We start from the raw sequence: 72,089 nt of genomic DNA, 5'->3' as shown, positions 1-72,089 counted from the left end.
CTGATCATCATCACCAGCCATGAACTGATCAGGTTCATGCTCAGACTCCTCACCAGCATGCAGTGACCTGATGATGGAGCACAGGCCATGCAGGAGGGGGATGACCTCAGAGATGGAGGCGCTGTGTTTTGAGAGCGCCCGTGTGACCTCCTCAAAAGGACTAAGAACAGTGAGCATGTCTGATGCTAACCCCCACTCATTTGGATAGATGATTGTTGGAGCTTTACCCATGTTAGACTCCTGTGTCCTAATCTGCACAGCCCTGCGCTGCTCCACCAGCCGCTGGAGCATGTAGAACGTATAGTTCCACCTTGTTTTTACATCTGTTATGAGCGTGTGCTGGGGGAGGTTCAACTGTGTTTGCAGCTCATGTAGTCTGTTGCTGGCTTTGCTTGAGCGATGAACATGGCCAGATATGCTCCTGGCTTTGGAGAGAAGAGATGTCACAACCCTGTCCTTCTCCAGTGCTTTGATCACCACCAAGTGAAGCGTATGGGACACGCAACGGATGTGCCCATATTCAGTCAAAGCTTTCACCATATTCGCTGCATTATCTGAAACAATAAACCGTATTGTGACAGACTGACCAACAGACTCTTCCCACTCTCTCATCTTTTCCTTAAGGCAGCACAGAATGTTGTTTGATGTGTGCTCCATGTCCAGCACACCAACATTTAGCAGCCCTGCTTTCCTCTGTACTGAAGCTTCCCCTACACGTTCACACCAGTGCCCAGTAAGACAGAGATATGCATGTGCGTTGTGATTGCTGGTCCAGAGATCTGTAGTGAGGTTGATGACACCTCCTTCAGCTGCCTTAAGTGACTGGACCAACTCCCCTCTCATTGCCTCATACAGCTCAGGCACTACGGTTTGACTGAAATAGTGCCTCGATGGGATCTTATACTTGGGCTCTAAAAAGCCAACAAGTGTCTTGAAGCCTCTCCTCTCCACCACAGAGAAAGGTTCAAGATCAGTGCAGATCATTTTACCAATCATCTCTGTAATTTGTTTTGACCGGGGATGGTTTGCTGAGAATGGCTGCTTTGCTTCAAATGCAGTGAGTATTGATGAAGAGGAAGATGAATGTGAGCCCTTAGCAGCACCCAGCTGAACACCAGTGACCCGAGAAGGAAGAGGAGAGGAGGAGGAGGTGGCTGACACAGTGGGCTTTCTCATGTGATGAACATATAGCAGATGGTTATGTAGAGATGTTGTGTTGTAATGTTTTGCATCTCTACCTCTGCTTAGCTTGGTATTGCAAAGATTGCAAATGGCTTTGGAGGGATCATTTTCAGAAACAGTGAAAGAGTTCCATACTGCAGAAGTCCTCTTGGTCTTTGGTGGAGGAGGACCTCCCCCAGATGCAATATTGGTCTCAGTGGGGGAAAGGTGGGTGCTACTACCATTGTTTTCATTGTCACTGATTTGACCCTCACTGTCCTGCAAAACTCTGACGGGTGGTGCAGTGTCAGCTGAAGTACTCTTTGTATCACTCATTATTCTGTATCACTGATCATGAGGGTGTGTGTTTGTGAGGTATTTATATTTATAATATTATTTACACCACAACTACCTTTATTTTTTTTTTATAAAATACAGAAAGAAAGTGTCAGACACTCAGTGTGTGTGTGTGTGTGTGTGTGTGTGTGTGTGTGTGTGTGTGTGTGTGTGTGTGTGTGTGTGGCTAATTAATGTTGTAATATAGTTTGTTTTATACATTGACATATATGGTTTTATACCACTACTTCCTTTATTTTTTAATGAAATTCAGCAAGAAAGTGTCAGACACTTAGTTAGACACTAACCAAAAAAACTGGTTAGAGCCAGCTGACGGTTTAAAAAAGAAAAAAAAATCTCCGACAGGCAGAGACGCAACGCGAGTCACCTTCTACCAAGCAGCACCACGTAAACAAAGCCCACGTTTACCTGAACTCTACTGGTAAGTAACTACAAACCAAAGTAAAAAACAAACCTGAAGCTGAAGAAACCCTAACGTTTACGGAAAAGACCCGCGAACCTGAGTGACTGAGGGAGAGACAGAGAGAGAGACAGAGAGAGAGACAGAGAGAGAGACAGAGAGAGCTGTTCTCTTCTCAGTGTTCTGTGTGTGAGTGAGCGGAGCGGGACACAGACAGCAACACAATAAATCTGTATGTGTGTAGGGGAGGGGCGCTGTGACTAGCCTATCACAGAACGCAGACACAGTCAGCTACCCAATGAGGATTTTTTTTCAATCCGAGCACAGATATTGACTCGTATTACTCGTATAATACTCGTACTCGGCAAAAGTGCTTTATCCGTACCGGATACTCGTTTCAGCCGAGTATCCGGCTCAACTCTAGTTGTCAGCTGTGATAAAGAGTCTTGCCAACGTTGCCAGCTTGGTGCCTGGCGTTGGAGTTCTGGTTGCGTCTTTTGTCAACATGGTCTTGATCTTCATCCCTCAGGAAGACCCGGTGCTGAAGTGAACAAGAAGCTGGACTTGCTCTCCATTCAGATCTCCAACCTGGCAACAGACATTGAATGGTATAACTACGCCAGCGTCTACTCTCAAGACGAGCTCCGCATCCCCAACTCCTGGAAGAAGTTCAATGATCTTCTTCAGAACACTTACTCGGTACAAAGTGAAGAGAACAAACTCCGACCGGCAGAGATATTTGTCAACTACTATGAGAACACAGGAACTGAAGCCAGTGTGGCCAACCTCTACCATTACCTGACAGTCAAAGACACGTCTCTCAGTGGAAACCTCAACAAACTGCTGAGGAAGAAGTTTAAATGTGATGTTCAACAGATTGTCAAATATAACGTCTATTTCAGCAGTTTGCTGTGGAAGGGATTGGTGCTGAACCAGTTCTACTGGAAACTGATCGGGTTGGATTCATCAGGCAAAGAAGCCGAACACACCCAGATGTTTAACAATGTCTACGCAGCTCAGATATCAGCTCTGGAATACTGCCTGACCAACCACATGCAGTATGTGATGGAAGATGTGGTGGAGATCAGCAAAGGACACAGTGCTGACAACAAAAGAGCCATCGCCGATAAGGTGAAAGAGTGTCTGGATAAGAAGTACAACTGGTACAACTGGGTGGTGCTGGTGTACAACACAAACCATGAAGAACATTACGAACTAAATGAATTAACTAAGGTCACCGTGGACACGATCACCATCGCTGTGGGCTACACTCTGATAGCAGATGTATTGTATAAAAACTACGTTATCCAAGCAGCTAATAAATGCTTTGAACCATATCAACCATGCGATATGAAGGACAAAACAAATAACTGTATATATTTTCCTCCAAAGCCTAATCCACATGCGGCCCAGATGAAATTGATCTTTAAAGATTATGCTAAAGCGACACATGCTGCCTATAGGGATGAGTTTGCTGAGGCCCCAGCACCCTTATGCCATCGTTACTGTCAGCCGCAAACATGGTACCCAAGAAAGATTTCTTTCTATTACTCCCGGAGGTTGCCTGTCTGCCAAGGTGAAACATGTAGCAACCATGGAACGTGCAAGCAGCTGGTGGACTCCAATGAATGGATGTGTGATTGTTGGGAGGGTTACTATGGTGAGAGATGTAAAGAGAGAACCCAAATTAACTCCACTATAGCGATCGATTTACAAGTTGTACCTGACATCAGCACCATTAACACCAAAATCAAATTGATGGAGATCAAACTGGAAAACAAACTGGAAGAGATTCTCAAGTCTATCAATGACAGATGTCGTGGCTAGTAGGAGATATCTGCAGACCACTGACAGACGACAGGAACGACGACTTACTGCCAACAGACAAACTGACACACATCAACTGACTGAGAACGGCACCATGAAGGAAGAACAAGTACAATCCACGGATGAGGCTGGACGCTACTGATCATTAGGGCTTGGTATCGTTATGCAATACCTTTTAAATTATCAACTGAAACACTCAATACCAAGTAGAACAGTCAAATGATACATGCATTAGATTCTTTTTGTACCCAGATCTATAGAAACATTATTATTTGTTTGGTTTTGCTTGCAACCAATCACTGAAAGTTCTTTGACTTAATGTGATATGTGATTGACCCTCTACCACAGCATTGACACCCTATAGAGTCTGGGCGCCGTGTATTTCAATTTCAATTTATAGTATCAAATCTTAACAAGAGTTACATTATCTCAAGACACTTTACTAGCTAAGTTTCCATCCACTTGTCATTCGAATTATCTGAAGTTTGGTAAAAAAACTCATGCGAATAAAGCTGGTGAAAGTGTGTTTCCATCCAACAGCTTTAAAGAGAATAAACACCTGTTGCGTAATGATGTCACATGCTGTTTTGCGATTAAATTGGTATATTGAATTGATTTGAGACATTTTAAGGTGTTTCCATTCATTTTCGCACTGAATTGCACAACATTCAAGCAAACATTTGCGAACAAAGTTTTGCTAGACAAAAGTAGTTGTTGTTAATATTAGAGGCCGAGGAAGCTACGATGGGCTACGATAAATTATGGCCTTTCTTAGATTTTTGCTATCTAAAATAGCCGTTATATTTTGCTTGTAAATTAAATTCAAAAAGTCTCTTGTCTCCTCGTTCGTCCACTTACATCTGTCTTTGTTGACACCTGTCGTATGAGCAAACAGCGGAAATACTGGGGTATTTCCTTTGAGTCGATATTCCATGACGGCATTTTTCATTCGATATCACTCAATTCGGATAAAAACATGTGGATGGAAACATAGCTACAAATAGAGTAGGTCTAGACCACACTATAATTTACAAAGGCCAAACACAAACACACACACACACCACCAAACTACTTGGTAATATTTAGGAAACAAATCTCCCTGGTTATGTAAATATAACTGTCATGTGACCGGTTGGCAGTTGCCTCATTTTGTACAATATCATACAGACCCGTTAAAGAGAATTGTTCAAAACAATCAAAACCAGGGACGTGACCCGAGCATTTAAATGGTCAAAGGGTTAAGGGGACTGAGAAGGGGAACCGGCCCTCAGACTGAACTGGTTCAACCAAGATATGATCTGTTTGCACAAGTGTTTCCTAAGCTACGTGGAGTGGTTTTTCCATTAAAATGACCAGATAATGCTTATACTTCATGCATTGCAATCTATTTTGGTCCAACTGTAAGAAATGTACAGTATGTTGCCAGGTAGATTAGAGAACTGAAACTTTGAAATTAGTGTGATTGGTTGAGTATGTCATAAGCTGATTCATACCAGTTATTTTCTTATTCTCTCATCCTAAATATGTGGGTTATAGATAAGATGCATAACTATTATTTAATTTATTTCAATTTGCATTTTTCTTAAAACAAGGTTGATTTCATAAAGACTTCTTCAGAAAAACCTTTGTTTCACAACAGGTTTTATAAAGAATATGTTAGATAATTTCCTCTCTAACTGGGAGGTTATATAAAGAATATGTTAGATCATCTCCTCTCTAACTGGAGGTTTTATAAAGAATATGTTAGATCATTTCCTCTCTAACTGGGAGGTTTTATAAAGAATATGTTAGATAATTTCCTCTCTAACTGGGAGGTTTTATAAAGAATATGTTTAGATCATTTCCTCTCTAACTGGGAGGTTTTATAAAGAATATGTTAGATAATTTCCTCTCTAACTGGGAGGTTTTATAAAGAATATGTTTAGATCATTTCCTCTCTAACTGGGAGGTTTTATAAAGAATATGTTAGATCATCTCCTCTCTAACTGGGTGGTTATATAAAGAATATGTTTTGATCATTTCCTCTAACTGGGAGGTTTTGAGACTGATTGGTGGGATTACTGTGGATGATGTACACATGGAGATACACTGGTAAGAGCCAATCAGGTTTAACCATGTATCAGCTCATTTAAATAGATCACATTACTCTATTGTATCAACCGTAAGTAAGGAAGTAAGGAAGTAAAGTTTATTTCTACAGCACATTTAAAACCAAAGTGACCAAAGTGCTGTACATAGCGCATTAGCCACAGGGTAATAAAAAAAAAAATTAAATACACTTCAGTGATTAACTATCATTAACAATCAGTGACTAACAGTTAACTTAATTTAATATATCATGTGGCGTTTCTTTTGCGGGGTGCAAATGTTCTGCCAGAACCAGTTCCTTCCTGAGACTATTTAGCAGAGCCACCGTCGCTGCGTCTGGAGCTTAGCGCCGTTCAAGACCATTGGGATTGGTTTAATAAAAGATGCAAACAACTCAGAGTTTAGTCTCCTACCCCAGGAGTGCATGGGCTGCCAAACTTTGGAAGTCCAACACAAGCAGCGATGTTATCAAGGGTTTTGGTTATGCAGAGTGGTCCCAATTGAAGTTGGGAAAGTCCTGAACTATGAAAACGAGAAAAGAGACTTATTTAGAAATGTTATACATTGAATGGCTTCAAATTGACCACAAGTATAACCGAGACTGTCCTCCCCCGAAAATGGCCACATAGGTCGTTTGTTCAAGCAGCAATTCCAACTCATACACAGAGGTTTGAACTCTCAGAAAGACCGCTGATTACAGTTTATCTCAATCGGCAATCCTACAATTGTCAAAAGTACAATCCTCACACCATGTAGTACATTCAGCACATCACTCTATGTGACCTGCAAAAGGTGATTACTCAATCAAAATAATGAACTCCTATTTTAAATGTAAATTAATCATCAATGAATAAATCATTGCCATCAAAACAAAAGGTTCCTTTATCCTTGAACAGACTGTGGTGGCAAATTTTATTTTAACCATTTGTTTAATGATATTAACCATTTGTTTAAAGATTGTTTTAAACCTCCACAAAATCCTGTTCCTTCCTGTAGACTTTTAAAGCACCAGAGAGGGAAACAGCTACAGCCCTCAACTAAAGCCTAGAGAGTTATTTAGTTTTACTAGTTTGAAGCTCCTCACATTGTTGTCTTTTTGCTTAGATAGAAGTGGAGAAGGCCGATGACTGTTTACGACAGTGAGAACTACGTAGCTTTCTGTCTCCTGAGATAAACTGTTGTTCAGGCTAATGTTAGGAACAGAGAGCAGAGGGGAAGGTGAGACAATGGTTTGACTGTTAATGATGTCCTCTCTTCAACTATGAGCATGCTAAAGACATTTAGAGGGGTGGCTTAACAGAGGTCTTCACTATATGATGTTTTGATGTTTAGATTTTAGGTTAGAAAGTCATTTTGAGTTGTGCTGTACCTTTGAAACTGTTTTCTCCATTTGCAAATGTAAATAAATACTCAAAGACCAAACTTTGGTTTAATTCTCAAATAGTCGTTATTCGTTTTGATTTTATCATGAATATCACTAACGCTGTTGCTTCAAGAAAAACTTCCACCACAAGACCTAGCCAGTCAAAATGCAAAGACATTTTGTCCAATGAAAGTGGACTCTGAGAGTGTCATAGTTACCCTCTGTGATATTGTCCAGTTGCTAACATTGTGTATTTAGGTAGCTGTAGTATTGATGTCAGCCATGGCACACACTTTGCTGGCTCAATGTATGTACACACCAGCCAACTACAAATGCATAAAGAAAGCTTTTACAGAGAAAAAGATACACAACAGCAAAATTATCAGGAACTGTTGTACAAGATGCGCAACAAAAAAGAAAAATGATGCAAAAGTATCAACCTCATGGGTCATCCAATCCCTCCTCTCTGTCTGGCGACAACATCACACCTGATATCCTCTCTTGCAATGCAACAAGGGAAAAAACTGTTGGTGAGTACAGAATTTTCAGCAGTTTACGCAAATTCAGATGTCAGAAGGGTGGGCCAATCAGCTTCCTTTAAAAAGGACTGCTTCTGTCCTGTCGGGCTCAGAGATCAGGGGCTTCCTCTGAGACTCAACAACCTGCAGACTGTCCTCAGAGACCACCATCACATCCAGCAACCATCCAGACAGCCGACCAATCACAGCAGGCAGATGCCTCTGTAGAAACTAAACCCACGTTAATAATTTTAACTAAAAAAAGGAGAAAGGACCATGGTATCTTATGTAAGTAAAGCACTTGTTTTTGTTAATTTTTCTTTTATTACTTTCACAGTATTCTTTTCTTTATTAGTGAAAACGGCAAAGAGTGGTGGTCCTCAGCTGAAGACCCTACAGCAAAACCGTGCGTTATGCGGTGCAGGTTTAGGCCTGCCTCAGGGAAGAGGACGCCCCTGCCATGCACAGTCCACCACAGGCACCGCTGAAGGTGTGACAGGCCCAGCAGGAAGACCACCTCGCTGCAATGAATTAAAAAAAAACATTTACAACTTAATTTGATTATGTAAATAAATGTCATCAAAGTTTGATCACACATATGTAAAGTTAAGACATCTTCATTACAGAATTATATCATGACAGTTGTTTTAACGGTAGCCACGATTTTTAACATGTTTCAAAACAGTTTTTTAAGTTTTTCATAATTGTTGATCCATCCAGCCGCAGGCTCTATCAATGAGACTCGTGAACAAGAGGCGTTTATTTCCCCGATCGTTTGTTTAAATAACTCAACACATTATAATTACACACATTATAAGATTAACTGGAACCTGTGGTAAGAGATTGCTGGTGTAACAAGCTCGCTGACCGCGCTCTCACTCACATACACCAGGCATTTAGCAGAAAGAGGGGAGCTGCAGGCCCTGGAGCTCTGTCAGAGCAGCGGCGTTTCGTAGTCCATTCGCCCAAAAAACTGTGTCTTTGCACGGGTATGGAGTGCTGTGGGCTGCCAGCCATGACGGAGCTCCATCTACCTCACAGCAGGCCGGGGTCTGTGGAGGAAGGCAGGCCGGGCGGCGAGGCAGCTACACAGGCAGCACCAGCCTCTGAACTCCAACAAAATTTGCAATTAGACATCAGTTGTGTAGCCTATGCAAATGTTGGGGCGTGACAAAGAGAGAGACTAGAGCCAAATGAGGAGGAGCTGCCGAGTTGATGTCAACTAGGCAGCTTGTTGAGATTCGCCCGTTTTCAGAGTCAGTTTCAAATAGTGAGATTTGCAGAGAAAAGAGATGTCGATGGGATTTAGAGGTTCTATGTATGTCCTAGTTACCCACTAAACTAAAAATCGGTTTTGCATTCTATCACCACTTTAAATAATTCCAAAAAAAGTTACCAATGATCTGAGTTTTACATGTACAGATTATATACAGTACACACACACACACACACACACACACACACAGACACACACACACACTACCACACACACAGACGCGCACACACACACACACACACACACACACACACACACACACACACACACACACACACACACACACACACACACACACACACACACACACACAGACACAGACGCGACACACACACACACACAGATACAGACACATACACACACTAACACACACACACAGACACACACATTCTTCGACCACATTGATAGTTTGTTCCTACCTTTCAACACAATTCATTTGGTTCAGGCTACAAAACAACTAGAGCAAACTAACATGTTGGTGAGAATGGGTTGGTGAACACAATGGCTGAACATGATACAAATGTAACCATAGAGTACAGGGGAAAGAGAAAGTACAGAGAAGGAAAACCACCCTCATGAATGTTAGGTTTCAACCCAGATATGATCCATCTTGCACAAATGTTTCCTAAAGCCCAGTTCAGACCAAAGATTAACAACCAGACGAGTGGGAAAGTACAGAGAAGGGAAAACTGCCCTCATGACTGAATGTTTCAACCCAGATATGATCTGACTTCCTAAGAAAACTCTAAGCAACTTTATGGACTCTTATCCAGTATGTTAACTTTCGGGCAAATAGTAAATTGTATTATGAAGTTGCAACAGTTTCCTGTTTTATGGTGAAACATGAAAATTGGCAGCCTCGCCACGGCAACACCATTCCACGTTTTCATCGTAAAAGTCTTGATTTGCTGCTGACGCCATTTGAAAAAGGATCTGTTGAGTCAACTGGATGGAGTTTTAAAAAGTTGAATACCTGTAAAGGCCCTAAAATAGCATGTTGGTAAATGACCCATGGGTCATTGCTATCAACTACTCCTTCACAGTTCAGGGTCACATTAGTCAGAGGATTTTACTAACCAAATATCAAACAGATCCAATCAACTCCTTAGGACGAGTGCCTAAAATACAATAACAAATTAAAAAAAATTTCAAGTACCAAGCACTAAAATAATGAGGAAAACAGGAGTTTTTGTTGAAAAGTGGGTTTTTATTTAGCTTTGGGGGTTTTAAAATAGCAACAACAAAACAAGATATGAACTCCTCCTTGAAGGGGACTTGGCCAAACCAAATTACATACACGGGGAAAACCAAGATGGACATAATTTATACAAATACAAACTAATACAAATAAACCCAACCTGAAAAGGCCGACCGGTTGGGTGGGCCATGGCACTGAGAGTAGCAAGTTATTTGAAATTTTTTTTTTTCTTCCAACAGGCAGTTATTGTGCAATGAGCCACAGCCTCTCTATATAAAGGGAGATGACTTGTAGTAAGTACAACAGAACTCAGCACATAAGTTGACTTCTTGCTGCCCATCATCATCATCATCATCATCATCATCATCATCATCATCATCATCGTTCACTGTCAGCAGACATGTAAGTAGATAAGAATTTATCTTGCTGTGGAACTTACATTTATATTTTTATTTGATGATATTCCGTTTAAATAGTATTAATGGGTGCAGCATGTATTAAAAATATAATTTATTTTAGATGTTATTGTGTCATCTATATTTGAAAAGTGATATTTAAAGGGGCGACACCCTAGGCAAACCATCATTTTTCAATACTGACTTTTTGGGCTACTTTCCTTCTGGAGCATGTCTTCTTTCAGACTATTGGGAAAAAAACTCCCAAATACACATTTAGGTGTTTATTTTACTACACTTTGTCTATTTGCTCCCTGTAAATGTCTCCTAAATTCACCAAAAGTTGCCATTAGATAAGGCCTTGTTTGCATATCTAAACATAACATTTCAGAAAACATATAATACAAAAATATGTCTTACAGTTTTTTACAATTGCTTACACACTAAAATTTGTTTTTTTTCAATTGCTTAATCGCAATTTTTAAAACAGTCTTTTTCAAAACACACAATTAGCACAACCACACACACAATTAGCAGAACACATCAGACCCTTTGCAAAATGAAAAAGATATTTTGTTACCATATGATATTTTTCAAAAAGATATTTTGTTACCATATGAAAAGACTTAATTAAGTTTTAACCAGATACACACTGCTGTTGTTAACCTAAAACACTTTTAGCAATTCTACCTCTCAGTAATTAGAGTACTGTAAATGAAGTACAGAGAAAGTGAAAATATACAATAAGTTCACCAAACACTACACAAGACCAATGCTGCAGACTGAGGAAAATATAATTTATTTCTCTCCCTATACCTAAATCAGTCAACATGTCGACATGGAGAATCACAAGATTTCATGCTACTACAATAGTGTGCATAACACTGTTAGCTCAGCAAACAACAGACAACCCTGAAATATTGTATCCAGTACAGGTTACAATCACAGAAAAAACAGACAAACAAAAAAAAATGATATGAAAAAGTAAAGAAAATACTAGACATTATCTCTTTGCCTAGCTGGATCTAGTCAAAGAATTCCATCAACATCACAGGTGATATATATATCCTCATTGGCAAGACAACCGTCTTGAATGTCAAATCCATCCTTGCACAGCTGCGGCGTGGACTTGGTCACAGGGGTCATAGGCGTCGATTTCGGTGGGGACGGTGGGTACGCGTACCTACCAGATTTCGTCATGAGTCATTTTGTACCCACCACTTTTTTTGAAAACCTCGAGCTCAATTTAGTAAAAAAAAAAAAAAAAAAAGTCCATAACACATATAATTCTTGAGCGACAGATGCCAAAAAATCCACAACAATCTCTATCCCCACAGGGCAGGCACACACAGCCGCTCTGCTGCTGCGCTGGCTGCACGCATCTCTGTTCACAACAGACATTCTGCTTAACGTGAAAACGCTTAACGTGGTTTAAATGTACCTCAACAACGACCAATGATTTATTTACCAAATTTATCATGGCCATATCTTGTAATGATCACTTAAGCCTGTCAAAAGAACTAAACCGAAATCCAACGATTATAAGTTCTCTCACATTAACATTTCCTTCTTCATTGGCGCCTACGGCGAGGAAAAAGCTTGTAGGTCTACCTAAACAATGATCACGATTACCAAATTTCTCTCTCATATTGCTCCTCATAACCACTGAAAACTGTCAAAAAATCGAACCAGAAATGTGGTGATGATTTAGGTACATTAAACCACGTTAAGCTTTTTCACGTTATGACTTATAAAGCCTATGAGAACCGTTGGGAGTCAACCCACAGCCGCTCCGTCGCCCTGCTGAAAATGTGAAGCAGAAACGCTACGCATCAGATGTCAGATAACGTCCAAAATAATAGGACTTTGGGTTCGATTTTTTGACAGTTTTCAGTGGTTATGAGGAGCAATATTAGAGAGAAATTTGGTAATCATTGATCATTGTTTACGTACATTAAACCACGTTTTTATTCATTAGTAAGCTACAGGACAGAGTCTTTCAAACATGACCTGCGCGAAAGAGAGAAATGTAATTCCAAATGCGTCTCTGTCCCCAGCACATTTCAAACCAAACTGACGCCCATGACAGGGGTCCTCCATGGCCTCAATGAGGGGTACCTGAGCCTGGGGCCTCAATGAGGGGTACCTGAGCCTGGGGCCGGAGATTGTAAACCCTCACGTGAATATGGGCCCCCTTCCTCCTTGTCTTTCTCGACCCTCAATCCTCAAATGTCCCAGGGAGGGGTATCAACAGTGCTGATATGGTGCATACAATAAGCAGCTGTAGTAACTGTAGACAGATTTTCTTTTACCTGTTTCTTTGTTGAAATGTCCTTATGACAGACACACTGTATATCTACTAAGATTTCCTCAGTGTCAGTCCGTGGTTCACAACATGGTCCACTAGTGATGCACGACTTTCATTTGATACATTTGGTCCTCTTCTTCTTTGAGCATATTCTCCAGCTTCAGGTCTTCCTCTCCCTCTCCCTCTCCCTCTCCCTCTTCCTCTACCTCTGGCTGGGCCTCTGCCTCATCCTCCTCCTCCTCCTCCTCTTCCTCCTTCTCTGTGGATTCCCCCTCTCACTCTCAGTCTTCTTATTCTGACTCCTTCCATTTTGGTTGAAGGCAGGTGAACTTACCTGCTGCATTTTATATAGTGCTTAAACCTGATTGGTGTGTCTACAATTAACCAATCATGTGTTTGCATATCTGGTGGCTGTGTTTAACCAGTTGGTTGATGGGTGTGTTCATTTGAAAGACTTTGCTTTGAAATTGTAAGGAAATGACATCATGACTTGTATGTCAAATGCATACAAGTGTGTTTAGTGTTTTGTAAATCACTGTGTGTGATGTTTTGCAAAAAGTGTGAAGTTGACAATGTGCTTACAGTTGTGCAAATCTAGTTTTGCTCCTTGAGTGTAAGGTTTTTCTAATTGTGGGAAAGTTTTACAGTTTTTTACAATTGCTTACACACTAAAATTAAAACTCATGAGAATGCTCAAAGAAGAAGAGGACCAAATTTATCAAATGAAAGTCGTGCATCACTAGTGGACCATGTTGTGAACCACGGACTGACGCTGAGGAAGGCTGGACTAAGAGTTCAGCCAAATCTTAGTAGATATACAGCGGCATCTGTCATGAGGACATTTCAACAAGGAAACAGGTAAAAGAAAATCTGTCTACAGTTACAGTAATCAGCTGCTCATTGGATGCACCATATCAGCACTGTTGATACCCCTCCCCTGTGATATTTGAGGATTGAGGGTCGAGAACGACAAGGAGGAAGGGGGGCCCATATTCACAGGAGGGTTTACGATCTCCGGCCCCAGGCTCAGGTACCCCTCATTGAGGCCCCAGACTCAGGTACCCCTCATTGAGGCCCCAGGCTCAGGTACCCCTCATTGAGGCCCCAGGCTCAGGTACCCCTCATTGAGGCCATGGAGGACGCCTGTGACCAAGTCGACGCCGCAGCTGTGCAAGGATGGATTCGACATTCAAGGCGGTTGTCTTGCCAATGAGAATGTTTGCCTGTGATGTTGATGAAATTCTCTGGTCAGATCCAGCTAGGCAAAGAGATAATGGCTAGCATTTTTCTGTGATTGTAACCTGTACTGGATACCGTATTTTATGTTTGTCTGTTGTTTGCTGAGCTAACAGTGTTATGCACACTACTGTAGTAGCATGAAAACTGGGACATGTTGTTGTTGTGATTCTCCATGTTGACATGTTGACTGATTTGGGTATATGGAGAGAAATAAATTATATTTTCCTCAGTCTGCAGCATTGGTCTAGTGTAGTCTTTGGTGAACTTATTGTAAATTTGCACTTTCTCTGTGTACTTCATTTACAGTACTCTAATTACTGAGAAGTAGAATTGCTAAAAGTGTTTTAGGTTAACAACAGCAGTGTGTATCTGGTTCAAACAGAATTAAGTCATATGGAACGTGTGCGTTTTCATATGGTAACAAAATATGTTTTTTATAAATTACTGTATAGTTTTTGCAAGAGTGTTTCATTTTGCAAAGGTGTTCTGCTTATTGGTTGTGTGGTTGTGCTAATTGTGTGTAGTGTTTTGAAAAACACTACACACACTACACCCTGTTTTCAAAATTGTGCTTAAGCAATTGAAAAAAACTGTATTATGGCACGAAAGAGAGCGAGTCAACTGTGTTTAAGGGCAGCATTTCCTCTACAACATAGGCCTACTGCCCGACCAACTTCTTCAACTCTCCTCCACTTACTGGTTTTGCACCGAAGTCCAGCTTTTGTTGTTTGGGTGGTGGGGGGCCTCCTTCTCTCTGCTTCGCTCCACCTGCTGGGACTTGCTCTGTGAGTTTGACTGCAGCGCTGCGACTCCAAATCTTTCTTCAAATGTGACGTAGTGTTTTTGTAGCTAGATAGCACTTTGTCTCCACCAGCACAGAGTGTACAACCAACCTAAATATTGCCATCTTTAGCTGACACAAACTCTAAATAGTGACTGGATTTCCATCTCTCTCCTCCCTCCATTGTTGTTTACGTTTGTGTCGCTGCGTGGTACACGTGACCTGTCCACATGCTGAAAACGTGACTTGTCGCATATGTTACTTCACTCCCCGAGACGCAAGAAGAAAGCAAAAATATATATTTTCACTAAGGAAAATGAAAAAAATAGTAACGCACAGTGACTTGGATAAGTAACTTTAATCTGATTACTGGTTTGGAAATAGTAACGCGTTAGATTACTCGTTACTGAAAAATGTGGTCAGACTGGTATACACCATATCAGCACTTTTGATACCCCTCCCTTTGACATTTGAGGATTGAGGGTCGAGAACGACAAAGAGGCCCATATTCACATGAGGGTTTACGATCCATGTTGACATGTTGACTGATTTGGGTATATGGAGAGAAATAAATGATATTTTCCTCAGTCTGCAGCATTGGTCTTGTGTAGTGTTTGGTGAACTTATTCTATATTTTCACTTTCTCTGTGTACTTCATTTACAGTACTCTAATTACTGAGAAGTAGAATTGCTAAAAGTGTTTTAGGTTAGCAACAGCAGTGTGTATCTGGTTCAAACATAATTACAGTTTTTTCCAACAGCTTACACACGTTTTCAAAACTATGTCTCCTTTTTTCAAAACTCTACACACAATTCCTAAAACTGCACACACAAAATGCTAAATGCCTCACATCTCCTTCAAAATGAAACACTGCATTCAAAATACCATAAACACATCTCAAAATGAAGCATATGCATCAAATGGCAAACACTTTTTTTTATAATAGTACATTTTTGGATATACCATGTACACACTGTTGTTCTAAATCTAAAGCTCTTTTGTCTTTCATAGACTTATGAAAAGACAAAAGAGCAGAATTGTAGAAGGGGAGGACAGAATTGTATGCACTTTGTGCAAAACAAAGTCTGATTGATTAGTAATGCTGAAATAGTCATTAGATAGTTGCAACAGTATGGACGCCACTGTAAAGCTACTCAAGATGGGCTTCTCTCCCTGATCTCATCAGAAATGGCTCTCCTTCTTCCTCTTCTTCCCTCCTCCTCCTCCTCCTCGTTGTTATCCCCTGTCTCTTCCTCCTACTCCCCTTGCTCTCTGTCTATTGTTGGCATCCATTGTTCAAAACAGGTAATCTGACCTTTGACCTCTGTATAGGCCTATACTAAAGCAATGATTGGTTAGTGTTCAGTTATGACATAATGTGTTTGCAAATGTGAGAAGTGTGTGTGTGCCCTGGTAAATAAGTGTTTTTGTGTCTTAGGTAGAGAATTGTGTGTAATGTTTTGAAAAAAGTGTTTTATGCAATTGAAAACTGAGTGAAAGGCTGAGAAATAGTTTATGGTTTTGGAGATTTGCTGTGTAGTTTTGCACTTTGAGTGAGAGGTTTCAAAAATCGTGTGACATGAAAAGATTTTGTGTGTAAGCAGTTGGAAAAAACTGTAAATATGGGAGTTACAATTGCAGTCTTCCAGGGAGTTGGGAATATCCCCTCGAGTACTGACTGGTTGCAGCTGTCGCCGTGGTCCTGCAGCACTCCCTGCTGAGCTCAGCGGTGCCCTGCTATGTCATGCTGCTTCCTGCTGAACCCTGCTGCTTCCTGCTGAACCCTGCTGCTTCCTGCTACGTCCATCCATGCTCTGCTGGGCCACGCTACATCCTGTAACGCCCTGCAGCGCCCTGATATGACATGAACTACTACGACTACCATTTGTAGTCACTGTTCCATTATTAATGTGACTATTATCACCACTGTTCATCACACCCCCAACCTGGCTCGTCAGACACCGCCTACCAAGAGCCTGGGTCTGTCCCAGGTTTCTTCCCAAGAGGGAGTTTTTCCTCCCCACTGTCGCACTGCTTGCTCTTGAGGGACTTATTGTAATTGTTGGGGCTTTGTAAATTATAGAGTGTGGTCTAGACCTACTCTATCTGTAAAGAGTCTCGAGATAACCTGTGTTATGATTTGATACTATAAATAAAATTGAATTGAATTGAATTGGTTGATGGTTTGTGTAATCGGGTAGACTAGGGGTTCTTTCAGGGATTCAAGCATTTTAGAATCCATACCATAAATATCCTTCGCCGTTGAAATTTTAAGGGAATTAATAATTGCCTGAGTGTTACTACTTTAACAATATTTCCAGTTGTTAAAGGAAAATTCTGTGTGATTTCAGCCACAGAATTGATAAAATATTCATTAAAGGCTACAGATATTTGTGCTGGATCTTGTATTAATTTAGCATTCAGGTTCAACTCTAGCCGGTTCCTAGTAATCCCATTACGTTCTTAATTTGTTCCCAGATCAGCTTTGTGTTACCATTTGCCTCATTAATTATTGTTATAAAAAAATTAGCTTAAGCTTTTCTGATCTCTTTGACTACTCTATTACGTAATGAAGTGAACAGATGCCTATCACTATTCAACTTGGTTTTTAATTATCTTTTTAATGCAGAATCTCTTTCCTTCATCAGATTAAATATGTCAGTATTGAGCCAGAGGAGTGCGTTATTTTCTTTCTTTCCTTTGACCTTTCTGGTAAACTCCTTAACTAAAAAACATTTTGCTGTTTCTGTGTTGCTCCCAGTAATTATATTTTTCCAATCAGTCTGCTGTACTGCTCTTTGAAAATTAGTCATTTCATTTTTTGGAATCCTGAGTTGCTCCAGAGGTTTATTAGAATTATGAAAGCGCTTCTTTGTAAGTTTTCTTGACATTAATATAAAATTATGGTCAGACAGCCCAGTAATAAAATGTAATGTTTTTACAATTCTTTCAGGTTTGTTGATAAATATTAAGTCTATCTGTGTCTGGGAGGATGTGGTTATTCTAGGAGGACCTTCCAACAATTGTGTAAAAGTGTCTGTGATCTGTTTAAGGGCTTTCCTTTTAGTTTTATCTAACCAGTTACAATTTAGATCACCAAATAGTATTACCTCAGTTTTAAAGTCACATGTTTGAAGTAGTTTTTTAAGTGTGATAGAAAAAACACTATTAGAGGAGTCCTGTCTCTCTTAGTTACGCTGTTATAGTTCTAGACTGCCGGGGGACTTCCTTCCTTCCTTTGACACACTGAGCTGCTCTCTCCTCTCCCTTTCTATTACCATTTGTGTTTATCCCGTCCCAGAAATGCTTGTTACTAATCCTAGCTTCTGGGGAGTTTACTCCCCGGAGTCCTTAAGTTTTTTCACCCATCGTATTTCCTTGGAGAACGTTGGCACCAAGATCCTGGTTGCAGCTGTCGCCGTGGTCCTGCTGCACTCCCTGCTAAGCTCTGCGGTGCCCTGAAATGTCATGCTGCATCCTTCTGAACCCTGCTGCTTCCTGCTACGTACATCCATGCTCTGCTGGGCCACGCTACATCCTGTAACGCCCTGCAGCGCCCTGATATGACATGAACTACTACGACTACCATTTGAAGTCACTTTTCCATTATTAATTTGACTATTATTGCCACTGTTCATCACACCCCCAACCGGCACCGTCAGACACCTCCTACCAAGAGCCTGGGTCTGTCCCAGGTTTCTTCCCAAGAGGGAGTTTTTCCTCGCCACTGTCGCACTGCTTGCTCTTGAGTGAATTACTGTAATTGTTGAGGCTTTGTAAATTATAGAGTGTGGTCTAGACCTACTCTATCTGTAAAGTGTCTTGAGATAACTCGTGTTATGATTTGATACTATAAATAAAATTGAATTGAATTGGACGATATACAACAATGATCACTAAGGACATTTCAGCACCATATTCAATCCAGTACACTAAACCATGGTCAAGAGGCCAGCATATCTGATGACAGTTGATGTAGTCTTTGATATAAATCATCCCCCCCACCCTTTTTTCCATTTGATCTGTCCCGTCTATACATTTTATAGCCTGGTACATGCAATGCAGCAGATGGGGAGTTGTTATGTAACCATGATTCTGTAAACCCTAAAAACTAAATTTGAATTTATAAGAAGATGATGCACTTGTTCAGACTTAGGGGTGAGGCTACGGATGTTAATGTGTCCTCCAAAGAGACCCCTAGGTTTGAGTTGTTGATCCCAGATCAGTTGAGATTGATTGACAGTTTTAAAAAAGTTCAGTTTACGATGCTTTTTCAGAGCAGGGTTAATGTTGCTTTTGTATGCACTATGGGAGGTGCCGTGCAGTTTGTTACGCTTACGTTGAGCACAGTGACTAGTTACCGTGTTAATTGGACGATATGAGCCAGTAGAGTCAGAAACGTAGGGTAAGGAAATAGATGTTGGCTCCGTAGCCATGGAAGCCCCGTCGTTGTTGATCCACGCACTCACTGATGGCCAGCCCAGGCTTCCAACGCTCTCCGTGCCCCCCCGTCGCAGCCATTCCTGTCCATGATCTCTGCTCCCCGGCACCAATAGATCCATCTCCCAATCTAAGTCGACCGACCCCCAACCCTTGATAGACAGGGATAATACTCCTCGTGTCCTCGCTGCTGGTAACTGGTGCACATCTCCAGACAGCAACAGGTAAAGATGATGGTGGTGATGCTATCACTTTGGTGTTTGCCCCGGACTGCATTAGGCCTGCTTTGTTTGGCCGCAGTGTTTACAAACACTTGCATTAAAATATGCTTTCCATATCCAAAACACAGTTTTTTCCAACAGCTTACACACGTTTTCAAAACTATGTCTCCTTTTTTCAAAACTCTACACACAATAACTTCACTCACAAAATGCAAAATGCCTCACATCTCCTTCAAAATGAAACACTGCATTCAAAATACCATAAACACATCTCAAAATGAAGCATTTGCATCAAATGGCAAACACTTTTTTCATAATAGTACATTTTTGGATATACCATGTACACACTGTTCTTCTCCGTGAACCATCACCTTATCGTGGTGGAGAGGTTTGTGTGTCTCTGTGAACCTGAGGGCTGTGTTGTCTGGAGCTTTGTGCTCCTGGTAGGGTCTCCCAAGGCAAAGTGGTCTCAGGTGAGGGGCCAGACAAAGAATGGTTCAAAAACCCCAATGGAAAAACAAGGTAGAAATGGAGTGACCCTGCCCGGAGGAAGCCCGGGGCCCCCGCCTGGAGCCAGGCCCAGACGGCGGGCTCGTCGGGCGAGCCTGGTGGCGGGTTTGCCACGGAGCCGGCCGGGCACAGCCCGAACAAGCTACGTGGCTCCCATCTCTCCAGCCCATGGGCCCACCACCTGTGGGAGGAACCGCTGGGCCGGGTGCGCGCCACATGGGTGGCAGTGAAGGTCAGGGGCCCCCGACGGACCAGACCCGGGCAGCAGACGCTGGCTCTGGGGACGTGGAACGTCACCTCTCTGTGGGGAAGGAGCCGGAACTGGTGCGGGAGGTGGAGCGCTACCGGTTAGATCTGGTGGGGCTTACCTTTACGCACAGTCTCGGTTCTGGAACCGTACTCCTGGATAGGGGTTGGACTCTTTTCTTCTCCGGAGTTGCTCAGGGTGTGCGGCGCCGGGCGGGTGTGGGGATACTAACAAGCCCCCAGCTGAGCGCCGCTACGTTGGAGTTTACCCCGGTGGACGAGAGGGTCGCCTCCCTACGCGCGCGGGGTTGTGGGGGAAAACTCTGACTGTTGTTTGTGCATATGCACCAAACAGGAGTTCGGAGTATTCGGCCTTCTTGGAGACCTTGAGTGGAGTCCTGCATGGGGCGCCAGTGGGGGACTCCATTGTTATGCTGGGGGACTTCAACGCACACGTGGACAATGATGGAGACACCTGGAGAGGCGTGATTGGGAGGAACGGCCTCCCTGATCTAAACCAGAGTGGTTGTTTGTTGTTGGACTTCTGTGCTAGTCATGGATTGTCTATAACGAACACCATGTTCGAACATAGGGATGCTCATAAGTGTACCTGGTACCAGAGCACCCTAGGCCGAAGGTCAATGATCGATTTTATAATCATTTCATCTGATCTGAGGCCGTATGTTTTGGACACTCGGGTGAAGAGAGGGGCAGAGCTGTCAACCGATCACCATCTGGTGGTGAGTTGGGTCAGGGGTGGGGAAGACTCTGGACAGACCTGGTAAGCCCAAACGCGGTAAGCGGGTAAATTGGGAACGTCTGGAGGAGGCCCTGTCCAACGGACTTTCAACTCACACCGCGCGGAGCTTTTCGTGCATCCCTGTGGAGGCTGGGGGCATTGAACCCGAGTGGACAATGTTCAAAGTTTCCATTGCTGAAGCTGCGGCGAGGAGCTGTGGTCTTAGGGTCTTACCGGCCTCAAGGGGCGGTAACCCACGAACACCGTGGTGGACACTGGTGGTCAGGGAAGCCGTCCGACTGAAGAAGGAGTCTTTCGGGATATGTTATCCCAGAGGACTCGGAGGCAGTTGCAGGGTACCGGAGGGCCCGAAGGGCTGCAGCCTCTGCCGTGAAAGAGGCAAAGCAGCGGGTGTGGGAGAAGTTTGGAGAAGACATGGAGAAGGACCTTTCGGTCGGCACCAAAGTGCTTCTGGAAAACTGTTCGCCACCTCAGGGGGGGGAAGCGGGAACCATCCAAGCTGTGTACAGTAAGGATGGGACACTGTTGACCTCAACTGAGGAGGTAATAGGGCGGTGGAAGGAGCATTTTGAGGAACTCCTGAATCCGACTAATACACCCTCTGTGTTAGAGGCAGAGCTGGAGGATGACGGGGGATTGTCGTCGATTTCCCGGGCGGAAGTCACTGATGTAGTCAAACAACTCCACAGTGGCAAAGCCCCGGGGATTGATGAGATCCGTCCAGAAATGCTCAAGGCTCTGGGTGTGGAGGGGCTGTCCTGGTTGACACGTCTCTTCAACATTGCGTGGAAGTCTGGAACAGTGCCAAAGGAGTGGCAGACTGGGGTGGTGGTTCCCCTTTTTAAAAGGGGACCAGAGGGTGTGTCCAATTACAGGGGTATCACACTTTTCAGCCTCCCTGGTAAAGTCTACTCCAAGGTGCTGGAAAGGAGGGTTCGGCCGATAGTCGAACCTCAGGTTGAGGAGGAACAATGCGGATTCCGTCCTGGTCGGTGGAACAACGGACCAGCTCTTCACTCTCGCAAGGATCCTGGAGGGGGCCTGGGAGTATACCCAACCGGTCTACATGTGTTTTGTGGATTTGGAGAAGGCGTTGACCAGGTCACCCGGGGAGATACTGTGGGAGGTGCTGCGGAGTATGGGGTGAGGGGGTCTCTACTCAGGGCCATCCAATCTCTATACGACCAAAGTGAGAGCTGTGTCCGGGTTCCGGCGAAAGTCGGACTCGTTTCAGGTGAGGGTTGGCCTCCGCCAGGGCTGCGCTTTGTCACCAATCCTGTTTGTAATATTTATGGACAGGATATCGAGTGGTGGGGTGGGGAGGGGTTGCAGTTCGGTGGGCTGGGGATCTCATCGCTGCTTTTTGCAGATGATGTGGTCCTGATGGCATCATCGGCCTGCGACCTTCAGCACTCACTGGATCGGTTCGCAGCCGAGTGTGAAGCGGTTGGGATGAAGATCAGCACCTCTAAATCGGAGGCCATGGTTCTCAGCAGGAAACCGATGGAATGCCTTCTCCGGGTAGGGAATGAGTCTTTACCCCAAGTGAAGGAGTTCAAGTACCTTGGGGTTTTGTTCGCGAGTGAGGGGACAATGGAGCGGGAGATTGGTCGGAGAATCGCAGACGGCGGTGCGGTATTACATTCCATCTATCGCACCGTTGTGCGAAAGAGAGCTGAGCCAGAAGGCAAAGCTCTCGATCTACCGGTCAGTTTCCTTCCTACCCTCACCTATGGTCATGAAGGCTGGGTCATGACCGAAAGAACGAAGATCCAGGGTACAAGCGCGAAATGGGTTTCCTCAGGAGGGTGGCTGGCGTCTCCCTTAGAGATAGGGTGAGAAGCTCAGTCATCCGTGAGGAGCTCGGAGTAGAGCCGCTGCTCCTTTGCGTCGAAAGGAGCCAGTTGAGGTGGTTCGGGCATCTGGTAAGGATGCCCCCTGGGCGCCTCCCTAGGGAGGTGTTCCAGGCACGTCCAGCTGGGAGGAGGCCTCGGGGAAGACCCAGGACTAGGTGGAGGGATTATATCTCCAACCTGGCCTGGGAACGCCTCGGGATCCCCCAGTCGGAGCTGGTTAATGTTGCTCGGGAAAGGGAAGTTTGGGGTCCCCTGCTGGAGCTGCTCCCCCCGCGACCCGACACCGGATAAGCGGACGAAGATGGATGGATGGATGGATGGATGGATGGACACTGTTGTTCTAAATCTAAAGCTCTTTTGTCTTTCATAGGCTTATATCTACATTTACAATGTTCTAGAGAGAAAGTCATCTGCTGAGAGGGGTTGAAAAGTGCACTGTAAAAAACAATGTAATGTTACAGTAAAACAGAAAATATTTATTGGGCAAAACATCAGGTTAGTAAGAATAGCACAGTGTTGTATACAGTAGCATGAAACAAGAAATCAAAAGTACAAACATATGTAAACCAAAGATATCATTTTTAGAATAAAGAGTGTGTGTGTGTGTGTGTGTGTGTGTGTGTGTGTGTGTGTGTGTGTGTGTGTGTGTGTGTGTGTGTGTGTGCACGTGTGTGTGCACGTGTGTGTGTGTGTTGTGTGTGTTTGTGCGTGCTTGTATGTCGGGGCACTTTGTGCAAAACAAAGTCTGATTGATTTGTAATGCTGAAATAGTCATTAGATAGCTGCATGCAGTATGGACGCCACTGTAAAGCTACTCAAGATGGGCTTCTCTCATTGGTCAATCCGTGGTTGATCACATGATGAATAAGTGTGGCCCTGATCTCATCAGAGATGACTCTCCATCCTCTTCTTCCCTCCTCCTCCTCTTCCTCCTCCTCCTCCTCCTCGTTGTTGTCCCCTGTCTCTTCCTCCTACTCCCCTTGCTCTCTGTCTATTGTTGGCATCCATTGTTCAAAACAGGTGTGTGTGTGTGTGTGTGTGTGTGTGTGTGTGTGTGTGTGTGTGTGTGTGTGTGTGTGTGTGTGTGTGTGTGTGTGTGTGTGTGTGTGTGTGTGTGTGTGTGTGCCCTGGTAAATAAGTGTAGCATTTTGATTGGTTGTGTTTAGAAAAGGAAAGCAAGTCACTTCCTGTTAGATGTGTGTGTTTTAGGAAGAGAATTTGTGTAATGTTTTATGCTATAGAAAACTGAGTGAAAGGCTGAGAAATAGCTTCTGGTTTTGGAGATTTGCTGTGTAGTTTTGCACTTTGAGTGAGAGGTTTAAAAAATCGTGTGACGTGAAAAGATTTTGTGTGTAAGCAGTTGGAAAAAACTGTAATTCTCATTCTTTCTCAGTGCACTGTTATATTGCGGGAGGCTCGCTGTGTATTTAGCGGCGGCCCTGAATCTGTTAGGTTTAAAATAACTCCAAAAATTAAAATTGCAAGGAGAGCTCCTGACACACCTGCTCTTCTGGCCACTGCCATGTTTCCCCTCCTTCCCCTCCTCCTTGGGAAAACACTCTGTTCAAAATGCAAAACTCATCTGGCAATTGTAAGCACTTCCATACACACATGGAAACACTTGCACAGAAAACAGAACCCCAATGGGTCTGAGCCTTAGCACTACAAACAGGCCTCAGGGAAACCATTTAGAGAACTTTGCAAGCATGGAGGCAATGAGAGTCAGAGGACAAAGAGAGAGAGGAGTCGGACGTGGAAGAGACATCGCCTCTGATGTTGACGAGGTCTTGTGGCCAGATCGCCACCACACACACACACACACACACACACACACACACACACACACACACACACACACACACACACAAAACAAGTATGTGTTTTTCCCCAATAACAATGTATCCAGTAATTTAATACATTTTATGATTTGTGATTCTATTTTTTTGTAAAAACTCTTGTTTGATTACTGCAGAAATTCTACTTCTGAGTTTTACAGAAGACTGAGTCTGAGAAAATGACAATAAAAATAAAAAACCCAAAGACTGCAGTGTTTTCTATAAAGCCCAATAGTGTGTTGATGGTGATATGAAAGAGTAATTGAAATGGTGCTTGTGTGTATGGTTTTGGTGCAAGAATTTCATTTTTAGAAAGGAGTGTTAAGTTTTGATTGCAGTGCTTCATTTTGGCATAGATATGAGTTGTTAATCTCCAAGTGCTACGTCTGATTGATTGATTGATGTTGATGTAGAGTTTTGACATGAGCCAAATTCTGCAAAAAGTGTGCAAGCAATAGGCAAAAACTGTAATGGTCCTGGGCGAAAGTGTAATAAAAAAATACTAAGCATAGAGTAAAAGCGAAAGAGAAAGTACAGAGAAGGGAAACCACCCTCATGTATGTTATGTTTCAACCCAGATGTCATCTGTCTGGCATTAGTGTTTCCTAAAGCCCAGTTCAGACCAAAGATTAGCGATGAGACGAGTGGGAAACTTGGGAAGGGAAAGTACACAGAAGTCCTCAACTGAACTTATGTTATCCAGTGGCAGTTCTACATTTAATGACGCCCTGAGCGAGACCCCCTTTTTTGGAACAAAAAGTTATATTTTATTATAAAAATATAAGTGAAAGAGAAAATTATATTTCTCAATTGCAGAAATCCTTCATTAGAACATTTGAAAAACACACTGAAGAAAATCCAGTTATTTAACTCTTGCAATTACAACAGGAAACACTTTTTAAGGTGCACAATCTCCACCTCCAACATTGCTAAAAGACAATGAACACAATTCTGCACAAAATATGACAGTATTACAATAAATATACACTATATACATAAATGTGCCAAAAATATATACAATCAAGCACATATCCTTCATCACACAAATGTGAAAACACACTAAAGGTAATTAATTATTACACTATAGCACTAAGAACAGAAACCACAAACTAAAACTAAAACCTGACCTTTCTGGCCTTCCTTGATGCAAAATCATCAATGATGTCATCATATGAAATCTGCTCCCCTATTGAATGATTGATACTGATGGAAAGGATCAGTGATCTGTTCCTGGGACATGGGTGACCTCAGGTATGACTTGATCAACTTTAGTTTGGAAAAGCTCCTCTCTGCTGGAGCCACAGTGACTGACAGAGTAAGAGCAATCCTCAGAGCAGTCCAAAAGTTGGAGTAGATCTCCAACAGATCCTTATCATGCATAAAAGTGATGAGCTCAATGAGGCTCATGGTCCTCGTTCCCCTCCTTGTCCTGGAAGACCCAGAGGTGAACTGTCCCCTGCGCCCCCCCTCTCCTTTTCCTTTCTCACACGGCTTCTGTGCACAAGAAGGCTACGTCTCGCTGATGCTCCTCTCTCAGCAAGCAGGCCGCCTGCAGCTGCAGGGGGCACTGATTGGCCAATTCCCCACACAGTAAAATGATAACAGAAAACAGCTTCGCGATGCAGAGCATTTTTTCTTTTTTTTTAATTCTCGTGCCGCCCCCAATGTGCCCGTGCCAAAAAACGCTACTGATGTTATCTTGTATCATCTCCATAGCAACCAGTCTTTGTAGATCAGTTCTAACTTCTGACTTTTAGGCTTTTTTGTACCACACACACACACACACACACACACACACACACTCACTCACTCACACACACACACACACACAGACACACACACACACACACACACACACACACACACACACACACACACACACACACACACACACACACACACACACACACACACACACATCACCACACACACACACACAGACACACAGACACACACACACTCACTCACACACACACACACAGACACACACACACACAGACACACAGACACAGAGACATGGGGGACTTGAGTTACATGACTTGACTCGAGTCAGACTCAAGTTGCAAATTTTAGGACTTGAGACTTGCTTGATAAACATTCAGAAAGACTCGACTTTGACTTGATATTCATGACTTGAGACTTGACTTAGACTTGAGTCAAATGACTTGAAATGACTTGACTTACTGTTTAATAAATATATATTTTTCCCCTCTGATATTGAGGAGGAGTTAACTTTACGATTTTAGTGCTGTTGCATACGCAGGAACCTGTTGATATGATGACGCGGCACGCGGAGTCAGACCTGCAGTAAACGAGAGTGACTACGGCTAGTAACTTAATGTCATGGATCCCTCTGCTCCGAAAATAACAGTAGTTTGCAAGGTCTGCACTACAAAAATTTCCACCACAACCACCACCACGTCAAATTTCATCAGACACTTCAAATCCCACAAGGAAAGTCAGCCTAATCTTTTTAGCTAACGCTAACATAATAGCTATTTTTATATGCTAGCAAAAATTTTGACAATGGCAACGGCTAAGCCGCTCTCTCTCTTTCCCTCCTTCCCTCTGAAACACGTCCCTATCCCATAAATTACAGTAGTGGTAACAATGGTCAGTAAGTAAACTGTCAGTAATCCAGACAGGACATTTTTAGCTTCATATATTAGACTAAAGTATAATTAATATATATAGCATTGAGAGTCCTAAAGCCTTAAAGGAATACACCACCGTTTGTTGAAATAGGGCTTATCACGGTCTCCCCTGGCTGTAGATAGGTGGGCCAATGCATTTTTTGTCTCAGTGCAAGTAATTAGGTTGTTTTTTTGTCTTTTGTTGGCTCACTTTTACTCACAACATGATAACTGGCAACATAGGATTCCATTCACTACGCTAAGCTAACCGGACTAAAATGATGCATGCACAAAAAATGCGTTGGCCCACCTATCTACAGCTAGGGTAGACCGTGATAAGCCCTATTTCAACAAACGGTGGCGTATCCCTTTAAAGGTGCTGTAGGTAGGACTGTGAAGATCCAGGACAACTTCTCAGTCCTTCCCCCCTTTCAGCTAAAGGCCAAAACGTTCTCCTAAGCCCCTCCCTCCACAAGGGAGAATGAATGCTGTGCATGAGCAGTGATTGACACGCAGTTAGACACACCCCCTGGCCCTGATTGGTGCATCTGAACAGGGAACGGTGGATTTTTGTAAATCTCACTCCAGGCTGTAGGTGGTGCCAGAGGAGCCGGATTTTTTTTTTTTAAATGACCTGCTTCATGTAGTTCTACTAGAACATAGGGTCAGTTTCAGCATGACAGAAAGGTAGTTTTATAAGTCTTACCTACTGCATCTTTAACGTAGTAGCTCCATGTAGCTCTGGTGTTGTGCCATCCAGTATATTAAAATTTCGACTGTAGCCTCATCTGATTAATTAGCTATTTTTCCCAATTTGGACTGATATAGGGTTGCCACCTCAGGCTGGGCTCCAGTGAGATGACGGGTGGCTGTCTTTCACCCACCACATATTCACCACACATAGCATGTAGAGATGGCTCCTTAGAGGAGGTAGGAAACGCCACCTCAAAATTTAGAGTGAGAAAATAATATGTGATGACATTAAACACAATTAAGTAACATTTTCTGATTATTTGCGTATTTACTCAAAGAAAATTTTGTAATTTCTCTAAATGATATCACTGCATTGGCCGACTGTATCTTACTGTATTAGTCAAGGTTATTGTGTGTGATCTACCCAACCTAAAATGCAAATAAAACTCCAGCAGTTCATAACCACTGTCTTTAGCTGGTTTAAAAATGGAAACTTTTGTATGACTTGACTTGCTTGATTGTCACAAAAAATGACTTGAGACTTGCCCATGTGTGACTTACTCCCATCTCTGACACACAGACACTGTGTCACAGTACACAAGTAAGTATTGCCATCAAATAGGTCATTGGAAGAAAGGGTGTCCTCTGCTACAAGAGAAGAGTAAGGGCGCTGACACACCAGGCCGATTATCGGCCGTGGGACAGTCTGGCGAGGTCAGTGACTCAAATCTGTTCGGTGTGTCCCGTGCCGTCGTCAGTCTGAGGGCTGTCGACGTTCATTTTGGCCGACCTGACATGTTCGGTCGGTGGCAGGGCAGTCGGGACTCACCCGGAAATGGCGAGTGGTATGAGGTGACTATAGTCTCTCAAAATCTGATGAAAATCTTTTAAACTGACCTTTGTTGATCTGAAATGAAGACAGATTCAGCAACTGCATGGCCTATTTCTCTCTTCAAATGTTTTCAGAAACATGTTCCAGTGAACTATTTTAGTACAATATGAGATCGTATTCTGAACGGCCGCCATGACAGTCTGGCTCTGAATTTCCGGAGAAAACAAACCCATTCGTCCAATCAGCTGCCGGTTTTCATTTCTTGGGCAACATTACAGATTAGCGCCACCTGCTGTTATAGAGATGTATTACGTCTCGTCTCCTCTCATCTTTTTGGTCTGTTCTGTGGCAGGTTTTTGGACCTCAGGGACGCGACTGATCATATCGACGGGGTTTTCTGTCGGCTAAATGTGTCTACACCTTAAGATGTACACTGTTAAGTGGGTTGGTTTGGCTGCCCCTATTCAGAGTCTTACACCTAGTATTGCGGTAGAATTGGTGGCTCCATTTCAGATGTAGGTTAAGCCAGTATATACTTCGGAGATTGATTTGTGTTATGCTCCATTTGTATCTGAAGGCTTTGTAAAGCTGCTTGGTAGTGATGAAGAAATTCCAATAAAACTTTTGAGGGACTCAGGAGTATCGCAAAGCTTTGTGAGGAGAATGATTTTGCCCTTTTCTCCATTATCAGACACAGGTAGCTGTGTTCCCGTTCGGGGGTTGGGCCTGCGGACTATGTTTGTGCAGAACTACCAGTTGAAAGGAGTGACGTTATTTTGGGAAATGACCTGGTAGGGGGTCGTGTGTGGCCAGATGATGTAAGACCAAATGGTGTACCCCTACAGCCAATACAAATGCATATGTCTGCTTTAGTTTCAGGAACTCCAGAGGTCCCTGAAATGGAGAAGGCAGTGTGTGCAGTCTCGTCTTCCGAGATGCATGCGAACAGTAAACCAGAAAGGAGAAAGAGAAGAAAAAAAAAGAAAAGAATGCGCCGTATTAAGGGCAAGGACAATGTGGTGGCAGATGCTCTGTCATGTGCTCGATTGTCATAATGTGTGTCAGAAGTGCCTATCATTTTCATGTTTCATGAACCATTACAGTGCTTCCTTGGATTTATGGCCACTGGGTTATGTGGATAATGCGCTGAACTGGATGGGTGTTAGAGATAATATTGATGTGGTCAGGTGTTTAATATAAAAGGTGATTTATTGTATCTAACTGTTTTGTTTGTTTTTTCAAGGTCGTGGTGGGACCTTGCTCTTGTGGAGGGGGGCTTTGACGGCTCCTAGGCCTCAATACCTATTGAGTCCCTTTGGTTGCTGGCATCTGGGGATTGGCTAATAAGGACTGATGATGGACACCTGGATCAACTGATTGCTCACATGTCCATAAATAGGAGTGCCAGGGCAGTCACTCTCTCTCTCTCTCCCTCCTCAAGGCTGCTCGGTTTGTTTGGCTTTTAGGTTTAGTTACTTTTGCGTTCTATCCTTGATACACCTACACACATCTATACATAACACACATTACTGATTAACTGATTGCACATTTATCTTTGTTTATTACAATAAATTGGATTTGGTTGAGCAAATGTGGCGCCAGTTTTTGAGGTTATTATGTGAATATTGAATATACGTTGTTCATAGGACCCCCCCATACAATTTAGAACAGTTTAGTTTCTCGCCTATTCATTATTTTTTTTATTTTAAAATGCATGTAGTTACAGCAAGAAAGACTGTCTAGCAGTGTGTAAGTCAGTTGCACTCCTCGCCACTAGGCGGCGACATTGACCAATAAATGGCAGGATGAACGCTAGGACCAGAACTAACGTGAGTTTTTTTTAGTTTTGCCAAAAGCGTCTGTTAACGTCGGCCGCCATTAGACTTGTGACACTACAGTACAACTTATATGGTCTTTCTTCTGTTAATTACAGGTAAATAACAGTATGAATCAAAACATGATAATATGCAGTGTTGTTAATTTAGCAAGTAGCCTTCTTGACGTGTGTTGTGATAGTTTAAAACGTTAACATCGCAAACGTTAGCACTGCTGTTAGCTAGCTGGTGAAGTCCGTGTGTATATGTTGGGCTGGCGTGTTGTGTGAGCATTTATGATTGGGTTCCTTTTTGTTATTCAGTGCCAGATGTTATTAAATGTTGTTAATATAATCTGTTAAATTGATGTGTTTAGAATCACTGTATAGCATGTAACTGGGGGCAGCTGTAATGATGCAGGGTATTTTGTGTTCAATTGAGAATGTGCTGAGGGACATTTTGGTTTTATTATTGTGTTTTAGTTTGGCCAAAAGCGTCTGTTAACGTCGGCCGCCATTAGACTTGTGACACTACAGTACAACTTATATGGTCTTTCTTCTGTTAATTACAGAAATGGAGTTTTTTTGAACATTAAAATATGTGGCACCAGATTCATCCTTCTGTCGTCAATCTGCACGTGCTACATATTTTTGCCGAGCCAGCCAGGAGGGACTGAAGGAGCAGCAGTGCGTCCCAGTCCCTACTTCGAATCCAGTACAGGAAGTCCAGCGTGGTTAAGTCCAAAGAGGAAGCATGGAGCAGCTCCAGGATGAAGTCAGCTCAGTATTGTGGACATTGGGAAAGCCGGAACTCATAAAGGTGTGTCATCAATTGAAGTGTAGTGAACCATCAGGGGTAGGATTCCAAGGCTTATCCCGTCGTGCCCTGGGTCTCTGGCAGAGAATACTCTGGATGAGTTGGAGGAGTGTGAAGAATCTGATGTGTTCCAACAGTTTCTTAGCGGCCTCCTGTCTTTTATAAAGTCCATGCAGGGACATGACACTGAGCAAACAGAAACACAAGCTAAGGAACCTAGTGAAATGGAGAGGTTAAAAGAGGAGTATGCTCAGCTTCAGCAGGCCCAGGCAGAGGCACGCCATGCACTGGAGGAGAAGATTCAGGCACTAGGAGATCAGTTGAGCAATGCAACCATAGCCAGGGAGCAGAAAGTCACCACGACTACACCCCTTATAGCACCAGAGGTGACAATAAGGAGAGAGTTCCGGATCAGTGGGCAAATAGGGGAGGCCGGACAGAGAGATAAACTCTCCTTCACTAGCCTTACTAACCAAATTGAGTCTGGATTAAAGAAAGGTTATTCAGAGACGGACATTATTGAGGCTGTGGTGAAAGCTGTAAGTCCTGGTCTCCACCTACGTGACCTATTGGAAATTAAGAGAGACCTCACACTTTCCACTCTGAAAACCATCCTGAGAGGCCACTATAAAGTTGATTCATCCTCTGATCTCCTCCATCGGCTCATAAACATATCCCAGGAACCTAAGGAATCTGCACAGAACTTCCTCTTCAGGGCAATTGAGCTCAGGGAGAAACTGTCCGGAGGTGAGAATGATGGTGAACAGTTCAGCCCCGACCTAATCCAACGCAAGTTTCTGCGTTCATTAGAGACTGGTCTTCTTAGTGAGGCAGTTAAGTTTCAGCTTAAACCCTACCTCAGCAACTCAAAAGTCACAGATGAACTCTTGATAGAGAAGATAAATGAAGCTGCCAGTCTTGAGCTGGAGCGACAGAACAAACTAAAAAGAAATAGTGCCTTAAAGTCCACAAAAGTAAATGAGATTTACACTCAACAACATGCCAGTAACAGTCAGTTGTCGCTCAACAAAGACACAGACACAAATGAAGAAATTTGGAAAAAGGAAGGTGCAACAGGATCCAAAAAAAATAAACAAGGACAGTGTAAGGACCCTGATCCAGACACCACTAAGCTAATTGAGGGTCTTAAAGCTGATGTTCTTGAGATGAAAAAATTGTTCAGTCAGACATTAGAGGCAACAAAGTCACACCCCAGTGCTGATACAGGCACACTATCCCCAGCTGTGAGAGGGGTACGGGGATGTCAGGCTTGCAGAGAAGCGCAGGCTGGTGAAACGTGTAGGCACTGCTACCGCTGCGGACAGGAGGGCCATCTTTCCCGTGGCTGCAGGCAGAGGAGGCTGACACAGGGAAACGGGAGGGGGCTGCTGAGCTGGGACACACAGTAGCCCACCCACTCCCCACGTCCCAGGTTAACTCTGTATCAGGTGAGAAAAGAGACAGTCTTCCAGCTACAACACAGTCAGATAATAGTCAGCCAACCTGTGACATACCTACTGGCTATGTTCCCTGCCAACGCCAAGCTAAGCTCATAAATCTCATTGGGAAGAGATGTCTGGTCCGGTGTCATCTAAACAATGTGGCAACTGAGGCTCTGTGGGACACCGGAGCTCAGGCAAGCTTAATCAATGATGAGTGGAGAAAGCAACACTTTCCACACAGCACAGTCCGGCCACTTGTTGAACTGTTGTCAGAACCATTGGTTGCATTAGCAGCAAATCAAACTGAAATAACTTTTGATGGCTGGGTGGAGATAGAGTTTTACTTAGACTGTGACCAACACCCAGACAAGATACTACTAGTCCCTTTTTTAGTGTCTACTAACCCCAGCGTTGCTGTACAACCAATCATTGGATACAATGTGATAGAAGAAGTAGTGAAAAAGTGGGATAAGTGCCGATCAAAACCACAAACCATCCGAAGAATCAGTCAGGTTTTCTCAGTGACAATGAACACCGCTAGAGCTATGCTCAAAATACTGCAGTCCCCAGAGGGTGATGAGAATGTGGGGACAGTACAGGCAGGTAAAAGAGGGGTACGCCTAGCTGCTCAGCAAATCACTACTGCCTATGTTCGTGCACACATTGGAACACAGTTTGCAGGACAGAGCCTGATGTTTGTCCCCGATGAGTTGTCACAGCAGCCGGAGGGACTGGTCATCCAGGAGGGGCTTGTCAATATCACTGAGGGAAGGTCATCTTACATTCCAGTCTCGATAGCCAACACCAACAAGCACGACATCGTCATAAACCCCCGCACCATATTGGGCCACCTGCAAGAAATAAAGGCAGTGTATCCTGTCACAGCCGAGTTGTTTACTACTGAGGGCACACAAGAGCAAGTAGAGCAGAGCCCCCCACAGCCTAAAATTCAGTTTGCCGAGGTAACCACGGCTACACAGCTGAGTCAAAAGCCACCACAGTGGGACCCTCCAGTCAAGTTAGATCACCTCATTGAAGATCAGCAGCAGATTGTGAGACAGCTGTTGCGTGAAGAATGTCATGCCTTTGGCTTTGATGATGAGGATGTTGGATGTATTCCATCTTTAAAAATGCAAATCACTCTGCACGACACTACACCTGTCCGAAAGACCTACACATCAGTGCCAAAACCTTTACATCAGGAAGTGAAGGATTACTTGCAGGATTTGCTGAACCGGGGATGGATATCACAGTCAAGGTCTCCCTACTCCTCACCGATCGTTTGTGTGCGGAAAAAGTCTGGGGCGTTAAGGCTGTGCTGTGACTACAGAGAGCTTAACAGAAAATCTGTCCCAGACCGACATCCAATCCCCAGGATCCAAGATATGCTGGATTCTCTGCATGGCAGCTCCTGGTTTTCGGTGCTGGACCAAGGAAAAGCGTATCACCAGGGATTCCTGGACCCGGAGAGTCGACCTCTGACGGCTTTTATAACACCCTGGGGCCTCTATCAGTGGAATCGTATACCCTTTGGTCTCAGCTCAGCACCAGCAGAGTTTCAAAGAAGCATGGAGGAGTGCCTGGTGGGCCTGCGTGATGTTGTCTGCCAGCCCTACTTGGATGACAATCTTGTTCATTCCTCCACCTTTGATAGCCATGTGGAACACCTCAGAGCTGTCCTGCAGAGGTATCAAAAGCATGGTGTCAAACTCACCCCACAGAAATGTGAAGTCTTCAAACGGAGTGTACGTTTCTTAGGACGGATTGTCTCTGAGGAGGGATATACTATGGATCCGGCTGAGTTAGCTCCAGTTCAAGCTCTAAAGGACAGAATGCCATCTACAGTTGGAGAACTAAGCAGAGTCCTCGGGTTCCTCTCCTACTACAGAACTTACATTCCCAATTTCTCGAGAGTGGCTAAACCCCTGTATCAGCTCTTGGCCTCACCCCCACAAAAGACACAACCTCCTCCTACACCAAAGGAAAAAGGGAAAAAGGTGAGTGCAAAACAGAAGGGACGCTTACCACCAAACACACCCATCACCTGGACTCATAGCCACCAACATACTTTGAACACACTAATTGACTGCTTAACAGAGCCACCCATTCTAGGCTACCCTGACTTTTCAGAGCCATTCATTTTACATTGTGATGCTTCACAAAATGGGCTTGGGGCTGTGTTATATCAGAGGCAGCAGGCAAGATGAAGGTGATGGCATATGGGCCCCGGACGACAGCCCCCTGAAAAGAATTATCACATGCACTCTGGGAAATTAGAATTCCTGGCTTTAAAATGGGCTGTATGTGAACGCTTTCGAGATTATCTGTACTATGCCCCCCACTTTATTGTATATACAGATAACAACCCCCTGACATACGTCCTCACAACAGCAAAACTGAATGCAACAGGCCACCGGTGGGTGGGTGAGCTGGCTGATTTCAACTTTGTCATCAAGTATCGGCCCGGCAAACAAAATGCAGACGCTGACGGCCTATCCCGAATGCCCTTGGATATCGACCAGTTCATGTTGCATTGCACAGAGGAAGTGAGGCAGGATGTAATAAGGGCCTCTGTTGAGAGTGCAGTGTTACAGCGTGAGGGCCCCCTTCATCTAGCCACTGCAGTCAGTCTAAATGCCATCAACCTGGTTAGAGACACAGCACCACCGTCCAACAGTAAGCCTCTCTCATCAAATGAAATCAGACAGAGTCAGGAGCGAGACCCAGTTCTAGGGCGTGTGCTGGAATACAAGGAGACCAACAACCTTCCCACAGGGCCAGCTCTGAAAGAAGAATCACCTGACGTCAGGCTATTGCTGCGGCAATGGCACAGGCTGCATGTCGACAGTGATGGTGTCCTGCGCAGGAGGGCAGGTGGGAGAGAACAGCTCCTCCTACCCAAAGAACACCAAGACACAGTTCTCAGAGAACTACACACAGACATGGGACATTTGGGTACAGAAAGGACTCTCACCTTAATAAGGGATAGATTCTATTGGCCTAGAATGCAGAGTGATGTAGAGCAATTTGTCACACGTGCATGCGAGTGCTTGAAAAGGAAGAAGCCAAATAAGACCACCAGAGCTCCCTTGACAACTATTACCACTACTTACCCATTTGAGCTTGTATCAGTGGATTTTCTGCACCTCGAAACCTGTAAGAATGGGTATGAGTACATCCTAGTGGTGATGGATCACTACACACGCTTTGCGCAAGCCTATGCTACAAAAAACAAATCTGCAAAGACAGTGGTGGAGAAGGTTTTTGGTCATTTTGCCCTTAATTTTGGCTTCCCAGTAAAAATACACCATGACATGGGCAGGGAATTTGAAAATCAGATGTTCTCCCAGCTCCAGAAGGTCAGCGGCGTGTGTGGTTCCCACACTACGCCCTATCATCCCCAAGGCAATGGCCAAGTGGAGCGTTTTAATAGGACTTTGTTGTCAATGTTAAGAGCGCTCACTGATGCAGAGAAGGCAGACTGGAAAAACTCGCTGGCGAAGATGGTGCATGCCTATAATTGTACCCGAAGTGAGGCCACGGGGTTCTCCCCATACTACCTGCTCTTTGGACGGACCCCACGACTCCCCATAGATATGCTGTTCAATCTGCCTGCAAAAGAACAGCAAGGAAGTTACAGTGAGTATGTGGCGGACTGGCAGAAACGGATGCAAGAAGCGTATGACATTGCTTCAAAAACAGCCCAGAAGGAAGCCTCCAGAGGAAAGAAATATTATGATAGAAAGACCCATGGAGTCTCACTGCACCCTGGTAACCGAGTCCTGCTCCGCAACTTGTCTGAGAGAGGGGGGCCTGGCAAGCTTCGGTCACACTGGGAAGACTGTGTGTATGTAGTTGTGAAACAAAAGAGTCCTGACATCCCAGTCTTTGAAATCAAACCAGAGAGAGGAGGTAAAAGTCGTGTAGTACATCGGAACCTCTTGCTTCCATGTGACAGCCTGCCTGTGGAAAGACCTGTCGCAAAAGTGCCTGACAGAGATAAAAGAGACACCAGACAGGCAGGAACAAATCCCACAACTGCTGCCTGATCAGGATGTAGATAGTGACATTGAAGACGGAGATGAACTGGTGTGGAAGTTTCCACGTCATCACCACCATGACAGGGGATTGACTAATCCAGCACCTCAGGTCAGTGAGCATGAAGTGGAGAATTGCCAGTTAGATGACAGTGAGTCTGCTGTACATGATTCTGGAGAAGAGGATCTTGAGCTTGATGTACCACAACATGATCATAACCTGCTGGAGCTGACTATCCATCCACTTCAGAGGGACAGACTCCAGGTAGGGACAGAGACTCAGACTCAGAAGAAGAGTCATCACCCCGGCCATTAAACATTTACCCACAAAGAACGAGACGACCACCCAGGGTACTGACTTATGACACATTGGGTCAACCCACCATCAGGAAGACAGGTTTAGACAATATTGAGGTACAGACACCATCACCTTGTTCTCTTTGGAGGCCTTGGACTCCCACAAATTTAGAGACAATTTCAAAGATACTGGTGTGAGCGACTGAAAAGACATTGCATAACAAAGAAGGAAATGCAGTCATACATGTCTGGGCACTTGGAAAGACTATGAATGAACTTTGCACTGATACCGTGCTAAAATTTGTATACGAATGTAAAGACGTTGGTGGACATTTACTTCATGGTGTCTACCATGCAAAGAATTAGGTGTGGGGTGACAGATGATAAGATAGTGTTGGCCGTTGATTGAGAATCTGTTACGGAAAAGGATTCATCTAAATAGTGTGAAAATGTTTATAACTCTTGAAAAATTATTTTGATGGTTGAACCAGCCGAGGTAATGGCATTGAGTTTCAGTTAACAGTAATCTCCTCTCCTGCAGTCATTAAATGTATACGAGTGAAGGGAAGGAGAACGTTTGTAAGAGACAGTTTAAATGCCTTTCGGTGTTAACCATTTGACTATTCAAGAATAGACCCATGATTCAGTATGTCAGTTGCTGTTTATTGTGTAAAATGTTGGGTGACATTATTATTATTTTTTTTTAAGTGGGGGAGGGTGTGGCGCCAGTTTTTGAGGTTATTATGTGAATATTGAATATACGTTGTTCATAGGACCCCCCCATACAATTTAGAACAGTTTAGTTTCTCGCCTATTCATTTTTTTTTTATTTTAAAATGCATGTAGTTACAGCAAGAAAGACTGTCTAGCAGTGTGTAAGTCAGTTGCACTCCTCGCCACTAGGCGGCGACATTGACCAATAAATGGCAGGATGAACGCTAGGACCAGAACTAACGTGAGTTTTTTTTAGTTTTGCCAAAAGCGTCTGTTAACGTCGGCCGCCATTAGACTTGTGACACTACAGTACAACTTATATGGTCTTTCTTCTGTTAATTACAGGTAAATAACAGTATGAATCAAAACATGATTATATGCAGTGTTGTTAATTTAGCAAGTAGCCTTCTTGACGTGTGTTGTGATAGTTTAAAACGTTAACATCGCAAACGTTAGCACTGCTGTTAGCTAGCTGGTGAAGTCCGTGTGTATATGTTGGGCTGGCGTGTTGTGTGAGCATTTATGATTGGGTTCCTTTTTGTTATTCAGTGCCAGATGTTATTAAATGTTGTTAATATAATCTGTTAAATTGATGTGTTTAGAATCACTGTATAGCATGTAACTGGGGGCAGCTGTAATGATGCAGGGTATTTTGTGTTCAATTGAGAATGTGCTGAGGGACATTTTGGTTTTATTATTGTGTTTTAGTTTGGCCAAAAGCGTCTGTTAACGTCGGCCGCCATTAGACTTGTGACACTACAGTACAACTTATATGGTCTTTCTTCTGTTAATTACAGAAATGGAGTTTTTTTGAACATTAAAATATGTGGCACCAGATTCATCCTTCTGTCGTCAATCTGCACGTGCTACACAAACGTGTGGTCTTCACCTTTTGTCATGCCTTTGAGCCAGGTCATGACACACACAGACACACGCAGACACATAGACAGAAAGACACACACATACAGACACACACTGACACATACACAGACATACACAGACACACACAGACACATACACAGACACACACACAGACACACACACAGACACTCGCAGACACACAAGGCAAGGCAAGGCAATTTTATTTGTATAGCACATTTCAGCAGCAGTGCAATTCAAAGCGCTTTACATAAAACATTAAAACACAGTTAAAAATCAATACAAATTAATACAAAATTAAAAACAATTCATTGAAAACAGATTAAATACAGGAATAAAAGAATAAAATTCCCAATACAGTGCAGTGCAAAGAATTAAACATAGGCAGTATCAAAAAGAAAGGTCTTCAGCCTTCATTTAAAAGAGCTGAGCGTGGGTGCCGATCTACAGTTTACCGGAAGTATGTTCCAGATACGTGGTGCATAGAAACTGAACGCTGCTTCCCCCTTTTTTGTTCTGATTCTGGGCATGGCAAGCAAACCTGTCCCTGATGATCTTAGAGGCCTCTGCGGTTCATAGTTCACAAGTAGATCCGAAAGGTAATTTGGCCCTAAACCATTTAGTGACTTATAAACCATCAGAATCTTTTGAAATCTATTCTTTGAGGCACTGGAAGCCAGTGTAGAGACTTCAGAATTGGATATTCTTAAGTTGGTAAAAGGCTGAATTTGTTATTGTCTTAACTTGGCTGCTAAAATTCAGGTCAGAGTCCATAATCACACCAAGATTTCTGGCTTTGTCTGTAGTTTTTAACATTATTGTCTCACCTCAGTTTTTCCTTCTTTCAATTTAAGAAAGTTGTGGCACATCCAATCATTAATTTGTTCAATGCACCTAGCCAGGTTTTGTATTGGACTGCAGTCTCCAGGCAACAGCGTTATGTAGATTTGTGTGTCATCAGCATAACTATGATAACTTATGTTATTGTTTTTCATTATCTGGGCCAGTGGAAGCATATAGATATTAAACAGAAGAGGCCCAAGGACAGAGCCTTGGGGAACTCCACACGTCATTTCTTTGTGCTCAGAAGCATAATTACCTATGGACATAAAGTAGTTCCTATTCTTTAAATAGGATTGGAACCACTTTAGTACAGAGCCAGAGAGGCCAACCCAGTTTTCTAATCGATCCAAAAGTATGTTGTGGTCAACTGTATCGAATGCAGCACTGATATAGAGTAATACTAGGACTGTAGTTTTGCCACCATCTGTGTTTAAGTGGATGTCATTAAAACTTTGATAAGAGCTGTCTCTGTGCTGTGGTCGAAATCCCGATTGGAAGGTATCAAAAATATTGTTTAGGGATATAAAAAGGTTGAGTTGTTGAAAAAATGTTTTTTCAATGATTTTGCTTAAAAATGGAAGGTTTGATATCGGACTATAGTTCCTATAGTATCTAGATTGTTCTTTTTTAAGAGTGTCTTGATTGTAGATTTTAGGGCCTGTGGGAAGATACCTGAGAGCAGAGATGTGTTTAAAATCTGTAGAAAACCAGAAGCCAAACAATTTGAAACATTTTTGAAAACACCCGTTGGTAGAATATCAACAGGGCTTAATTTGAGCTGGAACACGCCGGAACATGTTCCGGCACCTCCGACGTTGGATCCGGAACCTTTTTTATTGGATTGGACACCTCCTGTGTCACCAGGAAAAATGTATCGCCTAAATGAGAAAAATCAACTACTGTTTGTGTAGTGTTCAATGTTGTCATCTGTCTTGTTAGTCTTTATTCCCCATTGAAGTTCCACAAAAAACTTGTGTTTGCATTTTCGATGTGTTTTGAGGTGAATTTTCAGGGTAAGACGGAGGGGGGAGAGGGACGGAGGGAGGGGAGGCACTTCTAGTGACACAAGCGCTTGTGCTGCTTGAGATTGCTGTTATAGCCTCGTTTCAGTCAGGGGAAAAATGTCAAAAAGACAACAAAGTTTGCTTAACTTGTTCAAATACGCTGGCCAGTCGGATCCCAAACAAGGAAAACACGTTTCTGCTGATCAAGAATGTGGAGACCACAGTGTTTTTTTTTGTTAATTTAATAGTCCGATGGACAATTGCTGCTTGTGAAAACGATTTTTGCAGTGTATTTTTATTTTTACATTTTGCACCGATGCAGTGCATGTTCTGAAATAGAAATAAACATTGCCCTGATGTACACACAGCGTTGTTTAGGTTTTTTTAGTCAGAGAAGCTACGTAGGCAGTGTAATTTGTTTTTTGTTCCGTTATTATTTTCGCCACCTGTGTTCAGCTTTTCAACACTCTTTTTTCGGATCTTACAAGTGTGACATTTCTCCATGGAGATTTGTTTTTGCTCTAGAGAACTTTGACCTGAGTAGGAGCAATGGCGTTAATAACATTAGTAATTCTACAGTTGAAGTTATGTACAAGCTCAGTTACTGAGGCTCCAGAGGGGGCGGATGTGGAGAAGAAAAGCTGAATGGATTTTTCACTGGTGCTTTCAGTAATGTATCATATTTCAATAACCTTTGTTTGAACACTTTTTTGCACAGAGAGAAAACTGTTGAAAAAAACAGGAATGATCAGAGAGAGCAACATCATTCAGCATAACCTTGGAAATGTTCAGACCTTTCGAGATAATTAAGTCCAGGATGTGACCCTTATTGTGCGTAGGCTCTGTTATATGTTGAGTCAGCCCATACCCCACTAACACAGAACGTTTAGGGAACGTTGGGGAACGTTAGTTTTTGGTTCTCTAAAGGTTAGTTCGAACCAAACCAAAAACTAACGTTTAGGGAACGTTCCCTCATGGTTATAACGTTCCCTAAACGTTAGGGGAACCAACCAACTGAAACGTTCTCCTGTGGTTGCACTGTTACCTCCACACAACGTTCCCGTTTGGTTGTTTTTGGTTGTTCTGAGTTGTTTTGAAATGTTTATTTAAACCAGCTCCATTTACGTTTTTGAAGTAGCATATAAAAGGTTTGCAGTCACTTGATTTAGATTCACTCAAAAATGATTGGTCTTATAAAATCTAAGTAAGATAAACAACATAGCAAGATAATATATTTACTTTTAGGCTGAAATCAATTTTGCTAAAAACTATAATTTTGTGCTTGATTTCGTTTTTGGTGAAAATACTTAAAACAAGAATCTATTGATTTTCACAACTAAGAAAATTCACTTCTTTCATTTCACTTCTAATAAGTGTGTTTAAATCCAACCGGCTTACGGTTTGGGGTCTAACCGTAAGCCCTTTCCCTCGTAGTGCTTTGTTATATTCCGGTTTTAATCAGGTTGACCAAAAAAGATTCAACAACTCACTTCAGCATTTGTTTTCCCCCACGTCGCCATCTTGCCAGTCAAACAGCGAGTCTTTTTGGTAAACTCTTTGTGCACAAACAATGTTCTCAATGCTCGAGTTCATGTGTAAATCCCCTGGTGAGACTTCGTGCAAAGTTTCATGTTGTGTCGAGCCTTCTTAGTGTTTTACATATAGTGATTTTGATGTGATAAAAGTAGCCTCTAGTTCTCCCATTCAAAAGGCCGTTTGACCAGAAAACGACAATACGATCAATTTTAAAAGTGGCGTTTCCGTCCTAATTATGCTTTTAAACGAAATTTGACTCTGGTACATTCACAAAAAGATCCTAGGTTGCATTGTGGCGAGAGTTACGCTTTAAATGGATTGCATATATATTGCGCTTTGTTTGCTGCTGTGCACGACATGTATGCTTTGCCGCATTGTATGTTTTGTGTCATCGTGTTAACCTGCTTGCGTTGTTGTTACAAATAAGACATACCAGTTCTTTCAATTAGTTTTAGTGTACAGTACATACATGATAGCCAATACAATCAGTCATTTTAGGCAAGTCACTCGGCGGCCACCTTGCAACGTACTTTGGGCAGTTATCAGCAAGCTATTTTCCTATTTAAGTGAATGGGGAAGCATACAGGAAGAAATGGAATATGTTTAGGCTACACAGCTGCCATACTGGCTTTACAAACTAACCCCATGCATTTCTATGGATGCTGTGTCTCCCCATTAGAAAGTCTCTGGGCTACAATGCAAAAGTCCTGAGAAATACCGTCACATACAATGTTTATGTTGTAATGTTTGTTTACACTGTATACATTCAAATATTATTTTTGCAATCAGTACAAATTGTATGGTCTTTTATTTCAGATGACTCCGGTCCTCAAGCAAGAAGTCCTATTCCTACCATGGAACTACTGACCCTCAGCCTGCTGCTTATCATGGGACTGTTCTGATGGGTTTGTCTCTTCCTGCCTTTTTTCAGGTCAGTAGACATCACTGCCTCCACCACCTGCATGTAAGTTGCTTTTTTTTTTTGCAATTGTCTAATGTAACCGAGTAGTTATGCAATGGCATTTGCAAGAAACCTACCATAAATGAACTGACCAATATTCATATCTACTTTCTTTTTAGATGAGTCAACACCACACAGGAAACCAGCCGGTGGCCCAGAGCTGGATGGGTGTATTCTAACGCAAGCTCAGCCTGCCACTTCATCTTGGGACCCAGTTGAAGGTACAGTGGCTTTTGCATAACTTAAATTAGAACAGAACTGACTTCTCTTACAAAATGAGATTGTACAAGCTCTCCACTTTGTTCCACGTTTATAATTTGTGTTTCTATATGTTTTACAGCAACTTTTCCTGACAAGCCCGGAGGTTGGACCGGAGGTACTGCCATGCGTCGCATGCTACGGCGAGTCGCAACCAATGATGTTCTAAAACAGTATATCCTGCGGGGCAGAAAGGGAAAGAAGGCCTTCCAGGACCTGACTATCTGCAGGGTTATAACAGGCAGGTGTTATTTTATTGTTCACATCAGTATTATGCTTAGCTTGGCTAATAAGAGGTTTTAATTTGACTTGTAACGTTGCTTCATTTTGACTTCTACTCTAGCGCTCTCCCAGAAAAACTTCCCCGTGCTGACTGCAGCAGACACGGAGGACTTGATTGGGGCTGAAGTTTGCCCCACACAGACGGTAAATTGAAATTCTTCTGTGATGTTAATAATAATCATAATAATCAAAAACTATCAATATTTGTGATCAGAATAAAAACAGGGTTGTTAGTCAGGCAATTTGTCTTGCTTTTGTTAATGTGTTTATTCTTAGTATGGCATATCAAACTTTTGTTTCTTTCTTTTTAGGTCAGCTGAGAAGGACTGAGCCTTCAAAACCATGGAGCTCTATTTTTATTTTTTTTTGCAGAAGCAAGAGCTGTTGGCCATCTTCTACACTGCTGCCATCCTCCTGCCTCCTCCCATCCTCCTGCCTCCTCCCATCCTCCTGCCTCCTCCCATCCTCCTGCCTCCTCCCATCCTCCTGCCTCCTCCCCTCCTGCCATCCTCCTGCCTCCTCCCCTCCTCCTGCTTCCTCCCCTCCTCCTGCTTCCTCCCCTCCTCCTGCCTCCTCCCCTCTGGCAGGCGCTACAGATCCCTGCACACACAAACAACCAGACACAAGAACAGCTTCTTTCCCTCTGCCATCACTCTCCTGAACTGCTGAGAAGTGGGCTCATCCCCACTTTGGCCATTCACCTACACATTACATACTTTATCATTCCAATATGCATCTTGCACAATACATTTGCACTATCTATTTTGTTTATTATTCTTTGTATATTGTAAATTAAAGTTTTAAATCCCATCAAGTTTGCCTGTTCATTCATTCCTGCTAATATAATAATTCATTCCTGCTCATGCAGATGGTTTAAAGTAATAATAAAATTAGTAGCATTGTTGTTAAAGTTTGTTAAAGGTTAGGGGAATGTAAAAAAGAACGTTCCCTGAAGGGTGCAACGTTAGGGGAACGTTCCATAAAGGTTACAACGTTAGGGGAACGTTCTCTAAAGGTTGCAACGTTAGGGGAACGTTCTCTAAAGGTTGACAACGTTTGGAGAACGTTCAATGTAACCAAAAACGAACGTTCCCAGAACGTTCGTACGTTCACCTCTACATAGTTGATTTCTCGCATAAAAAAGTCGCAAAAGTGAATTTCATGGTAAAATAGCATATGAACAATGTATACATTTTCTGAGATCTTCGTGACCTAGATTCAGAAGACTAGCTGATCTCAGGTCAGTTGTGTAGCCTATGTAAATGTTGGGGTGTGACCGTTCTCTTAATACACCCATGGGCTGTGACAAAGGTTCCGGATTTTGAGATGCTTACGCAAGCAACTAGCTTTGTTGAGATTCGCCCGTTTTCAGCAGCAGTTTCAAAATATGAGATTTTCATAGTAAAGGGGTGTCAATGGGATTTTGAGCTTCTATGTATGCCCTATTTACCCACCGAACTGTCGTTATTCAGCTATGACAGGGTAAAATCGGTTTTGCATTCTATCACCCCTTTAATGGTCCTGGGGAAAGTGTAATGGAGAAATACTAAGCATAGAGTACAGGTGAAAGTGAAAGTACAGAGAAGGGAAACCACCCTCATGTATGTTATGTTTCAACCCAGATGTCATCAGTCTGGCATTAGTGTTTCCTAAAGCCCAGTTCAGACCAAAGATTAACAACGAGACGAGTGGGAAACTTGGGAAGGGAAAGTACACAGAAGAGAAAACCGCCCTCATGAATGAAATGTTTCAACCAAGATGTCATCTGTCTGGCACTACGACTTCCTAAGAAAACTCTAAGCAACTTTATGGACTCTTATCCAGTATGTTAAGTTTCAGACAAATAGCAAATTGTATTATGAAGTTATAACAGCTTCCTGTTTTATTTAATTGGCGGCCTCGCCACGGCAACACCATTCCACGAAAACACAAAAGCTTTGCAATTTTTCATCGTAAAAGTCTTGATTTGCTGCTGACGCCATTTGAAAAAGGATCTGTTGAGTCCACTGGATGGAGTTTTAAAAGGTTGAATACCTGTAAAGGCCCTAAAATAGCATGTTGGTAAATGACCCATGGGTCATTGCTATCAACTACTCCTTCACAGTTCAGGGTCACATTAGTCAGAGGATTTTACCAACCAAATATCAAACTGATCCAATCAACTCCTTAGAATGAGTACCTAAAATACAATAACAAATGTAAATACAATAAAAAATGTATATTTTTTTGTCAAGGACCGAGCACTAAAATAATGAGGAAAACAGGAGTTTTTGTTTAAAAGTGGGTTTTTATTTAACTTTTGGGGTTTTAAAATAGCAACAAAAAAACAAGATATGAACTCCTCCTTGAAGGGGACTTGGCCAAACCAAATTACATACACAGGGAAAACCAAGCTTGAAACAACATGTTTTTTTTTCTTTTTTCTTCTAACAGGCAGTTATTGTGCAATGAGTCACAGCATCTCTATATAAAGGGAGATGACTTGTAGTAAGTACAACAGAACTCAGCACATAAGTTGACTTCTTGCTGCCCATCATCATCATCATCATCGTCGTTCACTGTCAGCAGACATGTAAGTAGACATAAGTAGATCTTACATGTGTATTTGTATTTGATTATATTCCTTCTAAATAGTATAAATGGGTGCAGCATGTATTACAGTTTTTTTTCGATTGCTAAACGTGGGCACAACTGGAGTCAAGTGCAAATCTCTAACTACAGTCTACACAGCAGCAGTTCATGTGGACCAAACTCTAGTTTGTTTTTCATTGCTTGAACAAAGTTTTCAAAACTCTACACACTTATCCCATGACTTTAACCACAACCTGCACAACACTGTAGATTTACAGCACTTTGTTCAAATGCTAACACACTGCTGTCAACACTGTAAACCACACATTCAGAACAGAATAGATTTCAGTCTGGTGCCCATCAAACACTGCTGATTGAAAGCCTAAGCAGGTGTCTTGTTTTAGAGTAGTTAGTGAACATATATGGTATTTATACAGAGAAAGCACAGAAAGACTTTTTGTATACAAACACCAAATAAGAAAAATTGGTATATTATAAAATCTTAATATATATTTTCCTTAAATAAACTATTGTGAAGTCACTCAAATTTTCCAAACTGTAAAGATGAAAAAGTTAGTAATTTCTGTATTGGTGTTTGATGCTAGTGTTTTTACTCTCAGTGTGTTCTGAGTGACAGTGTGTGTGTGTGTGTGTATGTGTGTGCGTGTGTGTGTGTGTGTGTGTGTGTTATCTCAGTGAGGACTGTGCATAGTGTTTGGCTGCACTGAGCCTGTTCTGAGACGTGTGTTAAGAGTTGTGTTGCTGTGAATGAGTTTTGCAGGTGATGTGAACTGTGTAACTCAGGTGACTGTTGGTAGTGCAGACTGTGGTTTGAGTTTTGCACATGTAGCTTCAGTTGTGACCCCTGTCGTTTAGCAATCGGAAAAAACATATAATTTTGATGTCATTATGTCATCTATATTTGAAAAGTGATATTTTTAGGGGAAACACCTCAGGCAAAACATAATTTTTCAATACTGACTTTTTGGGCTTTTTTTGCTTCTGGAGTATGTCTTCTTTCAGACTACTGGAAAAAACAAAAAACATCCCAAATACACATTTAGGTGTTTACTACAGTTTGTCTATTTGCTCCCTGTAAATGTCTCCTAAGGGACCGTTCGTTATTTCTTTAAGGGGCCACCGGAGGAGTTTTGGGATCTTTAGTCAAAATAAACACGACCCTCCCCTCGCCAGTATTAATTTTTCTATAACCCTCCAAAATGATTTGAAAAAAGGCATGACCCTCCCCAACAATTTATTGATGCCTTCTGTACTGGTTAGCACTTGGCAAAGATGTACATGTGCCTTTTGTTTTCTTTACAGCCATGACATACATGCGTTAACCTCTGCATTCTCATCTTACACATCCCACTCCTCTGTTATGGTGGGGGGGCCATTTCAGTAGATTTATTCACTAATGTTGTTATGGAAACACAATAGGCATGGAAACTAAATGCACACTTCCTGCATTACTGCATTACTTCAAAGTTACTCCTCTAGTAAACTAGTATTCACATGAAATAAAACAATAAAACATTGAGACCATTCAGCAAAGGACTCTGTGAAATAAATTCAACACACAAACTGGTTGCTATGGACTCGTCACTAGGCTTCCTCAGTCATTCTATGTTTTAGCATATAGGTAAAGCTGCCGAAGTTGAACATTACATTCAAAACATGTATGTTTATTTTTAAAGCAGATTTTAAATTACATTGTAACAATTTAACAATTCGTCCTTATGAAATCCAATCGGGTCACGGCAGTCTTGGAACGCAATAGACAGACGGTGGCGGAATGCCCCGACACTTAAATTCAACAAAAATGTAACAGTGACCAATCAGTGATGGACCTAATAACAAACCATGGGTAACCAGAGAAGTTAAGATTGCAATAAATAAGAAGAAAGCTGCTTTTTATAGTGGTGACAAAGATACAATTAAAAATGCTCAAAGAGAACTGAAAGTAATTATCAGACAGGGTAAATTAAAGTATAAGGAAAAGGTTGAAGGAAACATGTCCTGTAGTAACACAAGAGGACTATGGAATGGTATGAAGTCTATTACTGGATATGGGTCCAGTAAACCCAGTTTATGTAATTTGGGTGTACAGGCTAACGATGCCAATACTTTTTTCGCAAGGTTTGATGAATCGGACTTCTCTTCACTTCATGAGAATGCTCTTTTTAATCTTAGGCAGAGCAGCTCTGAGGACTGTAGCCCAGCTATTATTTTAAACACTGAAGAGGTTCGTCAGCAGTTAAGGCGTATTAAACCAAATAAGGCAGCAGGCCCTGATGGTATGCACCCACGTACCCTAAAAGTGTGTGCTGACCAGCTGTGCTCCGTTCTCCACTCACTGTTTTCTTTGTCTCTGTCTTCTGCTAAAATCCCGGTGGTGTGGAAAACCTCCTGTCTGGTCCCTATTCCAAAAAAAGCTAAGGTGTCTAACAGTCTTTCAAATTTGAGGCCTATAGCCCTGACCTCGCACATTATGAAGTGTTTCCAGAGGGTTGTACTAGATCATCTGACTAGGCAGGTGTCTGCCTTTCAGGATCCTTTGCAATTTGCATATAGGAAAGGTGTGGGGGTAGATGATGCACTATTATATATGGTTCACAATATTTACAGTCATCTTGAAACTACTGCCAGTTCCGTTAGGATCATGTTTTTTGATTTTTCGAGTGCTTTTAATACTATACAGCCACATATTTTAGCTAGTAAATTGACCAATTTTAAATTGCATAATACTACTGTTGCCTGGATTTTAGATTACCTTTTAGCACGACCACAGTTTGTTAGGATTGGTAACAAACATTCGGATACCATTCTAACTAATACTGGAGCACCTCAGGGCACAGTTTTATCCCCCTTTTTATTCTCACTTTATACTGCTGACTATAGGCATAGTCAGCCATCTTGTTGGGTACAGAAATTCTCGGATGACACTGCTTTAGTGGGTCTACTTAATCAGGGTGATGATCTTGCCTACAGAAGGGAGGTGCAGTCTTTTTATACCTGGTGTGAGTCTAATTATATGAAACTGAACGTGGGAAAGACCAAAGAACTTATTATTGATTTTAGGAAGAAAAAAGAGAAGGTCCTTCCAGTTACAATTAATGGCAAGTTGATTGAAATTGTGCAGTCATATAAATTTTTAGGTGTACATATGGACGAAAAATTAAACTGGAAGGAGAATACGAATGTCATAATGAAGAAGGCTCAGTCGAGATTGTTCTTTTTGAGAAAACTTAGATCATTCAACATCAGTAAAAAGCTCTTATATGTTTTTTATCAAGGGATTTTGGCTAGTGTACTTTTTTATGCTGTATTGTGTTGGGGGGGCAGTATATCTGTTGAGGACAAAAATAGGATAAACAAGTTAATCAAGAGAGCTGGGTCAATTTTGTTAACTTACGGATGTTCTGGAGGTTACTGTAGAGAAGAGGATTAGTTCAAAACTAAAAACTGTCCTGCTTTTTGAAGGCCATCCACTACACACTCTGTTCAGAGGACTCAGAAGCTCTTTCAGTGAGCGATTGGTGATGCCTCGGGGCTCTAGTGAGCGCATGAGAAGGTCTTTTGTTCCTGCAGCGGTTAGATATTTTAACCAACACTGTTAACCGTTGGATATTACTATTGTCTTCTATAGTGTTTTTTACATTCAGGAATTGTGAAATTGAATTTTTTCTTAAAATGTGTCTCATTAGGGTCTATTAGTCTACTAATCCAGAATTATTTATTTATTTATTTGTCTGTTAATTGTGTATTGTATTCGATTGCTGTATGGTTGGTGGCAAACCAGTTTCCCTATTGGGATTAATAAAGTTTTTCAATTCAATTCAATTCAATTCAATTCAACCTCCAGTCTGTTGAGATGCCTCTCCAAACGCAGAAACCAAGCGCAATCACACCATAAAACATTTAGAAAAAAGATCTGTATTTTGCAGTAATCCAATGACACGATAAAAAAGTAATCCACAGCGATCAGTAGATCCACAAATAGAGTCACGGTGTATCCAGCAAGGCCTATACGCATCACATTCACCAGCCAGATCCAAACAGGTGAACGAGGCCTCTCCACTTCACCGTTTAATCAAAGTGGAATAAACGTTTAAAAGTCCAAATCTACACAAAACCCGCAATCAATTAGTAAGCTGACATCAAATTTATATACATGGCATTTAGGAAACCTTCATTGCAACGTTGTCACGGCAAGGTGTCCAGACATAGTGCAGCAGTAATTTTCGTTTTTTGCGTCCTGCTGCTCCCCCTGCCCCCCAGCCAACTCATGGGTCAGACCCATCTGGTGTCGAAGGAGGGTCGAGACTAAGAGTTACATGGAAATATATGCACCAAACAAGCCACTTGTAAATTTTGCTGTTTTATGAATACAATAGACTAAACATTTTTGGGTGACCCTCCCCTCAACAAAGAATAAAAAGACATGACCCTCTCCTATTTTCCTCCGGTGGTCCAATCCATATATACCGAATGGTCCCTAAATTCACCAAAAGTTGCCATTAGATAAGGCCTCATTTGCATATCTAAACATAACATTTCAGAAAACTTGTAATACAAATATATGTCTTAATGTAATAATTAACTGGAGAAGTTTCACCTGTAATGTTTGACGTTTTATAATCCATAGGCAGTTTTCTCAAAATGGGTTTTTCTCAGACTCTGAGTCAGAAATCTCCTCTTCAGCAGTACTTACATTCACCAAACTTTCCATGTCACTCCTATCTATATTCTGAAGGTTTTTACAGACGGGGTTGTTCGACTATATCATTCATAGCCTAATTTATGGTACATATTATTATATCTAAAAATGTGGCGTAAGAGGATTTTTCATGGCTGTTGATCTGGAGTGATAAAAGAAGATATCCAAAATCCCCTCTGTAAAACCTTTGACTCTAATATGCCAACAAAATAAAAGAAGAATTTTGAACCTAGCTTTTTACAATGTTCAGATTTTTCTTCTTGAAATGTATGAAAATTAGCGCATATTTAACAAGATAAGGCACCATTTACATATTTAAACATAACATTTCAGAAAACTTGTAATACAAAAGATATTTGCCTTAATGTAGAACAGACAATTAAAGCTGCAGGAACTAAGGACTAATGGACCATAGAGAGTCACTGATCTGAGATCTGTGTGTGTGTGTGTGTGTGTGTGTGTGTGTGTGTGTGTGTGTGTGTGTGTGTGTGTGTGTGTGTGTGTGTGTGTTTTGCACGGTTGCATTTACACAGGACTATTTGTGGAGAATAATTTTTTATTAGCCATGCAAACAGCTTGGATTGTCTTTTTCAGAATTGTCTTTTTCAGAATGAAGGCAAAAAGCAGAATATTCTGTGCATGGAAACGTAGTCAGTGTGGGAGCGTCTGGCGTGCAGCCGTCTGCTTGAGGCTCTTTGCCTCTCGCTTCCTCAAACGAACTCTCCATGAATCTGTAAATCTGGTTATCTGTAACATGTCAGGGGACTTTGTGGACTTTAATCAATCTCACATTTGGTGAGTATAACCCATTTGTGTGATTGTACCCTATTTTGCACCCTAACCCCAATCCACCTAGGCGCATAACATTACTCACTTTCCATGCAATTCACTTCATATAGTGTAGTACATACGTCAATTCTCAACTCTTGTTTAAGATATTGTTCATATGCAAAAAATATGCTTAATCCCATATGGAATGGTAATGCCTGAAAGTTCTGTTTTCTCCGATTTGAGGTACAGTGGAGAACTTTGGTTATACCAGCTGTAATCCTCTAGATAGAAAGGTCATCTTGAAGCTTATAAACTTGGGAAGTTTTTCATTTACATTTGAGGCAGTGATATGTATAATACAATGCTTGAAAATGATCACTTTTGATCAGGGGTGTAGCACACGATCCTGGGCCCTATGCATAGGCAGTCCTGATGGGTGCCAAGGGGGTAAGCTTCAGAACTCGAACCTCCTATGGCGCCATTTTGATGCTACAAAGCGATCACCTCCCGTTATATTATTATATTAGCATCCCACTGACTAGCATTCATTTTGACGTCACTTGACAGAGAATAACTTTACATCTGAAGCGTTTAAAGACTCTATTTGTCCGTTGTTTATTTCTAAAGAAACATGACAATGTATAAAAGGCTCCATTACCTTGTACCTCACGTTATGGCTCCGTAGCAGACGCTTTTATAAAAATAGGCTAACGATTGGGTCATAACCACGAGACTTACTGTCACACAGTAGAGGAATTACCGTATAGTACAGGAGAAGCTCACAGGCAGTTTCGACTTACATGAGCTGTTTAGGTTTAATTACTAATGTTAACTAGCATGTTAGTGATCAGTAATTAGCCTGTGTCTATGTTATCTCCTTACATATACCTACGCTCTCCGTCTCTGTAAGATTGGGAATGATTGAGATTTCTCTCGGCACAGCTACCAGAAGACTTCACACTTTTAGACACATGACATTTACGTTGTCTCTCTCAGTTGGAGGCTGCGCAGTAACCCTAGCGCTCACCGGAAAAGTGCTTCTAATATCCTTCACTGGTCTCCGTCCAGAGCAACGGGCTCTGTTGGTCCATTCTTATATACTGTCTATGATGGGCACTCACGTTCCTCAACACCCCAAAAAAAAAAAATCAGATCTTATAATCTTTCTCTATGAAGGATACCTTTGATATTAACCTCTTATCCTAATTGTAACCTAATATAGTAAAACACACTAAGATGTTAGTGTTACTTAACACCTTTCAGTCAAAATGGTTTGCTTTAATTTTGATATAAGCTTCCCTTGTCTCAAATCCAAAGAGGAGGATGAGGGGTCTGTTGCTACTCCACTCCGTGGTGTGACAGTTTCTGAAACTGAGGGCCATGTGTTTCACAATGTTAACATCTGCTTCTACTGAATCTGACATAACTATAATGTTGACATGCAGAGATGGGAAGTAACGAAGTACAAATACTTCGTTACAGTACTCAAGTATATTTTTCAGATATTTTTACTTTACTATTTATTTTTGTGGCGACTTTTTACTTTTACTCCTTACATTTTAACAAGAATATCAGTACTTTCTACTCCTTACATTTTAGAAAATTGTCTCGTTACTTTAGTTTTGTACAAAAGGTCGTCTATCAGGAGTGATTGTGAGTGCATGTCGGAAAATAGCGCGGACACGTGCCTTACACCACGAGCGGGCGTACGCGCCACACAGAGAAAAAAGTGAGAGAAAAGAGGATAAATCAGTTGAGATGGTGTGTGTGTGTCCTTGAGAACTTTAAGTTGTATAACTTATGTTGTCAGTTCATTTAAGCCTGTTGTTGTATTGGTCTATATTTCTTGCAAACTTCAAGTACGTTAGCTAGTGATTTTGTTGTTTGTGTTCACCTGTTAGCTAGGTTGCACGTTGCTTGATCTTAATAAAGCATCCAAAGAGAGAAGTTGTCTCCGTCCGTGTTTTAACAGACACACCTGGGGGGGCGAAGTTGGAAACCAGAATCAGCTTTAAATACAGTCCTAATCTAGTCCTAACTAACAAGTTTCAAATAATTTCACTGGAGTTACCGTTATTATTTTTCGCGTCATCAATACCAAATTCAATCTAATTGGATCTAATTGGATGGGAATATACTGTACGTTGCACTTGATGCAACGACTCGACATATTCGGCGGCATTCATTTGCGGCAAATCATTGTGGCTTGATGGTGGTAACATTAGCACTAGTAGTATGGATGTTTGTTAGTTGTCTGTTTAGTAAATTCATATTGAATCCTTTATTTTCATTCCAGAAGCCATTTTTGAGCACACACATACATGCATGTAGATTCCTTTAAATGTTAAGGGGAAGATTAAAAAAGAGAAACTGGATCTGTGAATTCTATCTACTTCTCAGTCAGAATCTTATTAACCTGGAGTCCCAGTCTCAATAGTCACAATAATCATATATGTCATGTTTTAGGCCTATTGGCAGACATCCATTTAAAATTTAGGCAATGGCATAAAAAGAGTCCACTGAAGTTTCTCAGCTACCACTCTAGTTAGATTTGTTTGGTCCAGGCAGCTTTTCATAAAAAATCGTATTCATTCGCAAGACTACTTTTACTTTTATACTTTAATTAAATTTCCAAGCCTGTACTTTGTTACTTTTACTTGAGTAAAGAAGTTAAATCAGTACTTCTACTTTTACCAGAGTATTTTTTAACAAAAATATCTGTACTTCTACTTGAGTACGGGAAGTGAGTACTTTTGCCATCTCTGTTGACATGATATGTATCTACCGATGAGCTACCAAGCTACCTATGACACTGATTAGCCTATTATTGCTAATTATAGACATTATAGCCTATTCATGTTAAATTAAACATGTTTCAAATTAGTTAATTAGATTAATTTTCAAGGGCCCTCTCTCTCCTTGGGCCCTGGTAATTAGTATTGGTTTTACCCCAGTCCGACGCCCCTGCTTTTGATAACAATTTGTCAGGCGGCATTTTTTTGTCTTTTGGGGTATGTTGAGGGTGATTTGACAGCCAAATCCCCAGAATCTTTTTCTGCTAGTTTCCCCTACGTGTCAGGATACACCATGCAAAATGTTAGCGTTATATGACCATTTATGTAGCTTCAATACCTTAATATTCAAATTATATAATTCCGCCAAAAGCTTTTCCCAAAAAGAGTGTTTTTTGGCCCCTGAGACCAAACGGGGAGTTGGGGGTGGTCGTCATCAACTTGTGATGGCCCAGGGTATAATATAATAGGAAATAATAGTGAAAAAAAGGTAGCCAAAAACATCCTGAGGAGTGGACCTGGCTCCCAGCCTATATCTGATGCTGATCTGAGTTGTAAGCAGAGTATAACCTGCAGTGTACAACTTAAAAAGCTGGAAACAAATGCTGAAACATTAGGTAATCAATTACAGCATTTTAATTTAGTAATTTATAGTAAACTAAGTAGCAAATATATTCACTGTGCAAATGATTAGATTATCACAATATGATGTCTAACCAGAGAACAACAATAAGTCCCCTCAGCATTTGTATGTGTCTCTCCTTCTCTCCAGTGGGCAGTGCATCCTTCAGTTCTTACAGTCAACACAAAACCTGCTATATGATGGTGTACATCCCCACCAACCTATTAAAAAAATTTAATTTAGAAACTTGAGCGTTTTGTTCCGATGAGCCATAAAATCTCATTTCTGATGACGCATTGAGTGCACACACATGTTTACACATATGACAGGATGCATACTGTGGGCCTTTATACCTTTAGTGTGATTATAAATGACTATAAGTACAATGTGAGCCAATATTGGCATGATAATGAGTTGCTTAGAAAGTATGAATTGCTTCGTCATTCTTTGGTTAGATTTTTTTTATACATAATCACCCATTATTATATTTCTGTTACTATTCTGCGTTCATTACATTACATGTCATTTAGCTGACGCTTTTCTCCAAAGCGACTTACAGTTGCTATATATGTCAGAGGTCGCACGCATCTGGAGCAACTAGGGGTTAAGTGTCTTGCTCAGGGACACATTGGTTGCTGTATCGCAGTGGGAATTGAACCCAGATCTCCCGCACCAAAGGCACATGTCATATCCACTGCGCCATCACCACACCGCTCAGCAGCTTCTGTTTCCAACAGAGATCATTCATATTAATGGACAGAGTGTGTGTGAAGTCATCCATTGGTTTGTACAGAGCTGCTCTGAGTCGCTGAGTTTGCCATTGCGGGCGCTGCCATCTTGGTTGCATTAAAAACATAGACTATTTCTACAGTCTATGTTTGTATTTTGCTATACAAACATAGACTTCAGCACACTAGCTTGGTTAGCATGGTGCAACCGTAATTTCCTCTAACAAAAAACAGGCTTAAAACTAAACGTAACATTACTTACCAGAAAACTTTAAAGCCAACTACTTGAGTGTCTTGTAGTTCAACCGAACGCTGAATAAGCCGTTTTCAGGGGACCATAATGTTCGTATTATTATAGTGAAAACAGCGTAAGATGGTCAAACAAGAACACAGACACAACCAGCCTCTGTCACGATTGACAGGTCGCCAACTGAAAGTAGCCACGCCCCAAAACCTACATGCGTTATCGTCTATTTTAAAATCAATCAGACAATAATTTAAAAAAATTAACATCATTCTGTATTGAAAAAGACTTAAAACTAGCGATTGAGACCATAAACTCATTATGAAAATACTGTATTTACTGAGGTAATAAATCAAGTGAGAAGCGGTTCATTTCGCCATAGACTTCTATAGAAACCGACCTCCTTTTGCAACTGCACATGTCGCCTCCTGCTGGAATTCAGAGAGAATGCAGATTTAAGGTACCCTAGATATCCAGAGTTCTCGCAAGAGCACAATTTGAATTTGCTCAGCAAGTCACTCTGGCATCGAGTAATGTTGCTCATTAACTATGCCCTTATAGACCTGCTGCACCAATCACATCGGTGTATCTGATATAGGCGGGCTAAACAGATGACGACAGTTTAATCTACTAGTTAGCACCGCTGGTAGCTAAGCGTAGGGGGCTCTGGATACGTCACCCCACGTATTGTTGTGATTGGTTGTAGTGTTATCCAATTGCTTGCAGTGAGATTTTCAAATGCATGCTTGGTACCGCCCCTTGAATTGGGCCGTTTTCATTACTTGATGCCAGACCCTTAATCTTTCAGATGTGGGTCTGGATTTCCAGGCTAGGCTTAAGGCATATCTGCAGGATAAAATGAAACACCAGCTCAGCAGATTTGTTTGGTTCACAGGCTATAAAAATCACCCTAATATTTTTTCTATGTTGTGTTGTCTGTGTTGCAGTCATGGCGTTCCCTCGGCTGTCTGCCTCCATGTTGTTGGCTTCATTGATCCTTCTTCTCTACTGGACGACGTCCTCAGCTCGGCCACATCACCCCACATCCTTCGTTGTCTCACCACGCTACAGGGTGAGGAGAGACAAGGCTTCCGATGTCATAGAGAAAGTGGAAAAAACTTTGGCAGTGGGAAAAAGCGTCCTGAATGTCATTAAAGAAGTGGTTGGAACGATTAATACCACAACGTCGTCAGCTGGGATGAAGAGTCTCTCCAACGTCGCCAGCTTGGCGCCCGGCATCGGAGGTCTGGCTGTGTCTTTTGTCAACATGGTCTTGATCTTCATCCCTCCGGAAGACAAGGTGCTGAACGAGGTGAAGAAAGGGTTTGCTGAAGTGAACAGGAAGTTGGACTTGCTCTACATCCCGATCTCCAACCTAGCAACAGAAGTGGAATGGTATAAACACACCTACTGTCATGACGAATTCCGCATCCTCAACACCTGGAAGAAGTTCAATGAGCTTCTTCAGAACCCTTACTCGATAAAAAATGAAGAGCGGAAACTCCGACTGGCAGAGATATTCGTCAACTACTATGAGAACACAGGAACTGAAGCAAGTGTGGCCAACTACTATCATTACCTGACGGTCAAAGACACGTATCGCAGTGGAAACCTCAACGAACTGCTGAGGAGGAAGTTTTAATGTGACGTTCAACAGATCGTCAAATATAACGTCTATTTCAGCAGTTTGCTGTGGAAGGGATTGGTGCTGAACCAGTTCTACCGGAAACTGATCGGGTTGGATTCATCAGGCAAAGAAGCCGAACACACCCAGATGTTCAAGAATGTCTCCAGGGCTCAGATATCAGCTCTGAACTACTGCCTGGACAACCACATGCAGTATGTGATGGAAGACGTGGTGGAGATCAGGAAAAGACACAGTGCTGACAACAAAAGAGCCATCGCTGATGAGGTGAAAAAAGTTCTAGATAAGAAGTACAACTGGTACAACTGGGTGGTGCTGGTGTACAACACAGACCAGGCTGATTATTACATACTATATGATCTGACAAAGATTACAGAAGACACAATCACCGTCGCTGTGGGATACACTCTGAAAACAGAAGAAATAGATGAAACACCAGTTAAAGTAGATGCCAATGCTTGCTTTAAACCAGTAAAAGAATGTGAAGACAGATTAGACCGTAACCATAAATGTGTTGATATGAATGAAGCTAAAGTGACACATGCTGCCTATGGGGAAGAGTTTGCTGAGGCTCCTGCACCCGTTTACCAACATGACTGAGGGTGGGGTCAAAGTACAAGAAAGATTTCCATCTATTACTCCAAGAGGGAGGATGTCTGCCAAAGATGTAGCAACAAAGGAACGTGCAAGCGGCTGCTGGACTCCAATGAATGGTTTTGTGAGTGTCCAGATGATTACTATGGTGAGAGATGTGAAAAGAGAACCCCCATTAGCTCAGCTACAGCGTTCAATTTACAAGTTGTTCCTGACATCAGCACTATTGACACCAAAATGAAAAAGATGGAGATCAAACTGGAAGAGATTCTCAAGTCTATCAACTACAGAAATCGTGGCTAGTAGGAGATATCTGCAGACCGCTGACGGACGACAGGAAAGATGACTTACTGCTAACGGACAAACTGACACACATCAACTGACTGAGCATCTGAGAGTGACACCATGAAGGAAGAACAAGAAAACAATGCTCATTAAAGACTAAATTATGTTTAGTCAACAACTCTAGTCTGTAAAACCTCCTCCCAACGGTGAAGCATGTCAGTGCCAGAGATGAGTTGTTTCTTTAGAAAGATGGAGGATGATGAGTTGGTCTGTTTTTCTGTCTTCATTTCCCTCAATCTCTCCAGCTGATGTCAACATGACCCAAACAGTCACTATACTATACTATGTACTATATACTATATACTATATTAGTCACTATACAGGAAATACACCAGGTTTATATATAATAATCTGAATATTAAAGTCCCATTTTATTCTGACTACAATGTTTATTTCAGTTTTAAACCATCACCTAAGTTGTTTAATTTGATTCATTAAAAGCTTGAAGGTCCTGAAAATAATTAAATATATGAATAATTAAAGTTATTAAAGTAACAATATAACTGTTAAGTTGCTGCAGTCTGTTCTGTTGTTCTTGATACGACCTGTTAGAAAAACCAATCAACTCTTATTGTTTCTATTAATATTAAACTGTTTGCATGATAGAAGCTAAAATATTGCTGATGTTCTCACGAGATAAATCTTGGGAGCCACTTCCTGACCTTGTGGGAATCAACATCACCTTTTGTATTATGACTTAATTTTTACTCCTAGAAAAAGCCGTTGTAGAAGGCTTTCGTCAGTTATTTTCTGTACTTTGCTGTGAGTGCTGTAAAACTGAATCTACTTGTAAATAAACAAACTTTGAGACAATTTCAGTGATTCTGTCCATCTCTTGATGAATAATTATCTTAACAAAACCACCAGATGGCAATAATGTGACAAGAAACAAATAAAACAATTACTGTTTTATGTAACTAAATGTGAATGTTCTGATTTGTTTGAATAAAAAGCACAAACTACAGTGGGAATTGACAACCACGTTCCATATTTTAAATTAATGTTTGGTCTTTTTTCTTTATTGTTTTAGACTTTAAGACTTTCTAGGTTTATTTTCAACCTGGACTCTATGTCTCCATGTTTCTGTGTCTGATGAGAACAACAGTCTCTGAAACTGGTCCAGTATTAAACCAGAACCAAGCTGTAATGTAACCCTACAGGACTAATGTTCAGCAGCAGTTAGAGTCCACTAAAAGTTCTGTTGTTGCAGCTGACAGACTCAGATTATTATTCTAAGTGTCTGACAACATTATGGGATGGATCCCTACAGAGATAAACCTTTTAGTTAAAGAGTAAGATCCTTTTAGTTTAACATGAAACAGCCCCGAAATCACCATCACCAACCTCCACCAGACTCCATGTAAATAATCAGGACTTTTAGCGTGTATAGAGCCAGCATATTTCCACCAGACTCCATGTAAATAATCAGGACTTTTAGCGTGTATAGAGCCAGCATATCTCCACCAGACTCCATGTAAATAATCAGGACTTTTATCATCGTAAAACACACTTCATTCAAAGTCAACAGAAACTAAATATAACTACCAAAAGCCGTCTTGGTTCATCTTTCCACTGTTCCTACAATCACCACTCTGGTTTGGTTGAAATAAAACCATTTACATGTGGAAATATGCTGGCTCTATACTGGGCCGATTTAAAAGATTGTTGTTCACATCAGTCACTCACACACAAAACCAAGGGAAAATAGATGTACGCACATCTGTAAGCAATGTTCCCTTTATAAATCACAGATTACCCACAAGCGTGCGTACGTGGATCAGTCTCTTATCCCGCCCTGTACACGCCTATTTTTAACCAAAAATAGTCAATGCAAAGCACCTCATGAATGCTGATCAGTATGTTAATGACCCTGGCAGTTGTTCTTTTGTTACACCGAATCATGACGACTGGCGGGGAAAAGCAAAAAGCTTCTCAGACGTTCAGGAATTACTGCAAATTGAATTATGATTTTGGCCTGTTCTCGCACAGTGTAGGGAACCCTGATCTATAGACTACCTTTATTAATAATATTGTCCAAAACGGCAGGCATTACGGCACTCGGGGACAGCTTTGATATACCAGACCTATATGATAAGATTTAACAGAACTATATATTATATGCAAACAAGCCTTAGTGATGAAGTTGAAGATTATATATAATATTTACAACAAACACTTAGCTGTCTGCTATTTACCACTGGAAACAGTCGGTTGCCCCCAGAGTGGTGAGGACCTGTATTTGGACCGGGATGGACCAGGATGGACCAGGATGGCACGGTTCCGGCGCATTGCCCTCTCTACTGGACCCAATTCAGTACATAGATCCAAGAGCTCAACTTTAGGGAATCTAAATCGGCATATTAGATTCTTCCATTAGCAGAGTCCTCCTGCAGGGCCAGCAGTGCCATCATGCAGCATTACACACAGGGGTCACCTCAGTATTTATATGTTTACAACAATTTGTGATTGTTAACACCTTGCCCAAATCCCAGCATCAACTAGTGGTATCCCCCCCCACCCCGAGATACAATTTGAAGACAAAAGAAAGTCTAATAGGCAAACACACTTTTCTTCATGCAGGTTTTGTTATGAACAGTATTAAAGTTCGGACTGATAACGAGGACATTAAGGGTAACGATTGCGCAAGAGCTTAACGGCTGTATTTCCAGACTTTGACATTTGATGCACAGTTTTAAAGACAGATATGTAGTTATTTACACTGTGTTCTGCAGTTATCTAATACTAGGGTATTTGATGCTACCTGTATTCCATGCAGTCGGGCCATCTCCTCCTCCTGCGCTCCGTAGTGGACAATGTGACGGCGAGACAGCGCTGATTAAATATTAAGAAAGAGTTTTTATTGAAGATTTGAATTGGATTTTACAAGGTGTTTATTGAACAAGTATCACTCAGTACAAACGCAAATAACACTGCTGGATTTAATCTTCATGGTAACGTGGATGATATGGAGTGAAAAAATGTGCGTGAGGCATCAATACTTGAAAATATTACGAGTAATCGTTATTCCCACATGTACTCTCTGCAGTCTGACTTTAGTTCACCACCTCACCATCTGCATCACCAATTCCTATTTTGTCTCCAGAATGTGCGTACGCATGGGTCAGAGTTTGCGTGGAGGACCGCACATTCTCCCGTCAAGTTTGTTTTTTATAAATCACAACCTTTGCGTGGGAAGTGGCGTACGCACGTTTTCAGCCCCGTTTGGTGTGTAGGCCACGTTTCTAAATGAGACCCCAGGTCTTAATATTATCTGGATCAGGGATGGGCAACGTTGTATAGAGTGGCCCACAAAGATGTTATCCTCACTACCTGAGGGCCAGATTGTGACTGTGTACGTCCACCAGTAGCATACTGTAACCTTTATCCTTCAATCAGCCAAGTAGAGCTCCTAAATTAATGAAAACAACTAAATATATACCGTTAATCAAATTTACTAATGCTTCTATTCTTTTAATGAACTTAACACAGAAACAAAACATCCACATTCCTAAGTGATATACGATTATATCATCATTCAATAATGGTACAACTACCTTCTGATTTTATTAAAGGCTGATTTATGCTTCTGCGTCGAATCGACGGCGTACCCCCGCAGACCCCTCTGCGTCGCCGCAAACCCGAGCCCTCCGCCGTAGCTCCACATGCAAAAAAATGGCGAGGCGACGTAGACTGCAAGGACTGTGATTGGTCAGCTGGTCCTGTGTGACTGTGATTGGTCAGCTGGTCCTGTGTGTTGATAGTGGGTGTTTCCAGCAGCCTACTGTGGGGAGTAGCAACATGTTAGTTCACTGACATCAGCTTTGCAAATAAACTCAGACATATTTTGGTCACAATGACGGGGTTATCCTTTTGTAAAGTGTCTATATGTCAGTAACGTTTTGATATTAGCACTTCTCCAGCAAGCAGTACTTTGTGGGCAGTTGTGCAGTTTGCTTGCTAAAATAACATAAACTGGCTGGCAGACACCTCACAAATAACCTCAGACTTATCGCCCCCTAGCGTTATGGCGGTGAAATGCACCGTGATGCAAAGCAACCCTGACGCAGAACTCCGCAAGGGTCACGACGCCGTAGGAGTGACGGCGTAGCTACGGCGTGGAGTTGACACAGAAGCATAAAACAGCCTTTAGTGATATACCATTATATCAATGCAATGACAAAAATCATCATTCAATAAAGGTACAACTACTTTCTGATTTTATTTCCTGGAACACTAAAAACATAGATTGGCCTTTGAATTCTATAAAAGATAATCTGTTTCCCATCTTGCAACCAATACCTGTGAAACCAACAATTTGATATTTGGAAATGAGTTTGCAGGACTCCCTGAGTGAGGACGCATGCGGGCAGTATGCGGCCCAGGGGCCGCCAGTTGCCCATCCCTGATCTGTATATTTAATGAGGCAAGTTGTGTTGGTTTCTCTGCAGCTTTCTGGGGTCCGTTTCAGGAAGGGGGTTTAACAAACTCTGAGTCTAACCCTGATGTCTGAGTTGATTTACCCTGTGATGGAAACTCTGAGTTTTCTGTTCCAGAACAGCTGATTTGAGTTGGTTCAATCAACTCGGAGTATGTTCACTCAGGGTTACGCGTGTGCACCACCACTATAAAAAGGCAGCATGAATGGAGCCATGATTCTACGATTCACCATGGCAACAGCCAAACAAACTTCGGTCGGCATACTTCACCTCTTGAACTGGAAATACTCTCATGCGGTACGCTACGGTATGAACATGTATTTCGTAAAAGAGCAACACAGCTGCTGTGGCAGAGAGAGAAACGGCGTGGGAGAAAATTGCTGCTCGGGTCACGCGTAAGTTCCAATATAGTGTTGTTATTTCATATTTAATTTACACAATCATTTTAATTTATACTTTTCATTAATGCCCAGTGGGGAACATTACATTTTTACCTATTTGTTAGAAAATATACTAGGCCTACACACAGGCCTGGAAATAGGCTTACACACATGCTCATATTTAATCACAAATATAATATCATTGGTAAAAACTGGTGGAAAAGTATTGAACCTATAATCTATTTCATTTAGGTGCAAACCTGTGGGTGAAAACGTGCGGAAGCAGCTGAAAATGAAATATAAGAACATAGTTCAAACAGGTAAGACTTAAGTGTAATAGGCTCATGGCTGTACCTCATTTTAATCACATTTTTAATATGAGAGTAAATATTCATTGGCAATTTGAAAGTGCTGTAGTTTATCCCCAACTAATGTTCACATACATAGATGTCCTCTGCCCATCCTCCTTTGTTATAAAAGGGGCCGATTTAAATTGAATATTTGACTTCTACTAAGCCAACAGAAAGAAGGCAGAGGCCAGGAGAATCGTGGGGGGGGGACCAGCACCACCACCTCTGATAGAGGCGAGGAGCTGGCCTGGAGCAGGAATGAAGGAAGGCCAGTGGCTGAAGGAATCCCTGGAGGGAGCTCTTCCTCTGAGCCAGCCACATCACAGGACATAAGTGCCTTCATAAGATGCAATAGGCTTATTCATCTTCTTTTATGCCTATTTATATTTTAGAGAGATTATTCTTCCCCTTCATGGGTTTGTTATTTATTCCAACAGATTGTGATGGTGTTCTCACACTTTCGTGGACCCCTCGCATGTCACAGCAGAAGTCCTTGAAGCTGTAAGTAGACTTACTACTCACCGGCATGATGCAAGTAGTTTAAAGTCCAACGAAACAATGCTCATCTTCACAGGAGGAAACGGATGAAGAGGACGGACACTTGTCTGCTCGCCACAGAAAGGGATCCAGAGGCGGCCTGTAGGAGGATATCACCACTATGTTACTGATAGTCATCTCCACATTCACAATTCTTAACACTGCTGTGTGGTATATGGAATGTGACATGTATGACTGGATATTCTATTTTTTAACAGAACATGGCTGGGCAGCAGGAGGAGGGTCCATCACCTTCAACAGCACAGATGAACACAGTGAGATGTGTAGCAACTGCCAGAGGTTCTTTCTGTGGAAATAATGTTCAACTGTATGATTTCTTTTTTAATGTCATGATTTTATGTATTCCCAGTTACCTGTGAAGGACCTTTACAAGATGCATCTGATACAGCAAATGAAAAAAACAGACCTTGAAATGGTATTGTTGGACCGCCAGATTAAAAAGACAGATCTGGAAATCGAAATCCTCAAACACAAGTTAGAGGTGGGTGCATGGTCACAGGTGACTTGTGTTAGTTATTGGAACAATATAAAAAAAACAACCTAACTGTTTTTGTGTTTTTAGGAAATAAAGAAGACAAAATAAAATTTGAATTATTTGTGTTTATTTGGGTGGTGCTTGTGTTTTAGTAGAAGTGATTCCTGCATATAATGTCTCTGACCACTGTTCCATCCTGGAAATCTGCAGGGTGGGTGGGGTCCTCATCAGGGTCCTCTACACGTAGGGCAGGGCATTGCTCTCCTATAATTGTGGCAATATTATGGAGAACAACACATGCCACAATAATGTCACAGGCCCTCTCAGGGGTTACCCTGAGGTGGTGTAGGCACTGGAAACGAGCTTTCAGCAGGCCCGTTATCTCTCCACCGGGCTCTAGTACTGCAGTGGGCCACATTGAAGTTTCGTTGGGGGCGCTCGGTCTCGGGTAAGGGTGGGGGTGATCAGAGTGGGCTGGCATGGGTAGGCATAGTGTATACATTTGAGTTTATTTAAGGAGGGAGACAGGTGAATAATACTTTACAAAGCTTTAGGCTGCTTACCACGTTCCAGCCTGTTGCTCAGGGCAGACTCACCATATATCCGTGAGTCATGCACAGACCCAGGCCATTTGGCCTCCACGTCGGTTATAAGATATGCAGCATCACATATGATCCTGACAGTGCATTGAATGACAGATGTTACTTGAAGTATTGTGATACAGTTTTTGACATTTTGTGACAGTGGTCAATTTACCTGCACATTAATGCTGTGAATGGACTTCCTATTCACATAGTCAGCTTCATTTACTGAAGGAGCAGTGATTGGAATGTGTGTGCCATCATTGCAGCCAATCACACTGGGAAATCCTAAAAGGAATTTGAATGACTTATACCATTCTGATCTTGCAGCACCATGTCATTATCCGAATTATAATTAATTTGTCATTGTAAGAGTTTTACATTATTCTCCTCCTGCAATCCTGTGGAACTCTTCTTTAATGGCTCTCACTGGTTTGTTTCCAGGGAACACTACAAACACGTTTAAAAAACATTTCATAGTGAGGCACACTTTTCTGACGGCTCTGCATACAGTGGCTTTACTAATATGCTCCGCATCACCAATGTTGTAAAGAAAACTGCCGTTTGCAAAAAAACTTAATGCAACACAAAGAATCTGCTTGGATGTAAGAGTATGTCCACGATGGGTGACGTTAGTGATATGAGGACGGGATAAGGTTATGCACATATCTGATAGACTGGGGAAGAGAAAAAACGATACCGCTCAAATAGGCAGTTATCTGGAAACGAAATACATCTAGTCTGGGCCTCAATATCCTCTCCCGACGAATGTTTAACTCCCCTGCGAGTAATACAGCTTCTTCGTCAATCGGATCGTTGACAAAAGGACATGCAATGTTTTAGAAAAAATCTTTAGTGTCTAACGTTAAATGACTTAATGAAACAATCCTATTTTATTCATGCAGATGACAAAACTGGTCTAAAATTCACCTGATCCAGACTGAATGAATGAATGAGGAAATGAAAGAGGGCTGTGTCAGAGGGAGGAGACTGAGAGAAACTCGAGGTTTCTTGAAGAAAACCTGCTCCCAACCAGGTTAGGTTCACAGGCTCAGTTACCATAGTAACTGACTCTGAGGTTAAGTTACCTCTCTTTCTGAAACGGAAAACCCAGTTACCCTCATCTCAGGGTTAACAAACTCAGAGTTTTCACTAAACCTGCTTTCTGGAACGGGCCTCTGCTCTTAAACTAAACTAACCCCAGCTGGAGTTGACGAGTCAAACGTTCCAGACAGACGAGCTAAATTAGCTTCAGCTGGAGCTCCACACGGAGCCAAAAAGATGTGACACACTGATAGGTTGGATATTTCAGCCTACATGTTTCAAATGTATTTTATATCTTGTATGTAGTGTACCACACAAGAAGGTTAGTCTGGGGACAACCTTCACCCACAAGAATGTGTAAATCTATTATGAGTTTGGGTACAACTTTCACACAGAGGAATTGGAGCCAGGAATGTGGGAATCTATTAGGAGCATCGGCCATAAAAGGTGTAGTTTAAGAGTAAAACTTGTGCACTGAAATAGATGTCTCATGCTGTGTAAGCACAAAAAGAGTTTAAAAGGTATTCACTATGATGTACATGTGGTTCATCCTTGGGCAGACGTGTCTCTATGCTCACGGTTGTCCCAGTGTCATGAAAGTTTGTTCACTGTTTAAATAAAACTGCACTTGATTTGTACTCTTCGGACTGGTCGTCATCTCTGAGGTCTCCCTACATCATTTCTGAATCATCACCCGATATCACACACACTCTGGAAAGTGAAAGTCAACTTTAAACAGGAAACAAGATGAAACGTCCAGAGAGACGCAGCATTAGCTCATCTACTTCTGACAGTTAACATATAGTAAATAGAGTTGTTTTTAAATCTAAAGTATGTTTTGATTATAACAGAGGATGGCGTGTTGAGAGTAGGCTACACACAGAATTTAAGTATTACAAAATAAATACATAAAATGTTATTTAAAAAGTGGGGTGAGTGTGTAAGATAAAAACATAGAAATGAAACTAATAAAAGGTGTAAACATGTTTTAATGTGTGAATATGTTTGGTGGCGCTCTGCTTGTAGTTCCTGCTGATATCACCAGAGGGCGCCATGACGTCACTCACCAGCTCAGAGAGGCTGTTTCTGAATATAGTTCAGTGGTTCCATGGCGCCCTCTGGTGGACATCAGCAGGAACTACAAGCAGAGCGCCACCAAACATTTTAAATGACATTTTATGTTTGTACCTTGTAATACTATATTCCTTTATTCTAATCATTTAAATGGTATGAAAATATATTATTTTAATGAATTATTTTAAAATACTTAATCAATGAATAATGTTTCAGAAACAATTTTTATTTATATATTATATATATAAAATCAATAAACAATCTATATTTTGACATTTTTGTGAATGTAAAGTTGGAACATTTTAGAACAAAGAACAGGCACAGTTAGAAAAACGTCAAGAAGTCAAGTGTCCTGCACGTCTTCCTGTGCCACGCCCCCTCCCACTGCGGTCGGAACCATCAGCCTCTCCAGCCGCTACGTCTCGCCGCCGCCGAGCGGATCCTGAAGAGCGAGACGAAGCCCGCCAGCAGGAAGGCAGCGCCGACGCAGAGGTAGCCGAGCAGAGGCGCCAGCACAAAGCGCCGCAGCACCGCCACGCTGTGGACCCCACGTAGCAGACGCCTGTTCGCACGTCGCCGTTGTAGAAATATATTGTGTTAAGAATAGAATGTCTTGTAGCCTGGGATAGCCAAATTGCTCCTGATAAACATTTGGGACAGAATGCACCCAGTATAATATCTAATAGTGACAGACAATCTGGAGGCCAGGAGAGGAGGAGAGAACAGGAGTGAGTCCAGGGCATGCACATATTTCACCAAAAATACTCTTTTTCTTAACTTAAAATATCAAAATAGTCCCTAACCACCACTGTTTTATAAAAAACGATATAAAAGATTTATTTAGAAAAGAAGTAGGTTAGTAATTAAATGTATCTTGTCAAAATCACTTTTCAGATCACAAATGCATTTAAATTCACATTCAAAACATAAGGGCCCAAGAAAATAAAATAGCCGGCAATATAGTCTAATTTGAAATAGCCTTCCAATGTCCGAATGTTGCAGGCCTGTATGTAGCAGGCACGGTGTTATGGGTGGGCCTGACGGGCCTAGGCCCACCCACTTTTCAACAGGCCCACCCAAAACATTTCCTCAAAAAACATTAATTAATTAATAAATTATAATTTGGTGAAGAATTATTAAAAATCAGCAAATAATCTCATAATTTGTGCTAAAATTGTCTAAATGTTTAGTTTTCAAAAACAATAAAACAAAACTGGTAATGTCTATTTTTATGTTTCTGCGCAAGTTCAGCAGACAGTGAGGTTCGGATCGGATGTAGCTTGTGGGTAAGCTAGGCTAGGCTAGGCTAGGCTAGGCTAGGCTAGGCAAGGCTAGCTCCCAGACAGTGATCTGAGAGTGTGAAAATCATTTCCAGTAAAGGACAAGGTGGCAACAGTCGTTGTTTAGGTACCTTAAACGTGCACGAACGGTCTCAGAGTCATCGCTGCAACCAGGAGATGAAGGAGAGCTGAGATCCACAACGCCTAGCACATCTTTGTCTCGGCCACCGCAGGATGCTAGCGCGGCTAGCGCGGTTAGCGCGACCAGCGCGGTTAGCGCGACCAGCGCCGGTGCTAATGCCTTTCCCTCTGCCTCGCGAGTGGATGATATAGCCCCTATGGATATAGCCCTGTGGATCGGTCTTCCGTGGATGAGCCCGCAACTCAACCAGTGCTAAAGTATCACTTCTTCTTTAGGGAGTTTAATTGTGTAGGACCGCCAGAGGATAACAGTAAGGTATGTGAAGGCTACTCTGCCTGTATTGTATTATGTCGTTAAAATAATCAATTCATAACCCGCTACAGAGCTGAAGGCGCAGTTCTATTTCTATAACAGCTTGTTACTGTTGTCAAGTTGTTGTTTCCCTCATGGTTTGCTTTTGTTATGGCCAATAATGCTTTAGGGCTTGTTAATGCGATTTATTTATTTTTGTTAAACATGTTTTTAACATGAATCAACACACTAAAGTAAGGAAATAACTTGAGTGTTGTTTTACATGACAGTTGACGTTGCCAATGAACACGTTCTGTGGCCGAGTATTGATTGAAACTGTCGGGCAGTGTTGTTGATCTGTATATTGTTGAAAACTTAAAACAATTGAAATTTTTTTTGAAATATTCGGCCTCATGTTATACGAGCAGAACTAAACTATGTTTGGGGAAATATTAGATTCCTGACCACTTTTACAGTCTATAGGCCTTAGGTTAGGAGAGATGCGCTATAGCACAGCCAGGTATGGTGGTAATGGAGAGTCCAAAGCGCTCTTCTTTTGGGCAGAACCAAGGAGAGCTATCGCGGATAGGTCCGTCCTTTGCACCGAAACGTTTTACAATGCAACAACATATAAATAGCATCAAGCTATTACAATCTTTATTATGTAAGTACATATAATATATATAATATAACAGTATATTAGCCAGTCATTTGTATTAGGTTAAACAGGGATTTGATAATGTTTTTAATTTAAGGCCCACCCACAATTGGTCTGGCCCATCCAAAACTGGAATCCTGGCGCCGTGCCTGGTATGTAGCTCGGGCACGTTGTAGCCTTTGGCATGATGGCGGCTCCACCACGCAGGCCAAAACAAAAGAGTACCTGTACTCAGTGGGACTGTAGCCTCACACACGCAGGATGAAAGGTGACAGCAGCAGGAGATATGACGAGAAGATCCACGATGAAGAGGAAACGGTTGAAGAGAAGATTCACATAGCTGACGATCTCGGCAAAGTCCACACTCAGTAACGCTATCCGGCTCTGTCAGGGTCTTCGTCCACCGTCTGTCTCACAGTTCCACACAGTTCCACACAGGCTTAACTAGTCCAGGCTGCTAGCCACTAGCTTGTTAGAAAAGTCCATAGGAAAGCACTAGCCACTTAGCCAGCAGCTAACTTAAACTTCTTTCCATCTTCTTGTGCTGAGTAGTCCACTCAAACAGACAGAACTATCACCATTAATGTATTGTATAAGAGTCCTGGTTTAACACTCTCACTAAACTGGAGCATTAACATTAATCACTTGTATTTCTCATTCAGCAGACAATACGCTTCTCCCCTACTCGTTTCTTCTCTCTATCTCCTTCCTGTTTTCATCGTTATCCTTACATTTCTCTCGCTCTACTCACTTCCTTATTAATTTAAACTCAAGTGTGATTGGCTGATTCACAAAACTTTCACAAATAAAATAAATTCACAAAACATTTGTGTAACTCTTTCTTCCTGTGATGACTATGGACATTTCTGTTCCCTGTTTGTTCATTTCTGTTGCATGTATTATTGATTTCTGTAGGTTTCCTGTGTTTGTATATTCATTCTGTATATTTCTGTTCCTGGTTGTTTTGATGTATCCTGTTTTGTGGTCTGTGTATATTTGCTTTTCCATGTTGTGATTTTTCCCTGGTTGTGTTCTGTTTCCTGTTTTATTTTGATAGTCTGGTTTTCTGTCTTGTCTTGTCCACTTTACTTCCTGTGTTTTCCCGCCTTTGTTGATTGTCCTGCCCCTCCCTGATGTGTCTCACCTGTTGTCTCACTTCTTCCTGATTTACTCGTCCCCTCATGGATTTAGCCTCTGTGTTCCCTTTTCCTCTGGTCAGATCGTCTTGTGTTCTTCCCCGTACCCTGTGTGTGTTCCTGTGTCTGTTCCTGTGTCTGTTCCTGTTCCTTTGTGTGTTCCTGTGTGTGTTCCTGTGTGTGTTCCTGTGTGTGTTCCTGTGTCTGTTCCTGTGTGTGTTCCTGTGTGTGTTCCTGTGTCTGTTCCTGTGTGTGTTCCTGTGTGTGTTCCTGTGTCTGTTCCTGTGTGTGTTCCTGTGTCTGTTCCTGTGTGTGTTCCTGTGTCTGTTCCTGTGTGTGTTCCTGTGTCTGTTCCTGTGTGTGTTCCTGTGTCTGTTCCTGTGTGTGTTCCTGTGTGTGTTCCTGTGTCTGTTCCTGTGTGTGTTCCTGTGTCTGTTCCTGTGTGTGTTCCTGTGTGTGTTCCTGTGTGTGTTCCTGTGTCTGTGTCTGTTCCTGTGTCTGTGTCTGTTCCTGTGTGTGTTCCTGTGTCTGTTCCTGTGTGTGTTTCTGTGTGTGTTCCTGTGTGTGTTCCTGTGTCGGTTCCTGTGTGTGTTTCTGTGTCTGTTCCTGTGTCTGTTCCTTTGTGTGTTCCTGTGTGTGTTCCTGTGTGTGTTCCTGTGTGTGTTCCTGTGTCGGTTCCTGTGTGTGTTTCTGTGTCTGTTCCTGTGTCTGTTCCTGTTTGTGTTTCTGTGTCTGTTCCTGTGTCTGTTCCTGTGTGTGTTCCTGTTTCTGTGTCTGTTCCTGTGTGTGTTCCTGTGTCTGTTCCTGTCTGTTCCTGTGTGTGTTCCTGTG

The 72,089-nt window shown here is 42.0% G+C and overlaps 1 protein-coding gene, 1 long non-coding RNA gene and 1 pseudogene across 2 annotated transcripts in view; all 3 read left to right on the top strand.

The window, feature by feature from the left end:
- LOC120573909 (SE-cephalotoxin-like) overlaps nucleotides 1-3,745 on the top strand; it is a 5,202-nt gene extending 1,457 nt beyond the window's left edge. Inside the window, 2 exon segments of the mRNA XM_039823824.1 lie at nucleotides 2,343-2,457; nucleotides 2,460-3,745. Of these exon segments, the coding sequence (XP_039679758.1) occupies nucleotides 2,343-2,457; nucleotides 2,460-3,745 (1,401 nt within the window).
- Nucleotides 3,746-42,920: 39,175 nt separating this feature from the next.
- Nucleotides 42,921-43,774, top strand: LOC120573959. Its single transcript, XR_005641801.1, has 3 exons — nucleotides 42,921-43,284; nucleotides 43,401-43,502; nucleotides 43,622-43,774. It is a non-coding gene; the product is annotated as an uncharacterized LOC120573959 (long non-coding RNA).
- Nucleotides 43,775-46,282: 2,508 nt separating this feature from the next.
- Nucleotides 46,283-59,666, top strand: LOC120573925 (annotated as a pseudogene).
- The last annotated feature ends 12,423 nt before the right edge of the window (nucleotides 59,667-72,089 follow it).

This window comes from Perca fluviatilis, chromosome 15, assembly GCF_010015445.1.
Source record: "Perca fluviatilis chromosome 15, GENO_Pfluv_1.0, whole genome shotgun sequence".
In the NCBI taxonomy this organism is placed as follows: Eukaryota; Metazoa; Chordata; class Actinopteri; order Perciformes; family Percidae; genus Perca; species Perca fluviatilis.
The sequence above is the reverse complement of the archived record's forward strand: the minus strand, read 5'-3'. Positions and strand labels throughout refer to the sequence as shown.